At 44.7% G+C, this 72,089-nt stretch overlaps 2 protein-coding genes across 4 annotated transcripts; both read left to right on the forward strand.

Moving 5' to 3' along the window:
* The first annotated feature begins 491 nt into the window (after nt 1-491).
* Nucleotides 492-2,826, forward strand: LOC135050945 (oligodendrocyte transcription factor 3-like). Its single transcript, XM_063957182.1, has 2 exons — nt 492-1,172; nt 2,448-2,826. Exons 1-2 carry the CDS (start codon nt 545-547, stop codon nt 2,465-2,467), a joined length of 648 nt encoding a protein of 215 aa, XP_063813252.1. The 5' UTR covers nt 492-544; the 3' UTR covers nt 2,468-2,826.
* Nucleotides 2,827-14,966: 12,140 nt separating this feature from the next.
* Nucleotides 14,967-52,624, forward strand: BSDC1 (BSD domain containing 1). 3 transcript variants are annotated; one of them, XM_063954283.1, is made up of 11 exons: nt 14,967-15,011; nt 22,212-22,272; nt 27,714-27,830; nt 44,662-44,829; nt 44,914-44,968; nt 45,087-45,202; nt 45,724-45,792; nt 46,284-46,365; nt 47,406-47,837; nt 47,956-48,053; nt 51,478-52,624. In XM_063954283.1, the coding sequence occupies exons 1-11, from the start codon at nt 15,001-15,003 to the stop codon at nt 51,508-51,510; spliced, it is 1,242 nt and encodes a 413-aa protein (XP_063810353.1). In that variant the 5' UTR covers nt 14,967-15,000; the 3' UTR covers nt 51,511-52,624. The 3 variants fall into 3 exon arrangements, with proteins under 3 accessions (XP_063810353.1, XP_063810352.1, XP_063810354.1); XM_063954282.1 differs by lacking the exon at nt 14,967-15,011 and adding an exon at nt 15,030-15,223; XM_063954284.1 differs by lacking the exon at nt 14,967-15,011 and adding an exon at nt 15,252-15,666.
* Nucleotides 52,625-72,089: the final 19,465 nt, after the last annotated feature.

A 72,089-nucleotide genomic window follows, 5' to 3' on the forward strand; every position in this document is an offset into this window, starting at 1 on the left:
TAGCAAGGTATATCATCTCCTATGCTTTTAAATTAAATAACCAAAGCAACTTCACCTTCTGATATACTAAAATATATAAACATAGCAAAAATTGCATTTTGGTCCTCCAAATATTTAATAAATTACAAATAAAATGAATGCAAACTTATGCAGTGACTGAATTTTATACACTGACATATTCCACTACATCTATTTAGCCTGCACAGATATAAAACATATTGTAATAGTAACTGAAAAGAAATGTTGGGAAATAGGTTAATAATATATAAAAACCCAGCTAAATGTTAACTGCTGAAGCTACAGCCGACTTGTGATTGGGTTACACCTTCAACAAGTTTTGTGAGCTTTCTTTGTACCCATTGTGAGGCATAGTGTATAAATAACATAAGCACTGCAGGACCCCAGTATAACCAGACGGATAGTGACGGAGGGTCTCTTCTAAAGAACAAGCAATCCTTGCAAAATATTTGCAATTCAAATCACAACTGATTTAGCTGACTTCAACCCACTGACCGCAACATTTATAGACTAATCGTTGCAGATAATGGATTCAGACTGTCATTCCGGCAGATCCTCTTCACCAGAGCTGGAGAGAACAGACAGCCCGAGCTTCATGGCTGGGCAAATGTTCCAGAAGCTGTGTGCGGGACAAAGAATGCCAACTCGGGCAAAGGTGAGATCCAGCAAGAGAGAGAGTCAAGAGAGCCTACATGATCTGCGTCTCAAGGTGAACAGTCGTGAACGACAAAGAATGCATGACCTTAACCAAGCTATGGATAGTCTGCGGGAAGTCATGCCATACTCTCATGGACCTTCTGTACGTAAACTCTCCAAGATTTCAACCCTGCTGCTTGCTCGTAACTATATTGTTATGTTATATAATTCACTGGAGGAGATGAAGAAGTTGGTGAGTGATGTATACGGTGGACACCGGCTGCCTGCCTGTACAAATTCTTTGCACCTCCAGAATATTGCACCTCTGCCTCCAGTAATACAAACAATGCCACGCTCAGATACCAAGACTTACACAGGACTGATGACTCCAGAAGTCCACCGCACTCCTGTTGCAGCTTCTCTTCATGTTTCACAATTACTTTGCCACTGTACCATGTGCCAGCCCTTCTCTCATCAAATGTCAAGGACAGTAACGAACCTGCCAGTCTCAAGACCAGGTAAATGACAAACATTATGTTGCTATACTTGCCTGACAAAATTCTGATCTGCTCTAGCAAGACGCTGCTTTAACCATATGGAACAAGGAGTGTTTCATGTACAGTATATACTGTATGCAAAGGACAATCTAAAAAATATACAAATAAGTTTTTTTTTTTTTTGCCTAATACCTGTTTTCAGTTTTTAGTAAATGTAATACTTTGTAACATGAATGACTTATCTGTAGCACAATGTAAATATATATTTCAGAGGTACTGATGTCTTTATATATTTTTTTATTCCATTTCATCATTTTTCTTAATAAAGTTAAATTACAATTACATGTTGGTGTGCTCCTATTAAATAAATAACACAATCCTCTCCTAGGGAATAATGACAGGAATAGGTCACAAACAGCAACTTATAGAAGAACTCAAATGCTTTTGGAGTCAGCAATAAACCTCCATCTGATTCTTAGCATTTAGCAGTGTTAAAGAAAAACAAAATAAACATAAATGTGTAAAACCTTTTATTGACTGACTCAGATTTTCTAAATAGAGGTACCCGAGATATCTGCATTTTATTTACAAACACAAGGCAGTTTTAGGTGTTTTTTTACTGGCTAAGGGCACGATTCGGAGATGGACACAGCGGCCGCAGCCATCTAGTCTGCACACACGCACTGGCAATAGTGCACGTGCGCGACTGTCACCATGTGATCACATCCCAGAAGGATGCGATTACATAGTGATTGACAGCCGCAGCGTTTATTTGGGGGCAGTTCGGACAATGCAGGCACGTACAGACCGTTTTGGGCCGGCTGCGTGACATCACATGCAGCTGCTCCGAGAAATAAAAAATGGTGCAGGGCTGCCTACCCGCGCTGGCAGGGGTCAATCTCAAAAAATCGATGTATTGCGAGTTGGCGTGCTGGGCATCCTTGCCCTGTGCTGGGTGGCCCCCAGTATGTGAGTAGATGGACGCAGATCTTGCTGCGTGAAACAAGATCTGCATCCATCTCTGAATAACTCCCTACATGTAGTGTGCTGGGAGATTTGTTGTTAGATTACCCTCCCTCTCAAGCACTTGTTCGTTAAAAATTAACTACCATTTTTGTAAATGCGTTCTCCTTACATTAATTCAGGTTACATGTAGTCTGGTGTTTTCCGCTAATTAAAATGTAATTTTACAATTTATTTTTAATGTCTTTATGTGAATGCACTTTTTTTTTTTTTTAGAATATGTTCAATATAATAGAAGGTTTTACATGTTTTGGAAAATTTGTGTTTTTTCAGTTCTTCCCCCAAATCTGTGAGCCACTGACCTTTAGGGTTCAGACAGAGGTGTGCTGCGATCATCCCAACGGATTCAGGAAATTGGAAGAAAAGCAAAGCAAGCTGCATTCTATAGGCTGGCAATAATCAGGAAAGGCTTCAATCACTGACATGTACAGTATGCCGATTGTAACATGTGAGAGCGTTTCCATGAAGAGAAAGCTTTCAATGTAAGAGCACAGTGTTAACGTATTACATTACCAAGTGCCCTGCCTATTTGCTATATGTGAGGTGAGGGACAAGTAACCTAAATTCAATATGAAGAACTGCAATTTATCTAGGTTTTCTCTGCTTAATTGAACTGACAATAAAACAGCGTGCCCATGACAATCAGTTAATAAATGGGTTTGAAATTAATGAACTATATAATCAACATTATTTCTGTGGATGAATGTGGTTGGAACTGTATACCTTTCTGTCTTCCTGTTACTTTTAAATCAATAACATGTGATAAAAAAAAAATACACCACTTAGTGCAAAGAATGAATAACACACCAATGCCCTGAGAGTTAGCAGAACACAAGTTTAGAAACCTTGGTACAGTATAATTATGTATAGAATACGTAAAATAGTGGCACCTGGTGGACTAATTAACATGACATTTCACAAAAGAGCAGGAAAACAACCATCATACAAAACAGACAATGGGCCGGGATGCAATGAAGCCCGAGTTTGGTGGCCATGGGGGATGCCGGACGAACTTGAGACTTTTTTTTAAAAAGGGGTAATCATGTACAAGGCTGCCTTATACATGATTGCCCCTTTAAAAAAAAGTCCAAAGTTCGGTCGGCATCCCGCATGGCCGCCAAACCTGGACTTCATTGCATCCCGGCCCAAAAGTTTGGACAGGGCAAATCCCAAGGTGATATATGGGAATAGCTGTTGTATTAAGGAATAATTTCTGGCATAACTAATGAGGAGGCTGCTGGAAACTGTTCCAATACTGGCAGCAGAGCCAGCCACACCAACTGTGGCAGCAATAGCACCAATGTCCCCGTTTATAGAGCAGGCCTGGAATTTCCACAGTACTTACTGGATGCATGGTTTGTGTGTCCCAGTGAGGAACGCAGTGTTTATTACAGATTACCAGCTTTGGCATTAAGTATCAGGCATATATAAAAGGCACGCTGCGCTGAATCAGCTCCAAGCATTTGCCTGAACTGAAATGCAGCAAGGCTCTTTCATATGTGTCCAGTATTATGTAGAAGTTCTGGCAACCCTACTGCCACTCATATGGTCTATTCATGAAGCTGTAAAAAGAGTGGAGAAGTTGGCCATGGCAACCAATCAGCTGCTATGTATAATTTTATAGAATGCAATTGATAAATGTTACTTCAAAGCTGATTGGTTGCCATGGGCAACCTCTCCACTGGCTCACTTCTCCACACTTTATTGCTTCATAAATAGACCTCATTAACACTTGCACAATTGTCCTCTCAGACATAGGAATTTAAGTTTTAAGCAGCATTAAACAATCAACAAATAAGTGAACATAAAAAAAACTGTAGCCAGGTAAAACCGTTTGAAAAGAAGGGACTATACTTTCAAACAAACGATTTGTCATCCCCTATAGGGGGATAGCGTTACTAGTGAAAAAGAAGGAAAACAGAAGCACACTAATCAAACAAAACAAAGAAACTGAAGAACTAATAACAAATGTGAGTCACTTACTCCTCAGATCACTCACCTCCTGATTGTTGCATCTGATTAAATAGCACGGAACAACCTTACTTGGACATTTCAAAAACCGTCCATTTCACCTACAAATGCTTGTATCTGTATTATTTTAATTTTGTTTTTTTAAGCACAGCTGCACCAATGCAATTTTACCTGCAAACACTTAAAAAAATAAGAATTTACTTACCGATAATTCTATTTCTCATAGTCCGTAGTGGATGCTGGGAACTCCGTAAGGACCATGGGGAATAGCGGCTCCGCAGGAGACTGGGCACAAAAAGTAAAAGCTTTAGACTAGCTGGTGTGCACTGGCTCCTCCCCCTATGACCCTCCTCCAAGCCTCAGTTAAGATACTGTGCCCGGACGAGCGTACATAATAAGGAAGGATCTTGAATCCCGGGTAAGACTCATACCAGCCACACCAATCACACCGTACAACTCGTGATCTGAACCCAGTTAACAGTATGATAACCGTAGGAGCCTCTGAAAAGATGGCTTCCAACAATAAACAACCCGATTTGTTTGTAACAATAACTATATACAAGTATTGCAGACAATCCGCACTTGGGATGGGCGCCCAGCATCCACTACGGACTATGAGAAATAGAATTATCGGTAAGTAAATTCTTATTTTCTCTGACGTCCTAGTGGATGCTGGGAACTCCGTAAGGACCATGGGGATTATACCAAAGCTCCCAAACGGGCGGGAGAGTGCGGATGACTCTGCAGCACCGAATGAGAGAACTCCAGGTCCTCCTCAGCCAGGGTATCAAATTTGTAGAATTTAGCAAACGTGTTTGCCCCTGACCAAGTAGCTGCTCGGCAAAGTTGTAAAGCCGAGACCCCTCGGGCAGCCGCCCAAGATGAGCCCACCTTCCTTGTGGAATGGGCTTTTACAGATTTTGGCTGTGGCAGGCCTGCCACAGAATGTGCAAGTTGAATTGTACTACAAATCCAACGAGCAATCGTCTGCTTAGAAGCAGGAGCACCCAGCTTGTTGGGTGCATACAGTATAAACAGCGAGTCAGATTTTCTGACTCCAGCCGTCCTGGAAACATATATTTTCAGGGCCCTGACTACGTCCAGCAACTTGGAGTCCTCCAAGTCCCTAGTAGCCACAGGTACCACAATAGGTTGATTCATGTGAAACGCTGAAACCACCTTAGGAAGAAATTGAGGACGAGTCCTCAATTCCGCCCTATCCGAATGAAATATCAGGTAAGGGCTTTTATAGGATAAAGCCGCCAATTCTGATACGCGCCTGGCTGAAGCCAGGGCCAACAGCATTACCACTTTCCATGTGAGATATTTCAAATCCACTGTGGCAAGTGGTTCAAACCAATGTGATTTTAGGAACCCTAAAACTACATTGAGATCCCAAGGTGCCACTGGAGGCACAAAAGGAGGCTGTATATGCAGTACCCCTTTGACAAACGTCTGAACTTCAGGCACTGAAGCCAGTTCTTTCTGGAAGAAGATCGACAGGGCCGAAATTTGAACCTTAATGGATCCTAATTTTAGGCCCATAGACAATCCTGCTTGCAGGAAATGTAGGAAACGACCCAGTTGAAATTCCTCCGTAGGGGCCTTCTTGGCCTCACACCACGCAACATATTTTCGCCAAATGCGATGATAATGTTTTGCAGTTACATCCTTCCTGGCCTTGATCAGGGTAGGGATGACTTCATCTGGAATGCCTTTTTCCTTCAGGATCCGGCGTTCAACCGCCATGCCGTCAAACGCAGCCGCGGTAAGTCTTGGAACAGACAAGGTCCCTGCTGGAGCAGGTCCTTCCTTAGAGGTAGAGGCCACGGGTCCTCCGTGAGCATCTCTTGCAGCTCCGGGTACCAAGTTCTTCTTGGCCAATCCGGAGCCACGAGTATCGTTCTTATTCCTCTCCTTCTTATGATTCTCAGTACTTTTGGTATGAGAGGAAGAGGAGGGAACACATATACCGACTGGAACACCCACGGAGTTACCAGAGCGTCCACCGCTATTGCCTGAGGGTCCCTTGACCTGGCGCAATATCTGTCCAGTTTCTTGTTGAGACGGGACGCCATCATGTCCACCTTTGGTTTTTCCCAACGGTTTACAATCACTTGGAAGACTTCTGGATGAAGTCCCCACTCCCCCGGGTGGAGGTCGTGTCTGCTGAGGAAGTCTGCTTCCCAGTTGTCCACTCCCGGAATGAACACTGCTGACAGTGCTATCACATGATTTTCCGCCCAGCGGAGAATCCTTGCAGCTTCTGCCATTGCCCTCCTGCTTCTTGTGCCGCCCTGTCTGTTTACGTGGGCGACAGCCGTGATGTTGTCCGACTGGATCAATACCGGTTGACCCTGAAGCAGAGGCCTTGCTTGACTTAGGGCATTGTAAATGGCCCTTAGCTCTAGGATATTTATGTGAAGAGACGTTTCCATGCTTGACCACAAGCCCTGGAAATTTCTTCCCTGTGTGACTGCTCCCCAGCCTCTCAGGCTGGCATCCGTGGTTACCAGCATCCAATCCTGAATGCCGAATCTGCGGCCCTCTAGAAGATGAGCCTTCTGTAACCACCACAGGAGAGATACCCTTGTCCTTGGAGATAGGGTTATCCGCTGATGCATCTGAAGATGCGATCCGGACCATTTGTCCAGCAGATCCCACTGAAAAGTTCTTGCATGGAATCTTCCGAATGGAATCGCTTCGTAAGAAGCCACCATTTTTCCCAGGACTCTCGTGCACTGATGCACTGACACCTGTCCTGGTTTTAGGAGGTTCCTGACTAGCTCGGATAACTCCCTGGCCTTCTCCTCCGGGAGAAACACCTTTTTCTGGACTGTGTCCAGAATCATCCCTAGAAACAGTAGACGTGTTGTTGGAATCAGCTGTGATTTTGGGATATTTAGAATCCACCCGTGCTGACGTAGCACTACCTGAGATAGTGCTACTCCGACCTCTAACTGTTCCCTGGACCTTGCCCTTATCAGGAGATCGTCCAAGTAAGGGATAATTAATACGCCTTTTCTTTGAAGAAGAATCATCATTTCGGCCATTACCTTGGTAAAGACCCGTGGTGCCGTGGACAATCCAAACGGCAGCGTCTGAAACTGATAATGACAGTTTTGTATCACAAACCTGAGGTACCCTTGGTGAGAAGGGTAGATTGGGACATGGAGATAAGCATCCTTGATGTCTAGAGATACCATATAGTCCCCTTCTTCCAGGTTCGCTATCACTGCTCTGAGTGACTCCATCTTGAATTTGAACCTTTTTATGTAAGTGTTCAAAGATTTTAGTTTTAAAATTGGTCTCACCGAGCCGTCCGGCTTCGGTACCACAAACAGCGTGGAATAATACCCCTTTCCCTGTTGTAGGAGGGGTACCTTGATTATCACCTGCTGGGAATACAGCTTGTGAATAGCTTCCAATACTGCCTCCCTGTCGGAGGGAGACGTTGGTAGAGCAGACTTCAGGAACCGGCGAGGGGGAGACGTCTCGAATTCCAATTTGTACCCCTGTGATACTACCTGCAGGATCCAGGGGTCCACTTGCGAGTGAGCCCACTGCGCGCTGAAATTCTTGAGACGGCCCCCCACCGTGCCCGAGTCTGCTTGCAGAGCCCCAGCGTCATGCTGAGGACTTGGCAGAAGCGGGGGAGGGCTTCTGCTCCTGGGAAGAGGCTGCATGGTGCAGTCTTTTTCCCCTTCCTCTGCCCCGGCGCAGGAACGAGCGGCCTTTTTCCCTCTTGCCCTTATAGGGACGAAAGGACTGGGTTTGAAAAGACGGTGTCTTTTTCTGCTGAGAGGTGACCTGGGGTAAAAAGGTGGATTTTCCAGCCGTTGCTGTGGCCACCAGGTCCGATAGACCGACCCCAAATAACTCCTCCCCTTTATACGGCAATACTTCCATATGTCGTTTGGAATCCGCATCACCTGACCACTGTCGCGTCCATAACGTTCTTCTGGCAGAAATGGACATCGCACTTACTCTAGATGCCAGGGTGCAAATATCCCTCTGTGCATCTCGCATATATAGTAATGCATCCTTTAAATGCTCTATAGTTAATAATATACTGTCCCTATCCAGGGTATCAATATTTTCAGTCAGGGAATCCGACCAAGCCACTCCAGCGCTGCACATCCAGGCTGAGGCGATCGCTGGTCGCAGTATAACACCGGTATGTGTGTATATACCTTTTAAGATATTTTCCAGCCTTCTATCAGCTGGTTCCTTGAGAGCGGCCGTATCAGGAGACGGTAACGCCACTTGTTTTGATAAGCGTGTGAGCGCCTTATCTACCCTAGGGGGTGTTTCCCAACGTGCCCTAACCTCTGGCGGGAAAGGGTATAGTGCCAATAATTTATTAGAAATCAGCAGTTTTTTATCGGGGGAAACCCACGCTTTATCACACACCTCATTTAATTCATCTGACTCAGGAAAAACCACTGGTAGTTTTTTCACACCCCACATAATACCCTTTTTTGTGGTACTTGTAGTGTCAGAAATGTTTAATGCCTCCTTCATTGCCGTGATCATGTAACGTGTGGCCCTACTGGACATTACGTTTGTCTCGTCACCGTCGACACTGGATTCAGTATCCGTGTCAGGGTCTGTGTCGACCATCTGAGGTAACGGGCGTTTTAGCGCCCCTGACGGTGTCTGAGACGCCTGAACAGGCACTAATTGATTTGTCGGCTGTCTCATGTCGTCAACAGTTTTTTGCAAAGTGCTGACATTGTCACGTAATTCTTTATTTACTACCATCCAGTCAGGTGTCGACTCCCTAGGGGGTGACATCACTAACACAGGCAATTGCTCTGCTTCCACATCATTTTCCTCCTCATACATGTCGACACAATCGTACCGACACCCAGCACACACACAGGGAATGCTCTGATAGAGGACAGGACCCCACTAGCCCTTTGGGGAGACAGAGGGAGAGTTTGCCAGCACACACCAGAGCGCTATATATATATATACAGGGATAACCTTATATAAGTGTTACTCCCTGTTATAGCTGCTGTTTTATATATTAGCTGCCAATAGTGCCCCCCTCTCTGTTTTACCCTGTTTCTGTAGTGCAGGACTGCAGGGGAGAGTCAGGGAGCCGTCCTTCCAGCGGAGCTGTGAAAGAAAATGGCGCTTGTGTGCTGAGGAGAAAGGCTCCGCCCCCTTCACGGCGGCCTTTTCTCCCGCTTTTTTCAGGAAACTGGCAGGGGATAAATGCATCCATATAGCCCAGGAGCTATATGTGATGCATTTTTTTTAGCCATATAAGGTTTTTATATCGTTTTTATTGTGTCTCAGGGCGCTCCCCCCCAGCGCCCTGCACCCTCAGTGACCGGAGTGTGAAGTGTGCTGAGAGCAATGGCGCACAGCTGCAGTGCTGTGCGCTACCTTATTTGAAGACAGGAACGTCTTCTGCCGCCGCTTTCTCCGGACCTCTTCGCTCTTCTGGCTCTGTAAGGGGGCCGGCGGCGCGGCTCCGGGACCCATCCAGGCTGAACCTGTGATCGTCCCTCTGGAGCTAATGTCCAGTAGCCAAGAAGCCCAATCCACTCTGCAGTCAGGTGAGTTCGCTTCTTCTCCCCTTAGTCCCACGATGCAGTGAGCCTGTTGCCAGCAGGACTCACTGAAAATAAAAAACCTATTTAAACTTTTACTTCTAAGCAGCTCAGGAGAGCCACCTAGCTTGCACCCTTCTCGTTCGGGCACAAAAATCTAACTGAGGCTTGGAGGAGGGTCATAGGGGGAGGAGACAGTGCACACCAGCTAGTCTAAAGCTTTTACTTTTTGTGCCCAGTCTCCTGCGGAGCCGCTATTCCCCATGGTCCTTACGGAGTTCCCAGCATCCACTAGGACGTCAGAGAAATCTAACATAATTACCATTGCTTCTTAAACCTCTTACAATCCTTTCATTTCTTACACTCCAAATACATTTCTGCACCCACTTTATCTACGCTATTGACTAATTTCATACTAAATCTACACCCCTTGAGCCTACACTGCTTTTCTCACCTGCATTTCTGCAATTCTTCTGCTCGGATTCCCTTACAGTCTCCTCTCCTACTTCCACTTTCCCTCAACCTATTTACCTACTTAACACTATGTCAAGGCTTTCTTATACTCCCCACATCACTCAGTGTCTACCTAATAATGTATCTTTATCCTTCCCCCCTAGTCTCCTACACCTCCTCCTCTCTCCCCTCCTCTGTCTCCCCTCCATCCCTCTGTTTCCTTCCCCCACCTTTCCTGTTACCCCACTTTCATTCACATCTGCCCCATGGTCCTGCTACCCCACAACTCAGCCCTGCTCCCTCTCTCCCTTCCCTGTCACCTCCCCACACCCCCATCCACATCACACTGACCTCCCTCCCTGCCCACCTCCTGCAGTTTCCCCTCCTAGCTCAGGCACCCGTACCAACACTACTCTCTCATCATCCCTGCCCTCAAAGTTAATCCCACCTCATCGCTACAGCAACCCTGAAAATCTCATTCACATCTATCCCACAAACTCATACCCCCTATCCTGTGCCCTCTGGAATGCCAGATCTGTTTGTAACAAACTGGTCCCCACGCATGACATTTCCATTTCCAACTCCCTACACCTACTAGCCATTACTGAAACTTGGATTACGCCCTCTGACACTACTTCTGCTGCTGCTCTTTCTGCTGGGGGCCTCGCATTCACCCCCCCCCCCCCCCCCGACCTGGGTGTCGCCATGGGGGTGGTGTTGGGGTCCTTTTACCTTCTAGTTACTCCTACCAACTCATACCACCAGAACCATCCCTTATATTCTCTACATTTGAGGTCCACGCCATACGCCTCTTCCAACCCAACCAGTCCATCTTAGAGTAGCTGTCATTTACCGCCCCCTTGGCACTGCTTCGAAATTCATCGACAACTTTGCTTCCTGGCTTCCTCACTTCCTCTCTTCTGACATTCCCACCATTATCCTAGGCGATTTCAACATCCCTATTGACATCCCCACACAATCCCCTGCCTCTAAACTCCTTAACCTCACCTCTTCACTTGGTCTCTCCCAGTGGACCTCCTCACCCTCCCATGTGAATGGGAGCTCACTGGATCTGGTCTTCACTCACCGCTGTGATATTTCTGATTTTTCCAACTCCCCATTTCCCCTCTCTGACCACCACCTGCTCTCCTTTAACCTATCTCTCTCGACTTCCCCATCTCTACCTCCTAAGGCTACCATCACTAAGCGTAACATTGAAGCTATTGACACCACATTCCTTTCCTCCCTGTTTGACTCACTTCTCTCTCCTATTCTCTCTCTCTCATGCCCTGAACAAGCCACTTCCACATACAATGCTTCCCTTACTTCTGCTCTTGACTCTGTTGCTCCACCAACCACTATTCACCCTCGCAAATTAACACCTCAACCCTGGCACACCAAATGCACCAGATATCTGCAAAAATGCTCACGTACTGCTGAGCGACACTGGAGGAAATCACGCTCTAAGGCGGACTTTCTCCATTTCAAACTTATGCTCTCATCCTTCAGTGCTGCCCTTTCTCTTGCTAAACAGTCATACTTCAAGAACCTCATCTCCTCCCAGTCTTCCAACCCCCGGCGCCTCTTTGCCACTCTCAACTCACTCCTCTGCCCACCTCCACCTCGTCTCCCTTCCTCACTCTCTGCTCTTGACATTGCCACTTACTTCACATCCAAAATTGACTCCATACGTCAGGACATCACATCACACCAGACCATCAGTAACCAGCCTTCTACCATCCCTTACCAACCCTCCCCATCCCTCGCACCAACTCTGTCATCTTTCTCCCATGCATCTGGAGAGGAAGTCATGGCCCTCATTCGTTCCTGTCCCCTCACCACTTGACCCTATCCCCTCCCGCCTCCTCTGCTACCTCTCTTCTTCTGCTTGTTCCCATCTTTCCCACCTTCTCAATCTCTCCCTCTCATCAGGCACTGTCCCCTCTGCCTTCAAGCACGCACTCATCTCTCCTATTCTTAAAAAACCTACCCTTGATCCAAACACTCTCTCCAACTACCGACCCATCTCTCTCCTCCCTTTTGCCTCCAAACTCCTTGAGCATCTTATCTACAACCGTCTTACTTCCTTTCTTTCCTCACACTCACTGCTTGACCCATTCCAGTCTGGCTTCCGTCCTCTCCACTCCTCTGAAACTGCCCTTACAAAAGTATGCAATGACCTCCATGCTGCTAAATCTAAGGGACTCTACTCTCTACTTAATCTCTCTGCTGCTTTTGACACTGTGGACCATCCTCTCCTACTGCAAATCCTTCACTCCATTGGTCTGCGTGACACTGCCCTCTCTTGGTTGTCGTCCTACCTTTCTGGCCGTTCATTCTCTGTCTCCTCTCATGACTCCACCTCCCCCTCACTTCCACTAACTGTAGGGGTACCCCAAGGTTCTGTCCTTGGTCCTCTTCTCTTCTCTCTCTATACGTCCTCACTAGGTAAGCTCATTAGTTCTTTTGGTTTCCAATATCATCTCTATGCTGATGACACTCAAATCTATCTTTCCTCTCCAGACCTCTCCCCTACTCTCCTCACTCGTATCTCCAACTGTCTCTCTGCTATCTCTTCCTGGATGTCCCAGCGCTTTCTTAAACTTAACATGTCTAAGACCAAGCTGATCATCTTCCCTCCCTCCCACATAACCTCACCTCCTACAATCTCATTATCTATTGATGGCACTACTATCTCCTCTACCCCCCAAGTGCACTGTCTTGGAGTAATCCTTGACTTCTCCCTCTCCTTCAAACCACACATTCAGCACCTCTCACAAACCTGCTGTTTTCATCTAAAAAATATTTCCAGGATCAGACCCTTTCTGACCCAGGATGCTACCAAGACTCTTATCCACTCACTGGTCATCTCCAGACTGGACTACTGTAATCTCCTCCTGACTGGCATTCCTGACAAATACCTCTCTCCACTCCAATCTATCCTCAATGCTGCTGCCCGGCTCATTTTCCTCACCAAACGCACTACGTCCACCTCTCCTCTCTTACTAGACCTTCACTGGCTCCCCTTCCCTTTCAGAATCCATTTCAAGCTTCTCACACTTGCTTACAAAGCCCTCACCCACTCCTCTCCCATCTACATCTCTGATCTTATCTCGCTTTACACTCCCACCCGTCCTCTTCGCTCTGCTAATGCTCGCCGACTCTCCTGCCTACGGATTACTTCCTCCCACTCCTACCTCCAAGATTTTTCACGTGCTGCACCACTTCTCTGGAATTCCCTACCTCTCCCCCTCAGACTCTCCACCTCTCTACAAAACTTCAAACGGGCTCTCAAGACCCACTTCTTCACCAAACCCAGCCAAATCTCATCCTAAACCTCTGTTCCACGCTATGTACCCCATCTGTCTCACCCGTCTGTCTACCCCTCCCCTTTAGAATGTAAGCTCTCACGAGCAGGGCCCTCTTCCCTCATGTGCTTACTTTAATAATCTTCAACTGCACCAAATCCAGCAGTCTTCTGCCACCTGATACTTATTCCAGTGTCATCTGCTCATGTAGCTATGTTTATTTACCCTGTACTTGTCCTATATTATCAACTGTAAGTTGCTGTTTTCCTGTTTGATTATTTGTTTATGTACTCTGTAATTGGGCGCTGCGGAATCCTTGTGACGCCATATAAATAAAGGATAATAATAGTGTCAGTTTCATGTGCACAACAAAACATATATAATACCTATTATTAAATTGAACCAGGACCAGTGTTAGTACATCTCAGCTCAGGGGTTTATTTACAAAACATTGGGTTGTAAAACCTGGCGCTTCTAGTCGTGTTTATGCACAAAATTTGTGATATTGTGCTGCATCCCGTTTCAGAAATCAGGGGACGTGCTCAGCAATCCCAGAGATCCTGGACTGTCCCCTAAAGCTGGGCATACACTATACAAATATCTGTCAGATCACCTGCCAGATCTGGCTTGGTGGAATGAAAATCTGGTAATGGCTCCCAAACATTTGAAAAATGACAAAACCTGTTGTTCAAATTGGGATCCGGTCTCTAGGTCAACACGAACTAGGTCGACAGGGTGTCTAGGTCAACAGGTCGACATGAGTTTTTCACTTTTTAAAAAAAAAATTTTTTTTTTTTTACGTTTTCATACTTAACGATCCACGTGGACTACGATTGGGAATAGTAACCTGTGCCGAGTGCATCGGAAGCAGAGCGAGGCACCTGAAGGGACACGGTGCACTAATTGGGGTTCCCGGTCACTGTACATAGAAAAACGACACCAAAAAAACCTGTCGACCCGCCCACGTCTATACAAGTTCCTCCTGTTTTGAACAGTAATAATGCTACCAGTGTGTCTTCAGAGTGTAGGAGGAAAACAAAACTAGGGAGCACACACACATACAGGCCATGCTGCCCAAATGTTTATTGCTAGTTTAATAATATAACAGTGCATAGATATTGCACTGACTGTGATACATTATACAGCCACATATATTATGTAGTTTCACGATCACAGGCCAAGCCACCTCCATGTAAAGTTAATTACAGGAATCACATGAACACTGGTGGAGCCCACAAGATGGCTGCCTACGCCGTGGAAAGGCGACAGCTGCGATTAAATGCACATCCCTAAACGAATCTCTAAAGAGCGACGAGCAGCTTGTAGCGAGCCGGCCTGAGCCAACCCAGCAGCGCCGTAGCACAGATCATAAAGCCCTGGCCCCATCCTGCTGCAGCGCTCAGTTATAAGTGTTTACGTCAGAGACAGTGGTACCAGCACGCAGCTGCCCGCACACTTCCGCTCTGGCGTCATCGCCGGAAATGTGCGGGATCAAAGGTCAGTAAATATTGGTGATGTCACGGAGCCATCATGGCGGAAGGGTGAGAGTGGGGCTCCAGGGTCCGAGGTTGCAAAAATAGATAAATAACACCCGGGGAACTTTCTACTGGGCTGGAAACACGAAACCCCCCCGTCCCCCAGCGCACTGGCCGCGCTGTCCCCGGCATGGGCAGCTGCATCTTCCACTGGAGCACACCGGTGTGCCCCATATGCCGCACAGTGACACTGCTGCCCGGCTCTACACCGTGCCAGAGTTAAGTGCCGCTCCTCGTATGTCCGTGCCATGGACTGCTGCACGCTGTCAGCACTGAAGGATCCCATAGAGAGAGAGAGTTGCCAAACCCCGGCACTGTCTCCACCTGGCAGCAGATGGGACCTGTTTGGCTCCCCTACAGACGATCTGCGTTGCAGTGTGATCTGTAATGGCCATCAACACTCTGATCTGTGACCTGTATATACATACAGATTGCTTGTGCTGCTGGTGTGGCCAGCCTCCCTGTCCTGTATTATACGTGCCCGGGACTGGCAGGCTTATTAAACGCTGTAATTATTTGCTTTCAGCTTCGGGCATATAGTTTTATACCATGCATTTTATCTACTACTGTTTTTGTCTATAATTTGCAAAAGCAAATAGACGCAAATGTGCCTACAACTGCAATGACTAACTTAGTGTGGGTACACAGTGGAACACTACAGGTAAGATTTGCTGCATTGGAACGTCAAATTGTCTAGTGTGTACACACAATTGTGTGCTCCCACGGGTCGCAAGTGATGTCATCTGGTCGGTCGTGCTGCATGGCCAATCAGACAATATCATATGTGGGGCTGTGCAGTGTAATGAAGGATGGAACGAGGTTCTGTTCTGTCATTCATTACATCGTGTAGTGTGTATGGCCAGTCTGGAATGGTCCGGGCTGAAGGGAATTTGGCCAGACCACCAGGACATTGTTCTTGTGTGTACCAACCCTTAAACCTTTTAAAATTGTGATATTTGGTATGTTCATTATACCCCTTTTAAAACATAAGCTAGGTACACATTAGGCGATTAATTGAACAATATATTAGCCACGTTGCTCAGCAGGTCTGATTTGGATGTGGTTGGCGTTGTCCTGATGCTCAAGTACTAATTATTGGTACTTTGCGCATGCACAAGACCCATTCTGCAGGTGCACTAACAGTATCTGTGACACAGGATACAGTCGAGAATCGGACTGTCAGTAATTGACCGTTTGGGGCAGTGACTGTAAACACAGGTGTAAGGGAAAAGGCAAGGGATCTCCATGGTTGCATAGAAACTTCCTGCCTTCTGTGACGGGCAGCTTGCTCGTACCTGTGAGTTCTGCAAGTGAGTCATTTAGCCCCAATGTGCAATCCCGCTGGTCATTCCCTGGGTTGTCTTGTCGGCGGTGAAGCATTCCCAATGGGACGACCCAGGGAACGACAGCATGCATTTTAAATGTGGCGGGCAACAATACATTGCGCTGTCTACTGCATAAGTTTACATTTATTTGCCTATTATTTTCATGCTGTTGTGTTTTTTTCTGAAATTGTGTTTGTGTTCTTTCTCTATCGTCCTAGTGGATGCTGGGGTTCCTGAAAGGACCATGGGGAATAGCGGCTCCGCAGGAGACAGGGCACAAAAAGTAAAGCTTTTCCAGATCAGGTGGTGTGCACTGGCTCCTCCCCCTATGACCCTCCTCCAGACTCCAGTTAGATTTTTGTGCCCGGCCGAGAAGGGTGCAATCTAGGTGGCTCTCCTAAAGAGCTGCTTAGAAAAAGTTTAGCTTAAGTTTTTTATTTTACAGTGAGTCCTGCTGGCAACAGGATCACTGCAACGAGGGACTGAGGGGAGAAGAAGTGAACTCACCTGCGTGCAGGATGGATTGGCTTCTTGGCTACTGGACATCAGCTCCAGAGGGACGATCACAGGTACAGCCTGGATGGTCACCGGAGCCGCGCCGCCGGCCCCCTTGCAGATGCTGAAGTCAGAAGAGGTCCAGAATCGGCGGCTGAAGACTCCTGCAGTCTTCTAAAGGTAGCGCACAGCACTGCAGCTGTGCGCCATTTTCCTCTCAGCACACTTCACACGCAGTCACTGAGGGTGCAGGGCGCTGGGGGGGGGCGCCCTGGGAGGCAAATGTAACCTATATAAAGGCTAAAAATACCTCACATATAGCCCCCAGAGGCTATATGGAGATATTTAACCCCTGCCTGGATTCACTAAATAGCGGGAGACGAGCCCGCCGGAAAAGGGGCGGGGCCTATCTCCTCAGCACACGGCGCCATTTCCTCTCACAGCTTCGCTGGTCAGGACGGCTCCCAGGTCTCTCCCCTGCACTGCACTACAGAAACAGGGTAAAACAGAGAGGGGGGGCAAATTTATGGCGATACTTTGATATATATAAAGCAGCTATAAGGGAGCACTTATTATAAGGCTATCCCTGTTATATATAGCGCTTTTGGTGTGTGCTGGCAAACTCTCCCTCTGTCTCCCCAAAGGGCTAGTGGGTCCTGTCTTCGTTAGGAGCATTCCCTGTGTGTCTGCTGTGTGTCGGTACGTGTGTGTCGACATGTATGAGGACGATATTGGTGTGGAGGCGGAGCAATTGCCAAATATGAGGATGTCACCCCCTAGGGAGTCGACACCAGAATGGATGCCTTTATTTATGGAACTACGGGATAGTGTCAACACGCTAAAGCAGTCGTTTGACGACATGAGACGGCCGGACAATCAATTAGTGCCTGTCCAGGCGACTCAAACACCGTCAGGGGCTGTGAAACGCCCTTTGCCTCAGTCGGTCGACACAGACCCAGACACAGGCACTGACTCCAGTGGTGACGGTGACGAATCAACCGTATTTTCCAGTAGGGCCACACGTTATATGATTTTGGCAATGAAGGAGGCGTTACATTTAGCTGATACTACAGGTACCACTAAACAGGGTATTATGTGGGGTGTGAAAAAACTACCTATAGTTTTTCCTGAATCAGAAGAATTAAATGACGTGTGTAATGAAGCGTGGGTTGCCCCTGATAAAAAGCTGATAATTTCAAAGAAATTATTGGCATTATACCCTTTCCCGCCAGAGGTTAGGGAGCGCTGGGAAACACCTCCTAGGGTGGACAAGGCGCTAACACGCTTATCTAAACAAGTGGCGTTACCCTCTCCTGAGACGGCCGCACTTAAAGATCCATCAGATAGGAGGATGGAAAATATCCAAAAAAGTATATACACACATGCAGGTGTTATACTACGACCAGCTATAGCGACTGCCTGGATGTGCAGTGCTGGGGTAGTTTGGTCAGAGTCCCTGATTGAAAATATTGATACCCTGGACAGGGACAATATTTTACTGTCGTTAGAACAAATAAAGGATGCATTTCTTTATATGCGTGATGCACAGAGGGATATCTGCACACTGGCATCACGGGTAAGTGCTATGTCCATTTCGGCCAGAAGAGCTTTATGGACGCGACAGTGGACAGGCGATGCGGATTCAAAACGACATATGGAAGTTTTGCCGTATAAAGGGGAGGAGTTATTTGGAGTCGGTCTATCAGATTTGGTGGCCACGGCTACAGCCGGGAAATCCACCTTTCTACCTCAAGTCACTCCCCAACAGAAAAAGGCACCGACTTTTCAACCGCAGCCCTTTCGTTCCTTTAAAAATAAGAGAGCAAAGGGCTATTCATATCTGCCACGAGGCAGAGGTCGAGGGAAGAGACAGCAACAGGCAGCTCCTTCCCAGGAACAGAAGCCTTCCCCGGCTTCTACAAAAGCCTCAGCATGACGCTGGGGCTTCTCAAGCGGACTCGGGGACGGTGGGTGGTCGTCTCAAAAATTACAGCGCGCAGTGGGCTCACTCGCAGGTAGATCCCTGGATCCTGCAGATAATATCTCAGGGGTACAGGTTGGAATTAGAGACAGATCCACCTCGCCGTTTCCTGAAGTCTGCTTTACCAACGTCCCCCTCCGAAAGGGAGACGGTTTTGGAAGCCATTCACAAGCTGTACTCTCAGCAGGTGATAGTCAAGGTACCTCTTCTACAACAAGGGAAGGGGTATTATTCCACTCTTTGTGGTACCGAAGCCGGATGGCTCGGTAAGGCCTATTCTAAATCTGAAGTCCTTGAACCTGTACATAAAGAAGTTCAAGTTCAAGATGGAGTCACTCAGAGCAGTGATAGCGAACCTGGAAGAGGGGGACTTTATGGTATCCTTGGACATCAAGGATGCGTATCTCCACGTTCCAATTTACCCCTCACACCAGGGGTACCTCAGGTTCGTTGTACAAAACTGTCACTATCAGTTTCAGACGCTGCCGTTCGGATTGTCCACGGCACCTCGGGTCTTTACAAAGGTAATGGCCGAGATGATGATTCTTCTTCGAAGAAAAGGCATATTAATTATCCCATACTTGGACGATCTCCTAATAAGGGCAAGGTCCAGAGAACAGCTAGAGATGGGATTAGCACTGTCTCAAGAAGTGCTAAAACAGCACGGGTGGATTCTGAATATTCCAAAATCCCAGTTAATGCCGACAACTCGTCTGCTGTTCCTAGGGATGATTCTGGACACGGTTCAGAAAAAGGTTTTTCTCCCGGAGGAAAAAGCCAAGGAGTTATCCGAGCTTGTCAGGAACCTCCTAAAACCAGGAAAGGTGTCTGTACATCAATGCACAAGAGTCCTGGGAAAAATGGTGGCTTCTTACGAAGCAATTCCATTCGGCAGATTCCACGCAAGAATTTTCCAAAGGGATCTGTTGGACAAATGGTCAGGGTCGCATCTTCAGATGCACCTGCGGATAACCCTGTCTCCAAGGACAAGGGTGTCTCTTCTGTGGTGGTTGCAGAGTGCTCATCTATTGGAGGGCCGCAGATTCGGCATACAGGATTGGATCCTGGTGACCACGGACGCCAGCCTGAGAGGCTGGGGAGCAGTCACACAAGGAAGAAACTTCCAGGGAGTATGGACGAGCCTGGAAACGTCTCTTCACATAAACATTCTGGAACTAAGAGCAATATACAATGCTCTAAGCCAGGCAGAACCTCTGCTTCAGGGAAAACCGGTGTTGATCCAGTCGGACAACATCACGGCAGTCGCCCATGTGAACAGACAGGGCGGCACAAGAAGCAGGAGTGCAATGGCAGAAGCTGCAAGGATTCTTCGCTGGGCAGAGAATCATGTGATAGCACTGTCAGCAGTGTTCATCCCGGGAGTGGACAACTGGGAAGCAGACTTCCTCAGCAGACACGATCTTCACCCGGGAGAGTGGGGACTTCATCCAGAAGTCTTCCACTTGCTGGTAACCCGTTGGGAAAGACCAATGGTGGACATGATGGCGTCTCGCCTCAACAAAAAACTGGACAGGTATTGCGCCAGGTCAAGAGATCCGCAGGCAATAGCTGTGGACGCGCTGGTAACGCCTTGGGTGTACCAGTCGGTGTATGTGTTTCCTCCTCTGCCTCTCATACCAAAAGTATTGAGAATTATACGGCAAAGAGGCGTAAGGACGATACTAGTGGTTCCGGATTGGCCAAGAAGGACTTGGTACCCGGAACTTCAAGAGATGATCACGGAAGATCCGTGGCCTCTACCTCTAAGGAGGGACTTGCTTCAGCAGGGTCCCTGTCTGTTTCAAGACTTACCGCGGCTGCGTTTGACGGCATGGCGGTTGAACGCCGGATCCTAAAGGAAAAAGGCATGCCGGAAGAAGTCATTCCTACTTTGATTAAAGCAAGGAAGGAAGTAACCGTGCAACATTATCACCGAATTTGGCGAAAATATGTTGCGTGGTGCGAAGATCGGAGTGCTCCGACGGAGGAATTTCAACTGGGTCGATTCCTACATTTCCTGCAATCAGGATTGTCTATGGGTCTCAAATTGGGATCTATTAAGGTTCAAATTTCGGCCCTGTCGATTTTCTTTCAAAAAGAATTGGCTTCAGTCCCTGAAGTCCAGACCTTTGTTAAGGGAGTGCTACATATACAGCCTCCTGTGGTGCCTCCAGTGGCACCGTGGGATCTCAATGTGGTTTTGGACTTTCTAAAATCTCATTGGTTTGAACCACTAAAGAAGGTGGATTTGAAATATCTCACATGGAAAGTGACCATGCTTCTAGCCCTGGCTTCGGCCAGGAGAGTGTCAGAACTGGCAGCTTTATCTTACAAAAGCCCATATCTGATTTTCCATTCGGACAGGGCAGAACTGCGGACTCGTCCGCATTTTCTCCCTAAGGTGGTGTCAGCATTTCATCTGAACCAGCCTATTGTAGTGCCTGCGGCTACAAGTGACTTGGAGGACTCCAAGTTACTGGACGTTGTCAGAGCATTAAAAATATATATTGCAAGGACAGCTGGAGTCAGAAAATCTGACTCGTTGTTTATATTGTATGCACCCAACAAGATGGGTGCTCCTGCGTCTAAGCAGACGATTGCTCGTTGGATCTGTAGCACAATCCAACTTGCACATTCTGTGGCAGGCCTGCCACAGCCTAAATCTGTAAAGGCCCACTCCACAAGGAAGGTGGGCTCATCTTGGGCGGCTGCCCGAGGGGTCTCGGCATTACAACTTTGCCGAGCAGCTACGTGGTCAGGGGAGAACACGTTTGTAAAATTTTACAAATTTGATACTCTGGCTAAGGAGGACCTGGAGTTCTCTCATTCGGTGCTGCAGAGTCATCCGCACTCTCCCGCCCGTTTGGGAGCTTTGGTATAATCCCCATGGTCCTTTCAGGAACCCCAGCATCCACTAGGACGATAGAGAAAATAAGATTTTACTTACCGATAAATCTATTTCTCGGAGTCCGTAGTGGATGCTGGGCGCCCATCCCAAGTGCGGATTATCTGCAGTAATTGTACATAGTTATTGTTAACTAATTCGGGTTATTGTTGAAGGAAGCCATCTTTCAGAGGCTCCGCTGTTATCATACTGTTAACTGGGTTTAGATCACAAGTTGTACGGTGTGATTGGTGTGGCTGGTATGAGTCTTACCCGGGATTCAAAATCCTCCCTTATTGTGTACGCTCGTCCGGGCACAGTACCTAACTGGAGTCTGGAGGAGGGTCATAGGGGGAGGAGCCAGTGCACACCACCTGATCTGGAAAAGCTTTACTTTTTGTGCCCTGTCTCCTGCGGAGCCGCTATTCCCCATGGTCCTTTCAGGAACCCCAGCATCCACTACGGACTCCGAGAAATAGATTTATCGGTAAGTAAAATCTTATTTTTTTTTTGCTTGGCAGGGAGGATGGGGGATGGTGGAGAAGTTGGTTACAGCAAAGTTACAACAATGTACGGGACAAGGTATGTAGTAGTTGTACTCATTGAATAGTTCTGGTCCTTGCAATGACATTGTCACATACAGCAAATAGTAGTCTCATGTCCTTGAGTTCATATGACCAAAAACACCTGCTTGTAAGTCCAGAAATACATGAAGCCATACCTAAAATCCATTATTCAAAATCCCAATAGCAAATGTGCAAGAGATAATTTGTGTGGGAATCTCTGGCAAGCATTCACTTAACCATTATTTTCCCACAGTATAAGGCTGGTAAACAGATTCACAGCATCTGCCTGTATTTATTTGCTATAATAACCATGTAAAACAATTAGAATATTTGTAGGCATATTCCTGTATTACTTATTGTTCCAGACACTACACATCAGGGGTCTGGGACTTAGGGATCGACACCTGAAATAGGTCGACATGGACAAAAGGTCATCATGAACAAGGTCAACATGGAAAAAGGTTGAAATGAGTTTTTAATGTGTTTTTTTTTTTTTTTTTGGTGTTGTTTTTTCCGTACAGTGACCGGGAACCCCAATTAGTGCACCGTGTCCCCTCGCATGGCTCGCTTCGCTTGCCATGCTTCGGGCAAGGTGCCTCGCTCAGCTACCGCCGCGCTCGGCACAGGTTACCGTTCCCAATTGTAGTTTACGTGGATCGTAAAGTATGAAAAAGTTCAAAAAAATGTGAAAAACCTCATGTCAACCTTTTTCCATGTCAACCTTTTTCAGGTGTCGACCTAAGTGGTGTAGACCTGGAGTCCGGATACCACACATCAGAGTGACGTTTTTGCTATAACATGAGTGATCTAGGGATGTCTGGGAGGACAGAGCACTGTATATACAGTATGTCAACTGGGGACTGTGAGGTTGGACCTGTGGCTTCTGTTTATGTTGACCGTACGGACAGAGCTAGAATTCTACACTAAAGGGTAGAGAGAATTAGGCAAAATTGAAGTAACATTGAGAAAAGTTGAAGAATTTCTGCCAGAAGTTGCAATATTCATGAATTATCTGACAATTTTTACTGAACATAATTAATGTAAAGATGTGTCCTCATACATCTAGCCTCAATACGCTATGCACCGCGACATGCCTGGTGTGAGTGAGCTGGCAGGTCAGCTAACGCTGGATGTCTTTTCTGCTGTGATATGCGAATAGGACGCACAAGCATACTCTGATTAAAATGTGTGGGATGCCTATATTCTGTGTGTAACTGCGGCTGTATCTGCATACAAAATGCTACAGTATGTTAGTGTTTTCCTGGAAACCTATCATTTTAATCAGCAAAAGCTACTTATCCATCCTATTTGCATAGAAATGCAAATAAGAAGCATTCTAAAGGAAAAAGTTGCATGTAAAGACGCTCAGCCCCACCGAGTCGACTGTTTAACCTGACTGCAGCAAGGATGTAGGAGGTCATATCAGTATGGTCACTACAGTTAAATTCTTTAGAAATGAAATTTGACTTTCCCAAGGCAAGGCACTGCTGTAGTACGGGAGCTCTAAGATTCAGAGGAATTGGTCTACTTTGCGGTTTATTCTATTTTTGGAGATTGGCTGTTTCTCTTTTAATTGGTTGATTTTCGTGTTCTGGGATTTTTCCCTCAGTGCTCTAATTCTTCGTTTTGAACACATACGCTTTGCCTGTAGCAGTCAGTCTTTTTTTTTGTCTTTCCTTTGGGACCTTGTAAAGTAGAACAGCACTTTTAAAGGGGGGTATTCACGGAGCGATCGCTGCTTAAAATCTAAGCAATCTGACTAGATTACTTAGATTTTAAGCATGATCGCTCCCTGTGTAGCCCCCACAGCGATAGCGCATCGCTATCGCTGGTGCTAGATTGGCCTGGTCGCTTGGGTGAAATGAGCGCCCCCCCATCTCCCCCCCGCACGCTCAGCACACATCACGCTGTGCTGAATGGGGGGGGGGAGAGATGTGTGCTGAGCGGTTCGCTCAGCACACATCTCTCCCACATCGGCCAGTGAGTACTGGTCTTAACAGCTATTTAATGCTGGATTCAATTAAATCCTCTTCAGATGTTCCCCCAGCTGTGCAAGGCATTGGCCACACACTTTTTCTAAGTTTTGCAAAATCCATATGTTCCCCGGAATAACACACAATAGAAAAGTTGGTGGTTTTTTTTACTCTTCTTTAAATCCTTTTCTTATATAGTTAATTTTGCTTCCAACCTTAATTATTTCTGTTGTTGGCTTGTTCTTCTTTTGTTGTTTTGAAATCATCTTTAGACCTTTGCAATAGCTATTATTATGCTCTGGAGGTTTGTCTGCAGGAAGAGGACTAAGGACGGTATTCAGTTAGCTCCAATAGTTTGGGAGCTATTAAATTCACACCCCTGCGTATTCAATTGCGGGCCTGTTTTTAAGGCATTTTCGCCAATGCCTTTTCACTTTTTTTTTATTTATTTTTTGATTTGCGAAAAGGCATTAGCGAAAAATGCCTCAAAATCTGCAAAAACTGCTGGCATTTTCACCAGTGCAGGTGCAAAAATGTGTATTCGCGGAGGCACATGTTTTTTGCACCTGCCGAAACTTTTGCCTAGTCGAAAGAACGGGCTTGCTATTGAATAGGACAAATCCCCATTCGCCATACAAAATAGTGATAAATGTGTGGCAAAAAAGGGCTCTAATTGAATACCCCCTTAGGCCCTAAATATGAGTAAAATTTTTCAGTGCTCAGGAAAAAGCCCTGGTAATGTATGCCAGTTATCGTCATTTGTCAAGGCAAAAAAAACAATAGGTATTGTAACTTATAAATGTGGCATAGCCGGAGCAGATCCTCCAAAAGCCAGTTGTCCCGTTGACAAAGTGTTTTGGCATCCGGTGATCTACACAATTGTGAAAGTCTTATCTGGTATAGGCTGAATGTGCGTGTCTGTATTAGGGAGGAAAGACGATAATGTCTGTCATAGAGTTTGTGGCGAATGGAGGGGAATGAAGACCGCTCTTAACCACTGTAATGACAATGTGACGACGCAAATCTGGAAATATACTACAATCTTAATTACTGAGTTGTTGAATGTTGTCATTTTATTTTTTACGCACACAGGATTGCATTGCAAATGCGATCATTGGTAAATGGGCCCCAAAGACATGCAGATTGTTGACGTGTACAAGTAACATCACAGCATCTGTTAGCATGATTTGCATTTGGAAGCTTTGTTCAGTGAACCTGATTTCAGGGTGTGCCTTTGGCACGGCCCTGTACTTCAGTGGAGGTGGTGTCTCACTTGGTCTTCCTCTTCAGAGTTGCTTCATAGAGCCAGTGTTTATCAATTCTTGAGCAATGGATGCTTTGAAATCCAACCTATTCTTACCACTGAATCCAGACATTCGATACAGCAGCAATCCGTTTACACCAGTCACCTCAAGAAAGTGAAAGAACACCCGAATGTACCATCTCCTGTTTTTGCGTCTGTGTGTGTGTACATCGCCACACACTGATCCATGAGATCCATCCCTCCCGTGTGCGTCTTATACTACTCTGTACCTAACAGTGTTGCTAGATGCTCCTGATGTCTGGAGACAATAAGAGCAATCTGCCACCACTACCACAGCTGCTACTAATGATAATAATTTAAATCATTTACAATTTAAATAAGTTAAGATAGCCTTATATGCATCATTATATGTTATCAGCTGTCAAAACTGGCATATATGGCTGCTACTTTGAGATAATATTTAGGTTAGGCCTATATGCCAGGATAAGTCCAGCATGCAGTATGGATCTTTATTTTGCATGATTCTCACTGAAAAGGACACATGATTTTACATCAACTGTGAAAAAAAGAAATTGAGTATTTGATCAAAATATCTTCCATATTTGTGCCTTAAACGTTACTTTCCTTGAATGTATTTTTTGTACCTGCTCTGCTATCTTTGAGTAAAAAATATTTTACAGAAATCCCTGAAGTGCTCGGAGCTGGTGAGCTTTTCTCAGCCATTTTTTTCTTTACCTTGTTTATGTAGGAATTAAAAACTGCCACTAGGTGGCATACCTCCTAATTTTTGTAGCTCTCCTAAGAGGAGGACACAATGCACTTGTGATGTCAAAATATAGTTTCTATAAGGTCCAGTTATCATCCTATAATTAACATTTTTCAATCCCATTTTACATATTTATGTAATTTTGTCAGACCCATTAATCTACCTTGTAATACAGGAGTTATCACTGATATGTCCTGGTTACAGTCCTGCTGCGTTCATTTCCACTCTCCCCATACCCAGTATGGGGGTGCAGAAATATGACATTGATCAAGTTCAGCTTTTCCTTGCCCACTCCCAGCCGGTCTCCCTGCTGATGATTCTGGTAGTCCCGGCCAGGGATGGGGGTCTGCGGTTGCAGCGCTCCCTTGCTGCACTCCCAGCTGATGATTCTGGGAGTCCAGTTATGTGCGCTATACCGCTCCTCCCGAATGTATGGCACTGGCGGTGTGCGTAATGTCATTATCGGCGCTGCTATCTTTTAGATAGCATGCCAATATACAGGGCAACGTAAGACCAGTCAGTGGCACTGACTGTTCCGACTTCTGCAGCGATCAATTTCATCAACTGCAGGTGTCGTTGCCCATACACCACAGCAGGGTCAGAGCTGTCCACGGCTGTGCTGGCTCCTGGCTACATGGGAGATCTTGCGATAACAGCGAGCTCTCGTGCATGTCCAGTGAGACGGTCTTGGGAGACACAATGCGCATCAGCACTAGGCTGATGTGCTGTGGGGGTCTGGCAGCGATCGCTGGGGGGGGGGGGGTATGTTCTTCCATCTCAACGCTGCTGCTTCCTGTTTAAAGAGAGGCGAAGCAGGAAGCGTTATTTTGCGGGTATAATTTACCCTTATGGTTTTTTTTAATCTTTTTTGTTGTTGTTGTTGTTGTTGTTGTTGTTGCGTGTAATAAAACACCTGTTCCTTAGTTCTATCATAAGAGTTTTTTATGTGTTTTAAGCGTTGAGTATCCCCTTATTTGACGGCTCAAAATGTTGAAAGGAGGCAATGTCATTTTGAATGATCATTTTGTAATATTAACCCCTTGAGTCTATTTTGTCCTGTCCACTTGCATAACCAGACGGCCATGGCAGATGTGTGCCAGTTGATCCCACCAGATCTTCCCTGGACCTGACCAGCAACCAGATGGATAGGAAGAGCAGGTTGAAATGCCATCCATAGAACACGCATGTAGGCAGGATTATAATAGCAGGCTCGTTCTTCCCCTGGCACCATCATACAACTAAACAGTCACAATTGTCAGATCATGTAAAACAATAATAATTGTTATCAAGTCTAAATTACAGTAATGTTGCTTAATACTAGTATCCTGCTACTGAGTAACACTAGCCACACTCACACACAGAGATCGGGTTGGGCAGTGGTTCTCACCAAGTAAATTGCCTATCATCTCAGAATCACAATTTTAGTTCTAACCTTATATATGTTGTCTGTTCAGTCTGCAGAAGCTTTGGAGTTTATGAAGAGAGACCTAACGGAATTTTCCAGAGTTGTGCAGCATGACACAGCTTGCACTATTGCAGCCACAGCTACTGTTGTCAAGGAGAAACTGGCGGTGAGTATGAATAGCTATCTAAAGCTGGGTACACACTACTATACTGGATCGTGGCCGACTGCACACTGCGTTGCGCAATATATCGTACAGTGGCCACATCCAGGAGCATGCGGTTATTACAGATATACAGGGAACGATGCACACGAGCGCGCAATGGTGCATATACACCAGCTTATGTGGATGATTTGTTGTTCCAGTTCGGCTCAAAACGACAAATCGACAATATATTATCTAGTGTGTACCCTGCTTTACAGTATAGAGTGATAAGAATCTCTGTAATATGCATGCATGTGAAATAGTCGCTAATACTGAAAGATCAGTCTGTTGAAAGACTAATAAATTGAACTCATCTGTCCTCCTCCTACCCTCTCTCCGTTATGGTCCCGTCCTTCCCCGCTAACATCCCGCCTCCTTCCCGCTTTACTTACCTTACCCGTTCCTGGTGCATTCATGCTCAGGATCCACTTTGACTGGTCTGTCCAGGCTGTCCTGACGTTGCAGTGCTAAGCACTGGGAGTTATGCACACCTCAACCTCCACTGTGCATGACATATTCAGGACAGCTAGGGCATTATATGATAGATAGATAGATAGATAGATACTATTCTTTATTTTATATTCATAAGAATATATCATATATTTTCGAAATTCAGTAATTTTTTTATTTTTTGAGATAGTACTTAAAAGTAATAATAAAAGAAAGGTAAACAAATTTCCCAATAAAACAGTTTGTTTGTGGTCTCGGTTTAACACAGAGCAGTTATATGTATATAGAATGTTGGAATATACATCATGATGTCACGGTACAGAGAGCAAAAAGAAAAAAAAGGGAAATAAAATGGACATTACCAAAGATTGAAAATACAATACTAGTGCATGACTGGCTGTAAACTGCAGGTCCCCTCCAATAAGCCACCGAGGTATAGAGCAACCACAGTTTATACATACTCATCCCATCTAAATGCAGATACCATATTATGTCCCATCAGGTATGCTGGGTTGTGTCCTCTTGGTTGAATAGGGAGAATCTGCCTATTTGGACCAGATCTTAAACTACTTATTTTTTCTGTCGCCCACTAAGGAACACTGGCACAACTTCAAGACTGTGGAGTGATGATGGTGGCTTACAGGAAGCTGGCACTTTAAATAATCTAAGAAGTGAACAGGCTTCCCATCCCCCATCATCCCTCAGTTTTGAATTTGTGCCGAGGGAATCGGTCACTGCTGACTGAGCTTCTGCTCAGTTATATTACTTTACTTTATTTTTTTATTTTTTTTTCTTCTTTCTTGGGACTTAGTTCCCTTATCCTCAGGAACCCTTCGCCACTTATACAGAGAAGTGGGGTCCGGGTCACACACCAGCAGCAAGCTGCACAGGAGAACAGTGCTTAACCCGAGAAGCACTGTTCCTCCCAACACAGCCATATCCTGAGGCTCCGGTTTGGTGAGTAAGCCTCCTTGTAGGCAAAGCGGCTGGCCTCCACCCCATCCTCTGCCCAGTCACACTGGCCGTGATAGTGGCGGGCCTTCCACTGCACTGCCGCGCTGTGTCTGGTCCGTGACACGGCGCAGCGGCGTGTGGGAAAATGAGTGGTTCCTCTGTACATTGTGGAGCGGCCGCGTCCCACACAGCACAGGTATCATGTATGTAGTAGCCATCTCCCTGCACTGCCGTGCTGACATTGCACAGCGCGGCAGTGTTTATCAGCATTAAACGCAAACTTAATCTGGGACTGGAGAGATAATTCAGCACTCCAGTGCAGTAAGGCTAAAGTCTCTAGAGGGGGAGGAGGACATGAGCTTATTGTTTAATTGGGGCACCCACTCAAAATGATGGGGACCTGGTGAGATGGGTGCCTCTGCATAGTGGATGGGCGCAGAGTTGGCGGGTTTTCAACCTGTCAGTCAAACTCCTTCCTCAGCTAGGTAGCTCATTAATGGCAACAATTGTTTCTTTCTCCTCTGGAATCTACATTGTAGAGCAGAGACAGGTGCACATTGCTACAGACTGCCAGAAACGTAAAAGCCTGCACAAACTGCAGGCTGGTGGCTGAGGGGATTTATTATAGGGGAGTCAGTCAAATTCCGCCCTCTATCATTCCGACTCCTCTCTCTCTCTATCTATATCTATCTATATCTATCTATATCTATCTCTCTCTCTCTCTCTCTCTCTCTCTCTCTCTCTCTCTCTCTCTCTCTCTCTCTCTCTCTCTCTCTCTCTCTCTCTCTCTCTCTATATATATATATATATATATATATATATATATATATATATATATATATATATATATATATATATATATATATTTTATTGAGAGTACTGGTGGAAAATTGTATGCCTCTTTACAATTACAGGCAAGGGACCAGCGAATGAGGCGTACCAAAAATTGTTAGTCTATGCAAAGTATAACAGAAAAGCAGGTGTGGCCACCTAATTCCTGTGTGAGGCATGTGCTTTGGAGGTTACGTTAGTTAACCTGTCCCAAGACGCTAATTTTCCCCCCTGGTGGCAGTTCTAACAGGAACCATCTCACAATTACATACTGAGGTGGCTGCTTTACGGAAAACTCATGAGACGGTTAGGGAGATTTCTCAAAGTGATGTACCTTCTATTGGTACAGAACCACCTTGGGTGTCAGGATTAGCCAGGTCGGTAGAAGGTCTCACAAAATGCTTGGACTCATCCGGTAAACAGCCGCAGACAGTGTCCAAGGCTAAGAAACATCCAGTACCCTTAATTCTTCAGTCCGATGAATGCGGAGAATGACTTCTGTCGGGGGACGAAGCTGAGGAGGACGATCGCGAGTTGGGCGAAATTACAGAAGCAGATGACGAAGGTCTACCAGAACCTTCTCATGGGGTTGAACCTCTTATTTTAGCTATATGACAAGTTTTGAACATTTCCGAGACTACAAAACCAGAGTCGCCAGATACTGCATTATTTGGCATAAAACACTGTTCTTCAGTCAAGTATCCTTTTTCAAAGAAGTTGGATGATCAGTTGACGGAGGCTTGGAAAAACCCGGACAAGCGATTTCAGATGCCCAAAGGATTCCTTAGTATTTATCCGTTTCCATCGGCTATGACGGATAAATGGGAGAAGTCACCTCGAGTGGACTCTTCTCTTTCCAGTTTGTCAAAGAAAACTGCATTACCTGTTCCGGGAGCAACTTCTTTGAAAGACCCTTCTGCCAGGAAGATGGACACCATGTTGAAGTCCATCTATTCGGCCACTGGAGTTGTACTTAGACCAACCTTGTGGAGTTCCTGTGACAACTGAGGGCTGGTGCTGACCAGGAGTGGCCTCAGTTGTAGAGGCTGGTGTGTTTGTAAACCTGGGCGGCAGTATAGGGCTTCTAGACATGCAGATATAGTTGTTCCACCAATGCCCGAAGGTGTGACAACAAGGATAAAATTAATGAATATTTATTCAGCACAGTTCAGATGGTACATGGCAGTATCTATAGTAGAATATGAGAAATGATTAAAAACAGTACACAGTTCCACTGGATGCAGCAATAGGTGAAATGTCCTTAGGTGTGGTATCCACAACAAGAGTAGCTTGAGGGTTTAGGAGATTAGGAGATGGAAAGTCCTTTCACCAACACCTGTATGCTGAAATAATGAGATGGAGATATGAACTGGTCAGCAGAGGTTATACAGAGGCTGAATGTACTGTAGAGTAGACTGCCGGGTTTGCCGGATGGAACCGGTGATGGAGAACTGCTGAAGAAGTGCAGATGAACCAGTGTTAACAGGAGGAGAGTTGAATGACACTGGTGACTCTAGGGATCGGTGATATTGAAGAATAGATGACTGAGCACCGATGGTATCAAGGAAACCGATGGCGGAACATCGATAGTACTGTGAAGCTGAACACCGCTGGGAGCCAGACGCTGGAAGCCGGTGTTTTAGAGCACTGCCAGTAGCAGAGAGCAGGAAGGTCACTGTGAAGTCAGGCTGCAACGCAAGTTGCAGTACGGATGGTGTAATGGTTAGCATTACTGCCTCACAGCACTGAAGTCATGGGTTCGATTCCCACCATGGCCCTAACTGTGTGGAGTTTGTATACTCCCCACGTACTTGCGTGGGTTTCCTCCGGGTACTCCGGTTTCATCCCACAATCCAAAAATATACTGGTAGGTTAATTGGTTCCCAACAAAAAAATTAACCCTAGCGTGAATGTGTGTACATACAGTATTATAGGGAATATAGATTGTAAGCTCCACTGTGGCAGGGACTGATGTGAATGGGCAAAATATTCTCTGTACAGCGCTGCGGAATATGTGTGCGCTATATAAATAACTGGAAATAAATAAAGGTGGTGATTGGTGCGGGTCTCTGATGGAATTTGAAGACACAGGAGCTGGAATACCTGGAACTTAATAATCAACCACAGGAGCAGAGACAGGTTACACTGGTAATGACAACCGAAGCACTGACAACTTCCTGGTTCAGGATCAGTCCCTTTATACCCTCAGCAGTGCAGGGATTAGATAGGCAATCAGGCATCTAATCAGCGATCCTGTGGATTGGTGAAAATAGCGTCATGTAATTAGGACCAACATGGCTGCGCCCATACTGGCACTTGGAGGGAAATCTAGTTTGTAGCACAACATTGGGGTTTTACAGTAATGGCGGCGGCGGCCGCAGGAGCCAATGGATGCCAACCCGCGCATCAGACACACTGAGCCGGCGGCAGAGGCCACAGCGGGTGAGAGGCGCCACGCAGACCCGCCTGTGCCTTTGAATTAAAATGATGGCGGCAGAGGCCGCAACTGACAGGAGATGCCACGCAGAGCCATCCGAGCACTAGAAGCGCAGCAATGGTGGCGGAGGCCGCGGCGGCTAGAAATACCATCCAGACAATAAGAGTTCCTTATGACAGCATCTGCAGACTGGTAGAGAGGAGACATGAAGTGAGGACGTCAGCAGCATGACTGAGACCTGGCCCTGGAACGCTGAGCCAGCCTCAGGAGACACCTATAAGGTAAATAATGGTGTCCTGTAACCCGGATCGTGACAGTTCCGGGGTGAACAAGGCGGTGGAGCATTGGGCCACTAAGTTGATTAAAGATTTACAAGAGAGGGTTTCGTTAGAAGACGTAGTTATCCTAGCAGAACACATTAAAGAATCGGCTATATACTTAAGAGAAGCGGCTTGAGATATCGGACAAGTTAACTCGAGGATCTCAGCAGCAGCTATTGCAGCCAGAAGAGCCCTTTGGCTGAGGTCATGGCAAGTAGACACGGAGTCAAAGAGAACGGCGGAGGCACTTCCATTTACAGAACATTCTTTTTGGAAAATAAGTAGACACGTTAATTCTACAAGCTACGGGTGGTAAATCTACCTTCTTTCTAACCCTTCCACCACCTTCTAAATGCTCTTATACTGGAACCTCCTTTTGATCCTTTCGTTCCACTCAACTTTTTAGAGGACGCGGAAAAGCTACACCTTTGCGAGGTAGAGGTCGCGGCAAGCAGCCAGTCGCTGCTCATCAAGACCCAAAGCCTACAGAAAAGGCCGTGGCATGGTGGTCTTCCTTCCCACCGGGGCCCAGGTACGGTGGGAGCGCAGCTTCGAAATTTTCAGGATGCCTGGTTCAAAATATCCGACAATGCGTGGATTCGCAGCATCATCTCCCAAGGGTACAAGTTAAATTTCGAAGTTTTACTGCCCAAGAAATATTTTACGACAAGTCTTTCCATCCTTCTGGACAAACGTTTAGCCCTTCAAGGTGCAATACGGACCTTAGTAGAATCAGCTGTGTTAATGCCTAAACCACTGAGTCAACTGAAAAAGGATTACTATTCCAATCTTTTCGTAGTTCCAAAACCAGAAGGTACAGTAAGACCAATCCTGAACGTGAAATCATTAAATCTGTTTCGGTCTTATTACCAGTTCAAGATGGAGTCGCTCAACTCAGTGATTTCGAGCCTGGAACCCAAGGAATTCATGATATCTCTAGACATCAAGGATGTATATCTCCACATTCCGATCTGGGAACCTGACCAAGCGTTTCTCAGATTTGCTATTCAACAGGATCATTTTCATTTCAGAGCCTTACCATTCTGACTGTCCACAGCACCCAGAGTGTTTACCAAGGTCATGTCTGTGATGATTGCTCACCTCAGATCATTGGAATTGCAATAATACCATACCTAGACGACCTCCTCCTCAAGGCTCCATCCGATCTCATTCTCCAGGAGCATGCGCTATTAACATACAATGTGTTGGTAGAACATGGATGGATAATCAATTTTCGGAAATCCAACCTTCAGCCATCACAGCATCTCCGGTTTCTCGGTGTGATCCTGGACACCAATGTACAGAGTTTTTCTGCCACAAGACAAAGCTCTGAGTATAGAGAAACTGGTCCCGGCTGTTCTCAAGCCACGACGGGTATCAGTCCATTTATGCATTCGTCTGCTTGGGAGGATGGTAGCTGCTTTTGAAACTTTGGAGTTTGGACGTTTTCATTCATGTCCTTTCCAGCTGGACCTGTTACATCAACGGTTGGGGTCATATCTATACGTTTAACAGTTAGTTCACCTTACTCCGGAGACACGACTTTCGCTTCTTTGGCGGCTCCAGCAGGCGGTTCGGTGTGTGGGACTGGATGCTCCTCACGACGGATGCCAGCCTCGGGGGATGGGATGCGGTTGTGTTGGACTCCCATCTTCAGGGCCACTGGTCTCCACAAGAATCGCTGTTGACAATAAATGTGTTGGAACTGACAGCGATCTACAATGTGCAGGTACAAGCCGCCCACGTTCTTCGATCCAAGGCGGTGAAAGTTTAATCAGACAACGTGACTGCTGTAACGTACGTAAACAAACAAGGCGTAACTCAGTCGCCAGGCAATGCGAGAAGTGTCACGTATTCTCCAATAGGCAGAATGCAACGCAGTAATTCTCTCGGCGATATTCATTCCAGGAGTGGACAATTGGGAAGCAGACTACCTCAGCCATCAGGATCTACATCCAGGAGAATGGGCACTTCACCCGGAGGTGTTCAACGATGTGATACAGCGCTGGGGGTGTGCAGATGTGGATCACATTGCATCCCGTCTCAATCATCAGCTTCCAAGATACATCTCCAGATCCCGGGATCCTCAAGCAAAAGCTGTGGACGCTCTACGACCTAATTTACGTGTTTCCTACGATACCTCTATTGTCTTGAATTCTCAAGAGAATCAAACTGGAGTCAATCACAGTGATCCTGGTGGCACCAGATTGGCCTCGGATCGCTTGATATTCAGACCTGGACTTTCTTCTAGCGGACGATCCTTGACCTCTTCCTCTGCATCCGGATCTACTCCAACAAGGGCCTTTTGTGCTTCCAGATTTACCACGGCTACGTTTAACAGGATAGCTATTGAGGCAGACATCCTGAAAAGAAAAGGCATTCTGGAATGTGTGATCCCCAAATCCACGAAAACCAGTTACGGCAGCCCATTACCATCACATCTGGCGATCCTATATAGCTTGGTGTGATCGAAGAGGATTTCCATCGGATTCTTTTCGTCTCTCACAGTTCTTAGTGTTCCTTCAAACAGGATTGGATTCCTTTATCGATTCCCCCCCCCCCCACAAACGCCTTGCACTCCTGGCGGATGTGCAAACCTTTTTACAAGGGGTTCTACGTGTACAACCTCCGTTTGTTCCACCTACACCTCCCTTGGGATTTAAATCTGGTGCTGGAATTTCTACAGTCAACCTGTTTTGAACCTTTGGAAGAAGCTGACCTTCGATATCTTACTTGGAACACTGCTTTTCTGCTAGCCATAGCTTCAGCCCGGAGGGTTTCTGAATTAAGTGCCTTGTCTTGCAGACCCCCCTTTTTGATTTTTCATCCTGATCGGGTGGAGTTGAGAACACGTGCTTCTTTCCTTCCCAAGGTCGTGTCAGCTTTTCACATCAATTAGCCTATTGTGGTTCCATCTTTGCAGGACGATTCTGGGACACCACCTTCTCTGGCTATAGTGAGAACCTTGAAGATTTACGTAGAGCGGACTGTGCCTTTCAGGAAGTCTGATGCTTTATTCGTCATGGGTGGCCTGCTACTAAGCAGACCCTGGCCCGCTGGATTAAATTGACTGTTCGTCAGGCCTTTCTCCACCAGTCTAGGCGACCACCAGTATCCATTGCTGCCCACTTTACGCATTCAGTTGGGTCTTTGTGGGCCGTTAGTAGGGGGGCTACCACGTCTCTACTCTGTCGTGCAGCCACTTGGTCCAGTATTCATACATTTTACTAAATTCTTCAAGTTTGATACTTTTGCGACTTCATCTTCACGGTTTGGCTGTCTTGTTTTGTCAGATCCTCTGCGATTTCCCGCCCAGGGGGGAAACTTTGGGACGTCCCCACAGTCTTGAAGTTGTGCCAGTGTCCCCTTGTGTCTGACAGAAAAAGGAGGTTTTTGGTACTTGCCGATAAATCCCTTTTTCGGAAGCCATAGGGGACACTGGCCGCCTGCCCGTCGCTGTTCTCTTGCCTTCCTTGTTGTTCTGTTGTGTTTATTTGTTATATGCTCTCTTCCCTCGTATAGTTTCTTTTTTTTTTTTTTTTTTTTTTTTTTATTGTTTATTGAAGAGAAGAAAAGTAACACACATGTAACAGTATTAATACATATCAATAAAGGCGAACATAGAAATCCACTGTCCGTATATTATTGTGACATGTTAAATGTGGGAAATTGCGAAACAAAATAGTATAAACCCTAATGATCATGAAATACAGTACATCAAAATTAGTCAATTATACATATGTATGACTATATTTATAAGTGAGGTGTTAAAAGTCCAACGGCAAAAGACCTATCTAAAGAAGCTCAAAACGGTGGCGACCCATCGGTGAGGGTTGCCATATTATACCACGTCGTTAACCGTACCACTTTACGTATACTTTCTTTGGTGTTCACAGGTAATGTGATCAAAAAAGGCAGCCATATTGCAAAAAACTTAGGAGCACGAGATTCAACATCTAGAGAACATTCTGTCCAATCCATTTGGAATAGAAATATTAACCGTGGTAACACAAGAGACACAGGAATATGATCTTTTTGTATCCACTGAGATAGTATTGTTTTCTTTGCTGCTGCTGCAATGCGAGCCAGAAGCAGTCTTGTACCCTTGGATAAGGCGGGAGTGTAAGGTTCTACATAATTCCAAAGGGCCCATGCCATTGTCATTGTAAATGGTATACCCAAGTTAACCCCGATGTACACCTGTATTAGTTCCCAGAATGATTGTATAATTGGGCAAGACCATAAACAGTGTATAATATCAGCATCGGGGGACTTGCATTTGAAACATTGAGAATTGTCTGCTGCCCCTGTAAGGAATCGCAGCCTAGGGGTATAGTAAGCTCTATGTAAAATTTTTAAATGCATCTCTGCATAAGAGGAAGATACCAATTGTTTATTAAGCAAATTAGACCATTTAATAATAGTGTGCAAATCCACTCCCGGAAAGACATCCTTCCATTTAGCTATGCCCGCAGTAAGTTTAGTATAGTCAATCTTCCGTCTGGTGTAAGAGTATATTAAAGATGTAGAATGGTGGGAGTCTAAACGTCGTCGTACAATGCCATCCAGTAGAAAAGTACGATCAATGGGCTGTAGGTGCGTCATAATGTGTGTAGCAAAACTACGCATCTGAAAATATGCAAAAAAGGGAAATTTCAAAGTCGGGTATCTAGTTTGTAATTGGGACAGCGATAATACCGCCGAACAGTCATCATTCAAAAATTGAAACAATGAACGAAGTCCCTGGAGGTGCCAACCACGTACAATCCTGCCCGCATCCCCTCCCTGAAAAGCCGGGTTCCCAAATAAAGGCTGGAACAAGGAATGAGTCAGAGTGAGTTTAGAACGTTTTCTAATTTGCTGCCACGCCTTGTAAGGAGCATATAATGGAATTGATTTTATATCCTGTAATATAGAGGAATTCGGAAAATGTAGTACAGGTTGAGTATCCCATATCCATATATTCCGAAATACGGAATATTCCGAAATACGGACTTTTTTGAGTGACAGTGAAATAGTGAAACCTTTGTTTTTTGATGTCTCAATGTACACAAACTTTGTTTAATACACAAAGTTATTAAAAATATTGTATTAAATTACCTTCAGGCTGTGTGTATAAGGTGTATATGAAACATAAATGAATTGTGTGAATGTAGACACACTTTGTTTAATGCACAAAGTTATAAAAAATATTGGCTAAAATGACCTTCAGGCTGTGTGTATAAGGTGTATATGTAACATAAATGCATTCTGTGCTTAGATTTAGGTCCCATCACCATGATATCTCATTATGGTATGCAATTATTCCAAAATACGGAAAAATCCCATATCCAAAGTACCTCTGGTCCCAAGCATTTTGGATAAGGGAGACTCAACCTGTATCTGTAACAAATCATAACTGGGATACAAAGCTTGTTCCAGAGCCTTGTTAACAAAATTGTCTCCGTTACCTATCCAATCTAGGGCGCATCTATAATTAGCTGCTAAGGAGTAATCTTCCGGGCAGGGGAGATTAACTCCTCCAAGTGAGGGTGGTTGTTTTAATTTGAATAGCGCTATACGAGGACGCTTATTCGCCCATATAAATTTAGTAATGGCTTTATTTAGTGTATGTATATCTTTTTTTAATAGCAAAAACGGAAGCATCTGTATCGGGTAAAGTAGGCGAGGAAAAGACACCATTTTATACAAATGACACCTACCCAAGTAAGAAATTGGCAGATGTTGCCATCTCGTAAAGTCCTCGATCATCCTATTAATATAACAAGAAAAGTTTAAAGAGTATAATTCCGAGGGATCAGATGATACACGTATACCAAGATATGTTATGTAGTTATGCGCCCATTTAAATGGGAACGCATCATCCCATCCCACCCTCGCGTCTCCACCCAGTGCCAGTGCCTCAGTCTTGTCAAAATTAATTAAAAATCCTGATATTAAGTTAAAATTCTCTAGTGCGGTCAATAGTGAGGGAAAGGATGTCATGGGGTCACTGAAATATAGTAGAAGATCATCCGCAAAAGCGGAGACCTTTATAGTGTGAGAGCCCACTTCGATACCTTTCCAAGATACATCACTTATGAACGTGCGTATGAGCGGGTCTAAAGCCAGATTAAATAACAAGGGGGAGAGGGGGCACCCCTGTCTTGTACCCCTATATAACTGAAACGATTTTGTGTTTAATCCATTGATCGTGATATACGCTTGTGGAGTGGCATATAGTGTTTTAAAAACATCAATAAACTTAGTACCAAAATGTTGGGCATGTAGGACTCGCAATATATGAGCCCAGGAGACACGGTCAAATGCCTTGTCTGCATCACAACTGACTATAAGGGCTTTGTGAGACTTTGATTGTCTCGAGCTATGTATCGCTGCCATTAAAGTACGGATATTATGTACTGAAGTTCTGTTTCTAACAAACCCATTTTGAGCTGGGTGTAAAATTTGCTGTAAAATGGGCTGAAGTCTAAACGCTAGTAATTTGGTAAATAATTTCAAGTCCTGGTTTAGTAAGGAGATCGGCCTATAAGATTGGACATACTTGGGATCTTTTCCCGGTTTCGGAAAGACCACTATTCTAGCCTCATCAAACCCGGTCGGGGCTGAATTCCCTTGTAATATAGAATTAAAAAGAGCTAGCATATAAGGCATTAAGTGAGGAGCCAGCATTCGGTAATACTCCGCCCCAAAACCATCCGGCCCAGGGGACTTCCCCTTTTTCAACAATTTGATTAGAGATAATATTTCAGGTTCCTGAATTGGCGTCGTCAGAGATTCTCTCTCTTCCTCCGTCAACACCGGAAGTCCTGCCTTATCCAAAAATCTCTGGCCCTCCATTGGATGATCAGGAGGAGATTTATACAAAATTTGGTAGTAACGTAAGAATTCCTCCGAGATAGCAGGAGTATCCAAAACGTTAGAGGTGAGATCAGTTGACAGTTGAGTGATGCGTGAAGGAGCAGAGTACGACCGAACCAAATTTGCCAACAACCTGCCCGATTTATTGCCAGTTCTAAAAAACTTGTTTCTACGAATATCATGAGAAAAGCTTGCCCGCTCAGTGCATAGGGCATCGTATTGTTGTTTAGCAGTAAGATAAGCCTGGCGGTTTTCAAGTGAATAATGTGAAGAGAGTATATCATAAGTTCTAGTTAAATTTTGACTAAGATCATTTAATTGATTATTCAGTGCCTTGCGTCTCCTGGAGACATACTCCATGATTTGACCCCGTATTACCGGCTTCGAGGCGGACCAAAATAGGTTGATGTCCCCGATATGTTCCATATTATCAGTTTTATAATTTAGAAATGACTGTTCAAGATGTAGGCGGAAATCTGAAGATTTTTCCATATAAGCTGGAAACTTCCAATTATAAGAACGTGGTATTGGAGTGTTTAACTTTATAGTGAACCACACCGGAGCATGGTCAGAAAGGAGAATTGGATCTATCTGGGAGTGTACTACCTGTTGCAAAAGAGTATCCGTGATCAGCCAATAATCTAATCTGGACGAGGAATGATGAGGGTGTGAGTAAAACGTATACTCACGAGAATCTGGATGTTGGCACCTCCAGGGATCACACAATCCCATCGTATTAGTCAGCAACGAAAGCGATAGGGGAGCAGCTGAGCCATGGGTAGTGGCAGCTGTGGATCTGTCCAGTCCTGTCAATTGAACACAGTTAAAGTCCCCACCCAGAATAATAGCACCTTCTGCCCAGTCCTGCAACTTTGTATAAATATCCGTGAAAAAGAGGGCATTAGGTCCCGTGGGAGCATAAATATTAGCAATCGTGTAAGATATACCATGTATAGTCAGTTTTAAAAATAGATACCTTCCCTCAGGGTCTACCAAGCTGTCACTAATATTATAAACAAGAAATTTGCTAAAAATAATCATAACCCCTCTTTGTTTTGATGTATAGGATGCTGTTTTGAAATCTCCTATCCATGTATCTCTTACCACATTGGGATCAGAAATCTTCCAGTGTGTCTCTTGTAATAAAACTATATCCGGTCGTAAACGTTTTAGGTGGGTCAGAATCTTCTTCCTCTTTATAGGGGAATTTAAGCCCTCCACATTCCATGTTACTAATTTAAGGGCCGTTTTTATCGTTTTAGAAGGATTTACAGTCGCTGTCATTTAACCAATACCCACCCTAGGCCAAGTCATAACAGTATAAACTTCCTTTGGAAAATCCTTACCCGTCCCAGCGAGCGGACAAGGGGGAGGTGAATACCGGCCCAATGGGGGGAAATGTAAACATATCACATGTAGTAGGAAAAAATCATGTGTGTTAACCACAATTAAATTTTCAACAATCATAAACCATTTTAACCTTATAAGAACCCAGTAATATGTCCGACTGAGCAGCAGCCCTGCAGAACATTGCAGGACACAATCATACTCGTGTGACAATACGGATTTCGAACTAGACGGACATTTAGTACTAGAGCATTTTAAAAGCTGAGAAAATAGGATAAGAACAAGAAAAAGAAGAAAAAAAAGAAGGGAAATCAGTGAGATGCAGAAAGAGAATAAGAAAAAGAGGGCGAGCGAGCCGAAGAAGAAATAGGTAAAGGTACACCTAGATATGAGATTTTCAACAAGAAGTTTGGTCCTTGTAAGACTCCAGCAACACCCTTGAAATATCACAGCATAGCTAAGCATTAAACAGCCTGCAAGAAACCAAAAACATTCCAAACTATAAACCGTCATCCATAACCTGAATGTTCAATGAATTTAAAGATGTCCACAAGATGAAATTCTGTAGTGTCAATCCGCATCATCCATCCTAGATGGCCGTGAAGAAGCCAATGAGTCCACAAAGTTTTTTGCAGCTTGCGGAGTATCAAAGAAATAGGATTTTCCTGAGTATGTGACCCTCAGCTTAGCCGGATAAAGTAGAGCAAACCGGAGCTCCATCTCGAACATGCGTTTGCATATCGGGGAAAACTCTCGTCTCTTTGCAGCCACCATATATGAGAAGTCCTGAAAAAGTAGGATCTTGGACTCTTGGTACTTGAGAGTGGAACGTTTTCTATAAGCATCAAGCAGGCGGACCTTATCAGCGTAATTTAAAAACTTCATGATAACCGGTCTAGGTCTATCTTTGGTAGATTGTCGATCCGGTGAACACGTTCAATCAGCAGTGATTCAGAATCAGATATACATCCCAATTCCCTTGGCAACCACTGAGAGACCAAGTTCATAAGTTCGTAAGGTTTCACCGTTTCCGGGAGTCCTATAAGGCGCACATTACTTCTTCTATTTCTGTTCTCTAAATCTTCAAGTTTCTCTTGCATGGACGTCACTATTTTATCCTGTTCAGTGAGCGCCGTTCTGGCAGTCGTTAAATCATCCTCAAGGTCTGAGATTCTTTGCTCCGCCTCCGATATACGTTGATCATGATGATTCAATTGGGTAAGAGCGGAGTCCAATGAATCCTTCAAGGGAGCCAATTTTTGATCCAGAAGCGAAGCCAGTATGTCAGTAATCTCATGCGTAGTAAAAGATTTGGTTGGATCCTTTGTTGTAGTAAGTGATGAGCGTTCCAAAGGACTATTGCTGAGACCAGATGCCAGTGACTGAGGGCTGTCTGCAGGAATGTTGTCCCGACCCCGACCTTTATTCGCTTGTGAGCCTCGGGGGTTTCTAGGAGTTTTAGCCATGTACTTATCCATATTTAGAAACTTGTGGTGTTGAAATAGCAATGACAAGGTGTAAGAGACGTAGAGAGAGAAAATAAAATAAATAAATAAAAAAAGAATTAAAAAAAAAAATTATTGTATATAGAAATAAATGCTCTGCAATATGATTTCTCACCAGCTGGGGGAGCTCCAAAGCTGTTCCTATGACATTACAGATTATTTAATGTATAGAAATGTACTCCAAGAGAGCTGGCTTCACTGTGTATAGGTTAGGTGACCAATAATGTCGAGCACTCAGCAGTGACGGTTGCGTATATATGGAAACTGAATTTCCAGAGGAGAGACAAATATTAAGAAAAAAAATAAAAATAGCCAAATGTGTATATAAAAAAAAAAAACAAATAAAATAAAAGAAAGGAAAAAAAATAAACAGAAATATAAATCAAAGAGGATTAGAATGGGGAGGGTAGAGCACCTTTATGCCCTTTCCAGCATACCCCTATCACAAGGCATGTAAGGTTGTTGACAGGAGTGTTCAGTGTAACTTCCCAGACCAGGCCAGTCGATCAGCATGTAGGAGCCGCAGGAGCTGGCTGGAAGTGCAGGTTTGCCCACACTAAAGATGGCCGCCGAAGGTGTACAGCCCGGGGAAGTGTCCAGGACTATCCGGCCAGTGAGCTCCGTGTGAGGGGTGAGTGCCGGCGTGGATGCAGGGGGAGGCCAGGACCCGGACCACCAGGTCACAGTCTCCGGGGAGCAGGAGAGGCAGCGCTGTAGCCGCGGCAACGAGCGGAACGGGAGGCTCCGTTCCGTTGCCCTGGAGATCCGCGGCAGGCACCTGGTGAAATTGAGGTCCCGGCTCAGGGGGATGAAGTGGGCCGCAACCTGCAAGGGCGCTCTGAGCGTCCTCCGGCTCCGCAACCCGCTTCCTCCGACCCCCTTTCAGCAGCAGAGGTATAGTAGAGGGTATGGGGAGACCCGGTGGGCTATTTGGTGTTGCAGTTTTATTTTTATTAGGACGCCGTGTAGGAGCAGTTCCAAGGCACGTCCTTCTCCCTAGCCCGTCAGGCCACGCCCCCCCTCGTATAGTTTCTGTTCTCTTGCTCCCATCTCCTCTCGGCTAATTCATAACGGAGGAATGATGAGGGATAGAGGGGGGGGAGCCTGTTTAACTTCTTAGATTATTTAAAGTGCCAGCTCCCTCTAATCCACCATCATCACCCCATAGTCTTAAAGTTGTGCCAGTGTCCCCTATGGCTTCCGAAAAAGGGATTTATCAGTAAGTACCAAAACCCTCCTTTCCGCTTTCCTTGCGAGGTATGCATATTTTTCATGTGCTACCGCTTCATTAAGTAGAATAATCCAAGACCTAAATACCAGGGCCTCTGCAGCCATCCATAATTTAGCAATGCAGACCTTAGCAAGTGCGCACACATTAATAATATAATGTATGCTTGGTGCGTCCAGTGTGTCCTTTTCCAATGCTGATAATACACATACAATAGGCATGAGAATATTGGACGGGACACCATTTATTAATAACCCCTTTCCAAAAAAAAGCTATTTGGGGGCACAACCAAAGAAGGTGCCATAAATTGCCCTCCGGGGATCCACACTTGGGGCAGTTTTGACTGATTTCCCCCAATATGAGAAAGTCGGACAAGAATAGTATAGATTTAATATATATTAAATACAAAAAAAAGTTTAGTAGGAAACTATTACAGATTTCAAGTGTTTAGTGTTCTAATTAGCATCCGGTATACTGCTTTCAATTGAAGAATCCCGGAATGATCTAGCAACTGAAAAAAATAAAAATAAATGAGCACACAACCCGAGCGCAGTTCAAGATATTTCAGGCTGGCACACCTATAAAGATCAAAGCCAATGTAATACATCTTTAATCACCACTGCAACAGTAATTGGCGAAGCTGTTTTAGCTGCAGGGACATTGCATAACAATACTGTTTAGCAAACCTTGTTCTTTTCTATTTGTTAAAGCAAAGGATGTGTTTCCTTTGATTAGATAAAATGCAAGTTACGCTTCCTAATATTGGACACAACATTTAACTTTCATTAGTTTTGGTGTTTACTTTAGAGTATTTGTGGTGCCTTTATTTGGATGGATAATTGAATAGATATTCCTGTCCTAGGTGGAAGGGACAGCTGGGACTACAGAAAAGGTGAAGAAAGGTCTGTCAGATTTTCTGGGAGTCATTTCCGACACTTTTGCTCCATCTCCTGACAAGACCATTGATTGCGATGTTATCACACTGATGGCCACACCGTCCGGGACAACGGAACTTTATGACAGCACTAAGGTATTGGTAGTATGTGTTGCATATGCAGCTAGTTCATTACATTTATTTAGGATCTGCCTTTCACTGATTTTGGCTTTCTTATAGGCACGCTTGTATAGTCTGCAGTCTGATCCCGCAACATACTGCAATGAACCTGATGGTAATGCACTGCAATATCAATATGTAGCAAAGATTAGTGTTGATCAATAGTTTCTTCCAAATCATGCTTTAGGACTATTAACATCACAAATGGTCTTAACCTGATTTATGTATGACAGGTCCTCCTGCACAATTTGAGGAATGGTTAACCCACTGGGATTCAGAGGAGCGGAAAGCAGGAATCTCAGAACTACTTGTTACCAGCCCATCGATTCGTGCGCTGTACACCAAAATGGTATGGTTCATTTAGTTGCCTGTATATTCACATATTGCAGCATGAAGAGCACTTATGTCAAAGTGTTTACAGAAAAGATCCATAGAGATACTCCCAACAAGTAGTAAAATAATTCACAGCTTGCTAAAAGAGAGAGCTGTAGTACAGAAGTAATCAACTGCAAATATTATATACGGACTCTGAACAGCCTTTACGGACTCATGAGTACTAGGCAAACAAATGTCTTAGCAGTAGACACAGACTGCCAGTAATTATAGAGATTGATTTCTGTTGCACATTTGCAGCAAATATAAAATATTCTGAAGTTCAGAATTGTTCTATGCAGTTAACATAAAGGTCAATCAAATCTTTTATGATTGGCGTTCTACAAGTGACTACTATGCATAGAGTATAAGTGTACTTGTGCCCATAATACTTACTTGAAAGTCGATATAATATATGTACTGTTGTCTGAGTGTACAATGTAGTGCCAGATGGTGATATATCTATACCTCACTGTTGACTGGTAATGTTTCTTACAGGTACCAGCAGCTGTTTCCCACTCAGAATTCTGGCAAAGATATTTCTACAAAGTATACCAGTTGGAAAAAGTATGTGGAAATGTGTTTATAGCTCTCTAGAACAAATGGTAGGGCTGGTGCAAGGGCAAGCTGATATTGATGATGGCTATTAAACAAATTGCATCTGTACGGGTGGTGTGGCCCCATACATGTGTACAACGAAATGTCTGCATTTACAGATGTGTCCTCTTACATCATTGCTGCAGTCACGCTAAAAAGTATGTGTAACGTGACATATAGCGCACAGAGCAAAGATGTAAGAGGACACGTGTAGCTCTGTTGATGCAGTGTAAATGTAAATGCGTCCAACTTGCTAACGAGTCAGAATCGTACCAGTTTCTGCCTCTCGCAGGTTTTAACGTATGGCACTGTGTGGTGTTTCTCCTCTACTCCAAAACGTATTATTGTCCTCTGTGTTGTGTGATCCCCTCCCCCCACACTCCCTTCTTTCTAATGCTTTATCTGTATTATGGCTGCACTGGTTTTTATGCTTGATAATTTGACACTGCAGTTCTTCTCAGGAGGAAGCACGTAGAGATGCTCTGAAGCAGAGAGCAGAGCAAAGTGTCCATACTGAGGAGCCAAGGTGGGAGGAGGAGGAGGGTGAGTACATGGATATCTCGGACACGCATAGAAGGTTAGATTGTAAGCTTGTATGAACAGGTCCCTTTCATCCCTTTGTCTTCTCTACATATTTATGCTAGCTGCACACTGTAATTATGGCTATACAAATTTATATACTGTCTGTTATCACCTTTTATGGAACGAACTATTGTTGTGATTGAGAAATAAAAGCTTCTTAATAAAAAGTACACCCAGAAACTCATGCATTAGTCATTGTTATATCTTTTCTCAATGCCTGTTTTTTACCTTTGACTTGGCTTAAACAAGAATCACTGTGATAAAATCAAATTGAATATTATTTGTTTTTTTTTTTCTTCTATATTTATTATTAGTCCAGTCACTGGCCAACCTGTGGCTCTCCAGCTATTTACTTACACATCCCAGCATGCCTTTCCACAGTTTTAGCGTTCTCTAATGGCAAAACTGTGGCAGGGCATGCTGGGACTTGTAGTTAAAGAGCTGGAGAGTCACAGGTTGGTCTGGCCTGGGCTAGACCATTCTTTATCTCCTCGCTACTCTGAGATGTATACTGCATATTTAAAAATCTAAGTTTATATCAATGTTTCTGAGAAGAGCTAGTCAGTGTCCTCAGGGGGCACAATACAGACCTACACAGACACTTTTATATATACCCCCAGAGCTCTACCCTGGTGTATGGTCGAGTTCCTGCAATCACTACGGCTAGCAACATAGCCACTAGCATCTTCTGAGAGTCCTAGGTAGTCGTGTTGTCATGCCATGTGACTATAAGACAGCACCCATGTGACGTTGTGTCTGGTAAAGTTACCATGTCAACCTTATGCAGACTCAATTAAAAAATAAGTGTTCCAATTATATTACCGTGGCCATGCATACTCTATCAGTGTTTACATTTTAGGAAATGTGTAATCCATAATGAAACATGGCTACTTAAACATATACATATTTATGTGACTGGGGTGCTATTTTCTGGAGACACTGTAACATTGCTTACTGTGTGGGCACTTCAAAGTTTATATTGTCTCTTCATGTTTCACCAGAGGACTTTATTGGGGCAGGATCACCTCGTGTCTCCAGTTTTGAAGAGAAATTAAGGATGTTGCCACCTACCATTCCCACTTTAAACGTTGAAACCAGTTCTGAGGAGCCAAACAAACACTGCAAAGAAACTATTTGTGTCACAAGCCCCTCTGAGAGCAGTGAGAGTATATCTCCCATCACTCAGATTGACAATCCTGCATACCAGAGTCCTACAAATCCAGCTGAATCCTCTGCCAGTCCAACTACGGGAACTAAGGAGCTACAAGAAGACAAAGCAGATGAGCAGTCCTCTCAGACGTCTGACGATTCCGCATTGACCAAAGGAAATGTACAAAGTGCAGTTCGGAAGGATGAGCCCCCTTCTGATCTTCGTGTGTTTGAGCTGAACAGTGACAGTGGCAAATCAACACCTTCTAACAATGGCCAGAAAGGTAAGCATAACAGTAATTTTTATTTTACTAACTATTCTTAAATTCTATTGAGTGTACTTTAATTGTATGGACCCCCTCTTTTGCTCGGTTATGGCAAATTAATTTCCTTCACTTCCAGGTTCAAGTACAGATGTCAGTGAAGACTGGGAGAAGGACTTTGACATGACAGAGGAGGAAGTACAGCTGGCCTTGTCCCGGGTGGAAGTGTCTGGAGAGGTGAGTCTCTCAGGTCAGGCTGATTCTCACCTACTATGAAAAAAAGAAGGTGAAATGAAGGTTGTTTGAGGAATTCTATACAATAAGAAGAATGGTTCAGTAAAGGAGGTAAACATGGTATGAGCATATGCTTTTAAACGGCTAGAAAAAACATGTTCTACTGGGTCACTAGCTAGTGTGGCCGCCATACAGACTCATCCTCGGTGTGTCTCTCCAGTCCCATACCTAAATGTTACATAGAAACATAGAATTTGACGGCAGATAAGAACCACTTGGCCCATCTAGTCTGCCCCTTTTTTATTTTATCCTTTAGGCGATCTCAACCCTTTTTTAACCTTAATTCTTTGTAAGGATATTCATATGCCTGTCCCAAGCATGTTTAAACTGCCCTACAGTCTTAGCCTCTACCACCTCTGATGGGAGGCTATTCCACTTATCCACTACCCTTTCTGTGAAGTAATTTTTCCTTAAATTTCCCCTGAACCTCCCCCCCTCCAGTCTCAATGTATGCCCTCGAGTTCTAATACTTCTTTTCCTTTGAAGAATGTTTCCCTCCTGAACTTTAAGACCCTTGATATATTTGAAAGTTTCTTTCATGTCCCCCCATTCCCTTCTCTCCTCCAAACTATACATGTTAAGATCTTTTAGCCTTTCCGGGTAAGTTTTGTGATGTAGGACATGCACCATTTTAGTTGCCCTTCTTTGTACACTCTCTCTAATGTATTTATATCCTTCTGGAGATAGGGTCTCCAGAACTGGACACAGTATTCCAGATGAGGCCGCACCAATGACCTATACAGTAGCATTATTACTTCTCTTTTCCTGCTACTGATTCCTCTCCCTATGCAACCAAGCATCTGACTTGCCTTTCTCATTGCTTTGTTGCATTGCTTTCCTGCCTTCAAGTCACTTGAAATAGTGACTCCTAAATCTCTTTCCTCCTCAGTAGTTTCCATTATAGTACCCTTGATACTATACTTAGCCTTTGGGTTTTTGAGACCCAAGTGCATGATTTTGCATTTTTTAGCATTAAACTGTAGTTGCCACGTTCTTGACCATTTCTCAAGCCTACCTAGGTCATTAATCATTTGTTTGACCCCTCCCAGTGTGTCTACCCTGTTGCATATCTTTGTATCATCTGCAAAAAGGCATATCTTCCCTTCAATACCATCTGCAATGTCACCAACAAAGATATTAAAGAAAACTGGACCAAGTACAGATCCCTGGGGTACTCCACTGGTAACATTTCCCTCCATAGATTGCACTCCATTAACTACGACTGTCTGTTTCCTATCCTGCAACCAGGTTCTTATCCATTTAACTGATTTATAATCCACCCCCAGGCTTTCAAGTTTATTTAGCAGTCTGCGATGTGGGACAGTGTCAAATGCCTTACTAAAGTCTAGATATGCTACATCTACAGCTCCTCCTTGATCTATTATTTTCATCATATCATGTTCTCATGACATCTCCTACCCCTTTCCTGCGTCTCTGCAACGTCATGCCCACACCTCTTGTGTCTCTCCAGCCCCATCCTTCATCTCCAACCCCTGTTTGTCTCTCATATAGCCCCATACCTAAATGTTCTCATGACATCTCCTACCCCTTTCCTGTGTCTCTGCAACGTCATGCCCACACCTCTTGTCTCTCCAGCCCCATCCTTCATCTCCAACCCCTGTTTGTCTCACATATAGCCCCATACCTAAATGTTCTCATGACCTCTCCTACCCCTTTCCTGTGTCTCTGCAACGTCATGCCCACACCTCTTGTGTCTCTCCAGCCCCATCCTTCATCTCCAACCCCTGTTTGTCTCTCATATTGCACCATACCTAAATGTTCTCATGACATCTCCTGCCCCTTTCCTGCTTCTCTGCAACGTCATGCCCATGCCTCTTGAGAGGTGTTATTTAACTTTTAAAGCCTAGACTGCAGCTGCCAGAATGTGGTGCAATAGTGCAAAATTTCACCTTTTTCCTATATTTACCAAATAAACATTTTGAAACTATTGACAAGGATTACAGTATCTTTCTGAATAGATGCATTTCTAAAATTAATGCCACCCTACTTATATGGGTAGATTTGGTATAGTAGGTTATCATCGAACCACTTTCTCCTAGTTTAAACTGCCCATTGCATTATGTACAGCAATCACCAGCCAATAACTACTAAGTGTTTACATCATTTTCAAAAGCCAACTTCCCTCATACAGATGTGTGTACACTGAGCTATGTTGGGGAAGAGCTTGGCATTATACAATCTGTGGAGTTCTTCACGCCTTCTTTATTGTAGGGAGTTATTGTCCGGTCATTAACAGACTTCTGTCTTTGAAATTATTAAATTTCATCCTTAGTATATTAGAGGTGTATGTGGTATACAAGTCCCACTTGTCCTTAGCACTGAAGATATTGTGTTGGATGTTACTTCTGCAGAGTCTGCATTTAGCTGGTGTTGTGCTAGGTGGTTGTTCTTTTTCTTCCTTTTTCTAATTCTGGGTGGTTTTGGGACACCCCAATATATTTGTCCCCTTACTGCTGTAGGAGAAAAAAACGGTTATTTTTCTTGACATTAAATCTTCTTTGGGCTTGAACCAACCTACCCAGTATGGCTTTATTTATGTTCTACTATACTACTAAGGCTTGAGTATACACTATGCCACGGGTCTTCAACCTGTGGCCCTCCAGCTGCTGTGAAACTACACATCCTAGCATACCCTGCCTCAGTTTTAGCATGCCTTAATATCAAAACTGTGGCAGGGCATGCTTGGATGTGTAGTTCCACAGCAGCTGGAGCACCACAGGTTGAAGACCCATGCACTATGCAATATATTGTTCGTCCAGTTGGCCAACAATATATCACAAGTGCGTCGGTGAGTGTGTACTGCTGATATGTCTATAAACGACTTAGTTCACAGATCTATCTGGTCGGCCCTGCAGTCAGATTCTGAGAGTAAAGTACAACTATGCCAAATGAAACCGGAATAGCCAAGTTACCTCTGTGGAATATGTTAGTGGAATGAAAGGTGCTTGTAGAAAAATGGTGTTTGCTGACATCCATACTTTTCCTGTGGCTGCATGTGTTGCCTGTTTCCATCTTCTGAGGATTTGATGGTTCTGAACATCACATCGAGGCCATATAAAAGGGTCCTGGCTTTTAGATCCTAAATGCACAGCATATTGTACCACACAGACATGTTTATATGCCTGCAGAATGTTCTTGTCTGTAGGGTCTTCATTTTATTCTCCTGTAATTTTCATCTCCCTCTAGCATCGCACTCATTGTAATTTTATATTTATTTGATGTATATGATGCCTATTCTCAGGATGCTGGTTACGTGCTGTTGATTTACTTCAGGGATTATTCACATTGTTTTCTTGTTCATGACATGGTTTCATTTGTGCTTAACTCTTTCATTTAATGTTTTCAGCTGGAGGATGAAGATTGGGATAACTGGGAGTAATTGCTGGAGACAGAGATTGGCCACATCTTCACCAGGACACAACACGAAGAGCCTAAATTTTTCTCATCTTGGGTCGTCTGCCTTGACAATACACCGCATTCCTCTGATCTATACAGGATGACACACTATATAAACAGTCTGTACTGGCATGGCAGGGGTAATTAAGTTATGGTTCAATTTATGTTTTATTCATTTGTTCTTTTAACTCTTTCACTGCCAGAAACCTGCAGTTTCCTGTTATACTAAAGAAGATGATTCTCAGCCCTGACTTGTTTCTAGCTGTCAGGAGGTGGCTGCATGTGGTCATGGTGTCCTTCGGCAGGGCTACCTTTAGTTGCTTTGTTCGTGCTGTACAATGTTTGCGCTAACGTAATAGGAAGAAAGCTGTTTTCATAATGAACATTTCTTACTGGTCCCAGTGAAAATCACTGTAAGACCTTAGTCAGATTGGTGTGAATTCATTTAAGGGAAAACAATTCTTTATGCAAATTATTTAGAAGAAAACACTATACCGAATGCTCAGTTGCTCTTAAACGTTTTTTTTTTTACATTCATTCCTCTGAAACCTGTAAACATTCATGTTTTGATTATTTTCCTGTCCGGAACATATGGGATATTTATTAACCCAGGTAATGTAATTAAACCGTGTATGATTCAAAAAAAAAATTCTCATACTATTGGTCCTTGCCGACCAGAGGTGAACAACCCTGCTATAAACTGGACGGAATTACTACTTATATTCAGCGTGGATCAGGCTTTGAGGACCATGTTCCTTATATGTACAGGCTGTTATTATGTTAGGCTCCCTCTCTCTGTTGTTAACAACATCCTTCTATCCTGTCAGTTGTTTGTGCAATATATATTATCTATTTAAGTTATATGGCAGCAGGGAGGAGGAGGGGGCAGCTTATTTTTTTGGAAATTTAAATTTATTCTTACTGCTTTTTCTCTTCTTTCATAATACTCTCTTGAGTCTTACACAAATCTTGCACTTGGCATCTATGACATGAATGGTGGAACCACCTCTCAATTCTCTGTACACTTACTGCATAGAAATCCAACAAGAAAGCTCCTTTATTTTATAGTAAATAAATTGCGTTACGCAACCCTGTAACTTTTGAGTGTTTGTTGTTTTTTTTAAACTATGTATCTTAAGCCATTTTATTGATAAAGGCAATCATCATTATCGTTCTCGTTGTTGTTTGTATTAAGGGGGTCATTCCAGGTTGATCGTAGCTGTGCCCCCCCCCCCCCCCCTCCCCCCCGCACAAATACAAAAGCATCGCACAGAGGCGATGCCTTTGTATCTGTGGAGTAACTCCCGGCCAGCGCAGCTCCTGCGGGTGGCCGGGAGTTGTGTGCCGCTGGCCGCAGCAGCTGCGTGATACGTCACGCAGCCGCCGCGCCACGCCCCCCAACGGTTCAGCCATGCCTGCGTTGGCTGGACCGCGCCTACTAAACGGCGGCTTAACGCCGTCATTCAGCCCACTCCCGTCCAGCGACCGCCTCTGTCTCAGAGGCGATCGCAGCGTTCCGACGACTGCCATGCTCCGGCGCAGTTCCGACCCGATCGCTGCGCTGTGACAAACTGCAGCGAGCGATTGGGTCGGAATGACCCCCTATGTTGTATAATAACGTACGTTACTTAGCTATGGTATGTCACACACCTCCAGACCCAGGAACAGAAGACCGTTCATTTCCAAGTGTTTCATATGAGACATGAAGTAAGACATTCCAGGTGGGGAAAAGAAAAATGATCACAACCAAACTTGCATAACTATGTCCTAGGCTAGTAACTTCACAACGGAAAATTTGGTCTTTTATTTTTATTCTTTTGTTTTATTTCGTATATTTTCATTTTGAAAACACAACCACGCAGGCCCAGCATGAGTTGGATTTATCCTTAGTAGTGAAGATTGGACGAGAGCCCAACTGATGTTTTGGAGCCCAACAGCACTTTTTTTTTTTTGTCTTTTTCATAAAGAAGATGCCAAAGCGACAGGAAAGATAAATGCTATAACCTACACCAAAGTGAGTCTGTCCAGCCAGAATGCAGTTGTAACGTGGTCTAGAAGGCAAGTTACAGCCCCCAGGGACCCCATGTAGCTTTAGGCATTTTGCCTCATAACAGGCCACATTGTTTGAATTAAGGACCCTATTCAGTAAGGATTGTAAATTCTGCTAAACAGTACTGACAATCCTTTTGCTGGCATGCTTGGGGCCGCCCATTCCAGGGCAAGGTTGCCCAGCATGCAGCTTACCCACTGTGATAGCGCTGAAATTGCAATCGCACCGCAATTTCAGCGTTGTCGCTGAAATTGTGGATGGCAGGAGGCCCACCGCCATCTTGTTGACTGGAGCAGCTGCGTGTGACATCACAGTGCTCCATCTATGCCTTGTAAATCAGGAAAGCCGAGAAAGCATTTTACTGTCAATCAGGCAGAGGCATTTATTGCGGGTATCTCCCGTAGATGTGGGCACAGGATGGGCCCTGCGCATGCGCCCGCCGAACGCAAAAATTCCAGTTGGATCGCGATTTGTGATACAACCTGAATTAGCCCCTGAATACAGATATACTGTCTTTTGCTCACTTTACATAAGCATGAGAGGGTAGAACATATATTTCAAATACATACTTTCTCTGACGTCCTAGTGGATGCTGGGGACTCCGTAAGGACCATGGGGAATAGCGGGCTCTGCAGGAGACTGGGCAATCTAAAGAAAGATTTAGTACTATCTGGTGTGCACTGGCTCCTCCCCTATGCCCCTCCTCCAGACCTCAGTTAGAATCTGTGCCCGGACAGAGCTGGGTGCTTTTAGTGAGCTCTCCTGAGCTTGCTAATAAGAAAGTATTTTAGTTAGGTTTTTTATTTTCAGAGAGCTTCTGCTGGCAACAGACTCTCTGCTACGAGGGACTGAGGGGAGAGAAGCAAACCTACTAACTGCGGCTAGGTTGCGCTTCTTAGGCTACTGGACACCATTAGCTCCAGATGGATCGAACACAGGACCTGACCTTGTCGTCCGTTCCCGGAGCCGCACTGCCGTCCCCCTCGCAGAGCCAAAAGAAAGAAGCCGGCAGAAGCGGAGATAACATCGAAATTGGCGGCAGAAGACTCCTGTCTTCACATGAGGTAGCGCACAGCACTGCAGCTGTGCGCCATTGCGCCCACACTATCCCACACACTCCGGTCACTGTAGGGTGCAGGGCGCAGGGGGGGGCGCCCTGGGCAGTAATTGTTACCTCCTGGCGAATGCTGCATATAAACAGTGGCACACTGTTATATGTATGAGCCCCCGCCATTTATTTTACAAGAAATCGCGGGACAGAAGCCCGCCGCTGAGGGGGCGGGGCCTTCTTCCTCAGCACTCACCAGCGCCATTTTCCTTCCACAGCTCCGCTGAGAGGAAGCTCCCCAGGCTCTCACCTGCAGAATCACTGTAGAAGGGTAAAAAAGAGAGGGGGGGCACATAAATTTAGGCGCAAATAATCATAATACAGCAGCTACTGAGTAAACACTAAGTTACTGTGTAATCCCTGGGTTATATAGCGCTGGGGTGTGTGCTGGCAAACTCTCCCTCTGTCTCTCCAAAAGCCTTGTGGGGGTCCTGTCCTCATTTAGAGCTTCCCCTGTGTGTGTGGTGTGTCGGTACGCGTGTGTTGACATGTTTGACGAAGAGGGCTATGTGGAGGCAGAGCAAGTGCAGTTGACTGACGTGTCGCCTCCGACGGTGCCGACACCTGATTGGATGGATATGTGGCAGGTGTTAAATGATAATGTAAACTCCTTACATAAAAGGTTGGATAAAGCTGATACCTCGGGCCCGTCAGGGTCTCAACCCATGCCTGATCCTACAGCGCAGAGGCCCTCAGGGTCTCAAAAGCGCCCACTATCCAAAATGGTTGACACAGATGTCGACACGGATTCTGACTCCAGTGTCGACGACGATGATGCAAAATTGCAACCAAAAATGACAAAAGCTATATGTTACATGATTATAGCGATGAAGGATATTTTACACATATCAGAGGTAAACCCTGTCCCTGACAAGAGGGTTTATATGTATGGGGAGAAAAAGCAAGAGGTGACTTTTCCCCCTTCACATGAGTTAAATGAGTTATGTGAAAGAGCGTGGGATTCCCCAGATAAGAAAGTCCTGATTTCCAAAAGGTTACTTATGGCGTACCCTTTCCCGCTAGAGGACAGGGTGTGCTGGGAATCCTCCCCTAGGGTAGATAAAGCTCTGACACGCTTATCTAAGAAGGTGGCCCTGCCGTCGCAGGATACGGCCACCCTAAGGGATCCTGCAGATAGAAAGCAGGAAAGTATCCTGAAATCTGTTTATACACATTCAGGGACTCTACTGAGGCCGGCAATTGCGTCGGCGTGGATGTGTAGTGCTGTAGCAGCGTGAACAGATAATCTGTATGAGGAAATGGATACCTAAGACAGGGATACCATTATGCTGACCCTGGGGCATATAAAAGACACTGTCCTATATATGAGGGGTGCCCAGAGGGACATTTGCCTACTGGGCTCTAGAATTAATGCAATGTCAATTTCTGCCAGGAGGGTCCTGTGGACTCGGCAGTGGACAGGTGATGCCGACTCCAAAAAACACATGGAGGGTGTTACCTTACAAGGGTGAGGAATTGTTTGGGGACGGTCTCTCGGACCTGGTTTCCACAGCTACTGCTGGGAAGTCAAACTTTTTGCCATATATTCCCTCACAACCGAAGAAAGCACCATATTACCAAATGCAGTCCCTTCGCGCACAAAGAAGCAAGAAGATTAGAGGTGCTTCCTTTCTTGCTAGAGGCAGGGGCAGAGGAAAAAAGCTGCACCTTACAGCTAGTTCCCAGGAACAGAAGTCCTCCCCGGCTTCCACTAAATCCACTGCATGACGCTGGGGCTCCACGGGTGGAGCCAGGAGCGGTGGGGGCGCGTCTCCGACATTTCAGCCACCAGTGGGTTCGCTCACAGGTGGATCCCTGGGCTATACAGATTGTGTCTCAGGGATACAAGCTGGAATTCGAGGTGATGCCCCCTCAACGTTACCTAAAATCGGCCCTGCCAGCTTCCCCCATAGAAAGGGAAGTAGTGGTAGCGGCAATTCACAAGCTATTTCTCCAGCAGGTGGTGGTAAAGGTTCCCCTTCATCAACAGGGGAAGGGATACTATTCCACAATGTTTGTGGTACCGAAACCGGACGGTTCGGTCAGACCTATATTAAATTTAAAGTCCCTGAACATTTATCTGAAAAGATTCAAGTTCAAAATGGAATCGCTCAGAGGGGTCATTGCAAGCCTGGAAGAGGGGGATTTTATAGTGTCTCTGGACATCAAGGATGCTTACTTGCATGTCCCCATTTATCCGCCTCATCAGGAGTACCTCAGATTTGTGGTACAGGACTGTCATTATCAATTCCAGACGTTGCCGTTTGGGCTCTCCACGGCACCGAGAATATTTACCAAGGTAATGGCAGAAATGATGGTGATCCTGAGAAAGCAAGGAGTCACAGTTATCCCATACTTGGACGATCTCCTCATAAAGGCGAGGTCGAGGGAGCAGTTGCAGATCAGCGTAGCGCACTCACAGGAAGTGTTGCAACAGCATGGCTGGATTCTGAATATCCCAAAGTCGCAGCTGATTCCTACGACGCGTCTGCCCTTTCTGGGCATGATTCTGGACACAGACCAGAAGAAGGTGTTTCTCCCGACGGAGAAGGCTCGAGCTTGTGACTCTAGTCAGAGACCTCTTAAAACTGAAACAGGTGTCGGTGCATCACTGCACACGAGTCCTGGGAAAGATGGTGGCATCTTACGAAGCCATTCCCTTCGGCAGGTTCCATGCGAGGATCTTTCAATGGGATCTGTTGGACAAATGGTCCGGATCGCATCTTCAGATGCATCGGCTGATCACCCTGTCCCCCAGGGCCAGGGTGTCTCTTCTGTGGTGGCTACAGAGTGCTCACCTTCTCGAGGGCCGCAGATTCGGCATACAGGACTGGGTACTGGTGACCACGGATGCGAGCCTCCGAGGGTGGGGGGCACTCACTCAGGGAAGAAACTTCCAAGGGTTGTGGTCAAGTCAGGAAACTTGTCTGCACATAAATATCCTGGAACTAAGGGCCATATTCAACGCCCTGAGTCAAGCGGAGCCCCTGCTTCGCAACCATCCGGTGCTGATTCAGTCAGACAATATCACCGCGGTGGCTCATGTAAACCGCCAGGGCGGCACAAGAAGCAGAGTCGCGATGGCGGAAGCCACCAGGATTCTTCGGTGGGCGGAGAATCACGTACAAGCACTGTCAGCAGTGTTCATTCCGGGAGTGGACAACTGGGAAGCAGACTTCCTCAGTAGGCACGACCTCCACCCGGGAGAGTGGGGACTTCATCAAGAAGTCTTCATTCAGATTACAAGTCGATGGGAACTGCCACAGGTAGACATGATGGCGTCCCGTCTCAACAAAAAGCTGCAACGGTATTGCGCCAGGTCAAGAGACCCTCAGGCGATAGCTGTGGACGCCCTGGTAACACCGTGGGTGTTCCAGTCGGTCTATGTGTTCCTTCCTCTTCCTCTCATACCCAGGGTACTGAGAATCGTAAGAAGAAGAGGAGTGAGAACAATACTCATTGTTCCGGATTGGCCAAGAAGACCTTGGTACCCGGAATTGCAAGAAATGCTCACAGAGGACCCATGGCCTCTGCCTCTCAGACAGGACCTGTTGCAACAGGGGCCCTGCCTGTTCCAAGACTTACCGCGGCTGCGTTTGACGGCATGGCGGTTGAACGCCGGATCCTAGCGGAAAAAGGCATTCCGGAGGAAGTTATTCCTACGCTGATAATGCTTTGCTGTCACGTCCTTCCTAGCCTTCATCACTGCATATGGCGAAAATATGTTGCTTGGTGTGAGGCCAGGAAGGCCCCTACAGAGGAATTCCGACTGGGCAGATTTCTGCACTTTCTACAGTCTGGAGTGACTATGGGCTTGAAGTTGGGATCCATAAAGGTCCAGATTTCGGCCCTATCCATTTTCTTTCAAAAGGAACTGGCGTCTCTTCCTGAAGTTCAGACGTTTGTTAACGGAGTGCTGCATATTCAGCCCCCTTTTGTGGCACCTTGGGATCTCAACGTGGTGTTGGGTTTCCTAAAATCTCACTGGTTTGAACCACTTAAGACCGTGGAGCTGAAGTATCTCACGTGGAAGGTGGTCATGCTATTAGCTTCGGCTAGGCGTGTGTCAGAGTTGGCGGCTTTGTCATGTAAAAGCCCCTATCTGGTTTTTCATATGGACAGGGCAGAATTGCGGACTCGTCCCCACTTTCTGCTAAAGGTGGTGTCATCTTTTCATTTGCACCAACCTATTGTGGAGCCTACCGGCTACTCGTGACTTGGAGGATTCCAAGTTGCTTGATGTAGTCAGGGCTTTGAAGATTTATGTAGCCCGAACGGCTGGAGTCCGGAAAACTGACTCGCTGTTTATCCTATATGCCCCCAACAAGTTGGGTGCACCTGCTTCAAAGCAAACCGTTGCCCGCTGGATCTGTAACACGATTCAGCAGGCTCATTCTGCGGCTGGATTGCCGCATCCAAAATTAGTGAAAGCCCATTCCACAAGGAAGGTGGGCTCTTCTTGGGCGGCTGCCCGAGGGGTCTCGGCATTACAGCTTTGCCGAGCTGCTACTTGGTCGGGTTCAAACACATTTGCAAAATTCTACAAGTTTGATACCCTGGCTGAGGAGGACCTTGAGTTTGCCCATTCTGTGCTGCAGAGTCATCCGCACTCTCCCGCCCGTTTGGGAGCTTTGGTATAATCCCCATGGTCCTTACGGAGTCCCCAGCATCCACTAGGACGTCAGAGAAAATAAGATTTTACTTAACGGTAAATCTATTTCTCGTAGTCCGTAGTGGATGCTGGGCGCCCGTCCCTAGTGCGGACTTTCTGCAATACGTGTATATAGTTATTGCTTACTAATGGGTTATGTTATGTTGGCATCCATTGTTGATGCCCTGTTGTTCATACTGTTGACTGTATAAGTGTATCACAAGTTATACGGTGTGATTGGTGTGGCTGGTATGAGTCTTACCCGAGATTCCAAAATCCTTTCCTTATAATGTCTGCTCTTCCGGGCACAGTTTCCTTAACGGAGTTCTGGAGGAGGGGCATAGAGGGAGGAGCCAGTGCACACCAGATAGTACTAAATCTTTCTTTAGAGTGCCCAGTCTCCTGCGGAGCCCGCTATTCCCCATGGTCCTTACGGAGTCCCCAGCATCCACTACGGACTACGAGAAATAGATTTACCGGTAAGTAAAATCTTATTTTGTCTACAACGAAGCTATGACTGACTCCAGTAGGGTCCAGTAACACTGAACAGAAGCTGTTCTTTTTAAAGCAAGCAAATCAAAAGTGTCAATCAGAAGCTGTTTACATGCATAATAGGTCTATATTAATATTAGTAATTACAACAAAACAAAGTTACATCCTATAGACTTGTTGCTCCTTTCCGTACTTACAGTAAGAGTGTGGACACTGCCTGATGTTCAGAGCAGGAATTGTTGGAAATTTGCACGCAAAGTCTGAAACCCTTCAGCTCATCCTAAAAGGGTATATACATCCAGACTCCCGCTACACCTCGCTAAAGACCCTCCTTGGGTTGAAACACGTAGGTGGGGGAGCCGTCTTGTGAACTGTTGGTGACCACATCCATGAATGAAAGGAGGAGACTCTTATTAATGGGACAGTTTTTCTACAATTTCAGCTGCCTTTCTTCACCTTGGTATGTGATAACCTATACTGCTTTTATTGTTTATTATCTACTTGTGACATATAATAAGTTTTTAATATAACCTTTCTCCCACTGTGATGGGTTTATGATGCTTGAAAATAAGGATGAAAGGAAAACTTTGGTTATAGAGACCCACCGGATGTGCATAACTTTGCTGCAAATATTGTATTCTGCTGAGGGGGCATCCCCGCCAATCTCTGTTATGGTGATTGTGATTGGCTGCTTTTAAATTTGATATGCCTATTCTCTTCACACCATTGTGAGTAATTTGTTGAGGGCATTTCCACTGGTGTAACTACCAAGAGGTACAGTTGCTATGGGGCCTGCACTGTCTTCGGGGCCCGGTATCCCCTGCACCCAGATCCCTTCATGCTGCAGATTCTCTCTTCCCCATGCTCTGGGGCTGGGTAGCTGGCTGAGACCTCTGCTCACCTTTTATATGTAGTTGATTTCCCTCCATCCCTGCTTCGAGAACACCCCTCCTGTTTCTAGGGTTGCCACCTCATGCATCATCGATTCCTGGAGATCCACACCCCCAATCCCCCCCAACCCCCCTTCCCGACACCAAGCAATGTTCATGTAAATAAAAAGATGTACCATATTTATAAAATAGTAAATATGTATTTTATTAGAAATACACCAAATTTTTAAAAACTACTTTTCATATAGATGTTAGGGTAATTTAACCTCATCTGGTCTGGTCTATAAACTCTCTGCAGTCATCAGTCAGAATTCTGTTCCTTTAGCAACCGGTTGGAGGTCAGTGAATTAAAAAATGACACAGGATTATGTGTAACCTAAGCAAATCATAATTGACCTGCTAGGGGCCGTCACAGGTTTATTTTTATAGCTTAAAAAAGAATCATGCTTGCCAATACATTTAGCCAATCAGAATACACCATGTATGTCTCAGAACCTGAAATACGTCAATTGTCATACAATGTTCCAATTGGCAACTAGAACATCCTTGAAAATGGTTATTGTTTTGTGATTATCAGTCTTTCGGACATAAACTCAAAACATTCTTCAACATTCTTCCCAATTAGCCTTGGATACATCTGGTGTTGCCTTGTCCTTGAACAATTCATGCTTTGTAACAAGATATTCGGAGTATATAGTTTTCTGAATATCTGTGCAATATATTTAAGGATACATGAACACATTTTGTGATTAACAGTAAATTTCTTAATAAATGCGAAAAAGCGTGAATCAATATATTTGCTATACTGCGGAAGCTCCTACACCATCATTTCCCCTCTTTTTGATTCCACTTTTTCTCCCTATTCTACCTACATTAGGCCTGAACTATCCCCTTTCAGTAAACCAGTCCCCTGGACTTATAGCCCAAACCTTGGGGATTACCCCTAACAACAACCAAAGGATAAGCAACTTCATTCTTCTGGCTGGAGAGTCACTGTCACACATAAATAAGAAATCAAATCAAGGAAAAACACAGCGCTGTTTCTAACGGGCCAAAAAACTCACAGGGATACAGTCCAGGCTTCCTCCACGTTATAAATAACACTTTGCCACGTCAATGTAGATAAAAAGCACTTTTTCCTTTATTCAAAAACATCCATTAAAAGTCTCCGTTTGGCGGACACAGGTCAATCTCAGCAAGAGCGCGGTACAAGAGTGGGTATTAGATTAAAACAATGGAGCTCACCAGACCCTCAGGGCGCAGTTTGTATTGCGGTGCCGTTTAATGCAGGGTTTGCTCACCCGCAGTTGTTATCCAGCCACCGCTAGCCGTCCTTCGGTCACGGACCCTCCAGGTGCTGCAGCCGCCTCCGCACTCCTCCGCTCTCCCCCGCTAGACGCTCCCTGCTCCACACTATTACAGAACAGGTTCACCTTGCGCTGCCGACGCGTTTCTACCCTCTGCGGGTCTTTCTCGAGGCACAGGTGAAACTGGTCAGATTGCAGATTATATACCATCCCCTAAGAGTCTGGTTTGCTCATTTCTCAAAAGATATAATACAGATTCCAGGGTTTACTTAAAGGCACAAATACATCATTCTTTAAATACATGCAAATATGAACAAATCTTTACAGGAACCATTTTATTTCAAAACTTCCATTAAGGCCCCTCGGCTGCAAAGTTTTTAATTCTTGTATCCACCACATCTCCTTTCTAGCTAATGCTGCAGCTACATTATTTCTCCTCCAATTTCCTTTCACATGGTCAATGATTTTGCAGCTTATTATGCTATCAACGGAGCATTCGTGTACTTCCTTACAGTGTGCTGACAAACAGTGATTCTCCAAACCTTTTTTAATATTTTTAACATGTTCACCCATCCTTATCTTGAAAGGGCGACTAGTTCTTCCCACATACTGTTTCATACATTTACACTGTATCAAATAAATCACATTACTGCTGCTACATTTTTTTCTTCCACAAACTTTTCAAATGAAAAGTTTGTGGAGGAAGAAAAAAATGTGGATAGAGGTTTAGAGGAAGAAGCAGGGAACCATAATGTAGAAATACACAAAGGAAGTTTGAGAAATAGAAAAGGCACTTATAAGGAAAAGCAAAAGGAGTACCCTCATAGAGAAAGAAATCAGAGATATGAAAGAAAACTTGAATATGAGAGATCAGATAGATTCTGGCAGAGAGATGGAAATAGAGGGGAATTAAGAACCCCGAAATTTAATATCCCAGTAAGAAATAGGTTTGAACCTTTTAGAAAGAATGGACAGGATTGGGAGAATTGGAGGAGGGGAGATGAAGCCCAAGCAATAGAACGATGGGGTAACAGGCACCCACATGAGAATTCCCGTTTTCTGTCCACATTGAGAAGGGGTTGGAGATAGAGAACATCCCTAAAAGAAAGCGAGGAAAAAGAGGGGGGCTTAAAAAGAAAAAGGATAATAGGAAAATGAGAAAAAAAGAGAATAGAAAGAAAAGAGGGAGTACTATGGATATTGTGCCTAGAGGAGTTGATGGAAATAATGAGTGTTTGAAAGATACCAAGGTTTATAACCTGAGCACACATACCTTAACGGAAATTGAGGAGCGTGTGTTAAGGAAGGGGTTAAAATTTGCTCCAACCAGTACAGCTAAAGAATTTGATCTGTTTGTAGATACGCAAAAATTTCTGAGAAAGCTTTCTTTGAAAAAGTTTTTCTATAAAGAGAGTAGTGAATGCACTGATGAGGTAGAATTGGGTACCAAATTTAGAAAGAAATCCACCTTTAATCCTACACATTGTAGAGGACCGGCAATAGAGACCTTTGGAAAAATGGTCATGGCTGATATAGAAGGCTTATGTGATAGAAAGAAAGGGAAAAGGAGAAACGGGTTTAAAAATAAGAATAATATGACTAAGAAAGAAAAAGAAGCGTTAAAAAATCTGGAAAGTAATGAACTTATCACCATCAAGCCCGCAGATAAGGGGGGCGGGGTGGTCGTAATGGACACAGCACTTTATGAAAATAAAGTGAAAGAAATGCTTTCTGATCAAAAAACGTATATGGTCGTTAAAAAGAACCCGATAGAGAGAGTAAAAAATGACATGTATGCCTTGGTGGATAAATATTTCAATTTGGGAGTCCTTACAGAAAAAGAGAGAGATTTCCTTAAGATAGAGGATCCAGTACTAATTTATGGCCTACCCAAGGTCCATAAGGACATCACTAATCCCCCGTTACGCCCAATTGTGGCAGGTGTGGAGTCAGTGACTTCAAACCTATCACAATTGATAGATTCACATTTACAGCCTTTAGCCTGTAAAGGCAAAGCATATTTAAAAGACACCACAGATGTAATAAATAGGTTCAAAAATGTACAATGGCAACCAGGAGATATTTTGGTGACTGCCGATGTGGGATCTTTGTATTCGATAATAGAACACACCCGTGGCCTGCAGGCGGTAAGGAACGCTTTAATAGGGGAAGAAATTAAAGAAGAACTAAAGGATTTCATAATAGAAAGCATTGATTTTATTTTGAAAAATAAACATTTCTTTTTTAAGGACACGCACTATGTACAGCGTCTTGGGACCGCGATGGGTACGAGATTCGCCCCCAGCTTCGCGAACATATTCATGAATATGTGGGAGGAGCAATTTGTGTGGGGCGAGCTGGGGGCGGGTCTCGTACAATACCATCGGTACATAGATGACGTAATTTTTTTATGGAGAGGTGGAGAGGAGTCTTTAAGATGTTTTCAAGATAAACTAAATAAGAATGACTTCGGTGTACTTTTAACTATTTTGAGCAGTGAAGAACAAATTAATTATCTGGATCTGACTGTCTATATAAAAGATCGAATGATAGTCACAAAGAATTATAATAAGCCAACCGACAGTAACTCCTTTATTAACCGGCTGAGTAACCAGCACCCAAGTTGGTTCCGGGGAGCCAATTCCGTAGCCTGAGGCGGAACTGCTCCGAGAATACCGTTTATAAAGAACAATCATTGCAAATGAAGGAACAGTTTCTGAATAAAGGGTATAGTCGGGAGAGTCTGGATAATGTTTTGAATGATGTTGGAAAAATAGAGAGAGATACCCTACTATGTAAAACCATTAAGAAGAAGAATGAGGATTTTAATGTGACATATGTAACCACTTTTTATAGTGAATATAGGGACATTGAAATGATTTTGAAAAAACATTGGGGTATTTTAAAAACAGACCCTATTTTAGAAAAAATACTCCCCAAAGAACCACGAATTATATATAAACGGGCCCCAAATCTGAAATCATGCCTTGTGAAAAGTGCAATAGCACTTAAACCTACCATGATTACTAGAATTAAATCAAAAGGTTACTATAGATGTAGTTTATGTGTAGGATGCAGGCATTTCAAAAGCAAGGAAGGTGGCAAAATAGAAACCTTTGTATCCAATACCACTAAAAAAAGAGTACAGAGTTGAACACTTTGTAACATGTAGCAGCAGTAATGTGATTTATTTGATACAGTGTAAATGTATGAAACAGTATGTGGGAAGAACTAGTCACCCTTTCAAGATAAGGATGGGTGAACATGTTAAAAAATATTAAAGGTTTGGAGAATCACTGTTTGTCAGCACACTGTAAGGAAGTACACGAATGCTCCGTTGATAGCATAATAAGCTGCAAAATCATTGACCATGTGAAAGGAAATTGGAGGAGAAATAATGTAGCTGCAGCATTAGCTAGAAAGGAGATGTGGTGGATACAAGAATTAAAAATTTTGCAGCCGAGGGGCCTTAATGGAAGTTTTGAAATAAAATGGTTCCTGTAAAGATTTGTTCATATTTGCATGTATTTAAAGAATGATGTATTTGTGCCTTTAAGTAAACCCTGTAAACCCTGGAATCTGTATTATATCTTTTGAGAAATGAGCAAACCAGACTCTTAGGGGATGGTATATAATCTGCAATCTGACCAGTTTCACCTGTGCCTCGAGAAAGACCCGCAGAGGGTAGAAACGCGTCGGCAGCGCAAGGTGAACCTGGTCTGTAATAGTAAGGAGCGTCTAGCGGGGGAGAGCGGAGGAGTGCGGAGGTGGCTGCAGCGCCTGGAGGGTCCGTGACCGAAGGACGGCTAGCGGTGGCTGGATAACAACTGCGGGTGAGCAAACCCTGCATTAAACGGCACCGCAATACAAACTGCACCCTGAGGGTCTGGTGAGCTCCATTGTTTTAATCTAATACCCACTCTTGTACCGCGCTCTTGCTGAGATTGACCTGTGTCCGCCAAACAGAGACTTTTAATGGATGTTTTTGAATAAAGGAAAAAGTGCTTTTTATCTACATTGACATGGCAAAGTGTTATTTATAACGTGGAGGAAGCCTGGACTGTATCCCTGTGAGTTTTTTGGCCCGTTAGAAACAGCGCTGTGTTTTTCCTTGATTTGATTTCTTATTTATGTGTGACCGTTTGGGCAGTGTGAGCTGATCTGCCACTAATTAAGGAAACAGCTGCAGTTAATTTAAAGCGCCCCACACGGAGGACAATAACGTGTGCTTTCGGAGAGTCACTGTCAACTTCTTCGAGTGGGAGGCGTGTCATCAGGTATCACGACCTTTCACCTTAATTTGAGGTAGGCATGGTTAGCAGCACTTGATATGGACCATCATATCTTGGTTCAAAGGTCTTTTCCACATGTCTCTTTAAATAGACCCAATCTCCTGGATTTAGCTTATGCGTAGCTGATCCTTCTGGGTCTGGAATGGAAGAAAACACTCGGCAATGGAGGTTAGTCAATGTTTTACAGACCTCCTGTACATAACTTGTTAAATCACCATGATTATGTTGTAACTGTTGTGGATAATAACAACCTGTTCTTGGAGCTGACCCAAACAATATTTTATATGGAGTCAGCTTACTAGGTCTCATAGGTGTGGTCCTAATATTGAACAAGACTATAGGTAGGCATTCTTGCCAAGTTCTTTTGGTTTCTGTCATCATTTTCTGTAGTTTTAGCTTAAGGTCAAAGTTCAGATGTTCCCCCCTCCCACTCGCCTGGGGACGGTAAGGCACGTGGAAGGCCTGCTGTACCCCCAAATCTTTCATTATATGCTGCATGACTTCTGTGAAATGTGTACCTCTATCTGATTCTATAACCTCAGGTACCCCAAATCTACATACTACTTCTGCTATCAGTTTCTTTGCAGTGGTTTTTGCTGTGACTTTGCTTACTGGCCAGGCTTCGGCCCAGTGACTAAACATGTCCGTTGCTATTAGTACATATTCATATGGACCGCTTCGTGGCAACTGTATATAGTCGATTTGTAGTCTTTGAAATGGGTAAGAGGCTTTGGGTATAGTTCCTAGAGGTGTCTTGGTTCTTTGTCCTGGATTGCTGATTCCACAGATCCAGAATCCTGCTACAAAGTTTGTTGCAGCTTTATTGAAGCCTGGAGCTATCCAATACTCTTGTACTCTATTCACCATGGCTTCCTTTGAATGATGTACTTGTCCATGAGCTACTTGTAACATAGGTGGAAATAGAGCTGCTGGTAGACAGTACTTTAATTCTCTTTACTTCCAAAGTCCATGTTCATCTTCTTCTGCCCCCAATTGTGTCCATTTCTCCTTTTCTCCTTGTGATGCTTGTTGTTGACTTTTGATCAACTCCTCTTCACTGGGCATTTGCTTCACATCTTGAGCTACTAAGACTTGCTCAGGTTCTTTTGATTGTAAGGCAATTCTCTTGGCTTCTGCATCTGCAAATGCATTTCCTTTAGCTTCCATGGTTTGGCTCTTAGTATGTGCTTGTACCTTGATTATGCCAATCCTTTTAGGTAGTTCCAATGCTCTGAAGAGTTCCATAATCAAACTGGCATGTTTGATGGGTTTTCCGTTTGCACCTTTGAAGTCCCTACTTTTCCAAATAACAGCGTAATCCTGGGACACCCCCCAAGCATAGCGTGAATCCGTGTAGATGTTAGCTGTCATGTTTTCAGCATGTATGCAGGCTTTGGTCATTGCTATGAGTTCTGCTTCTTGTGCTGACATGCTTGGTGGCAATGGTCCAGAATCTATGACTTCAGTTTCAGTTGTTACTGCATATCCTGTCCTTGAGGATCCATTATCATAATATCTTGATCCATCGACGAACAGGTTCATGTCTGGATTCTCCAGTGGTGTATCTTGGACATTAGGAAGAGGTAAAGTCTCTAATTCCATGAGGGCTAGGCAATCATGTAGAGATGATTGTGTTGTATTTTCTGCGTCTGTAGCAGCATTTTCCTCCTCATCTGACGATTCACCATCATTACCATTTCCCCCTCTCCTCCCCTCTTTTGAATCGTTGATGGGAAGGAGTGTAGCTGGGTTTAGTACAGTGCATCTTGTGATGGTGACATGGGAGGCGCTTAATAGCGCTACTTCATATTTGGTAAGTCTGGCTGCAGAAAGATGCTTGGTTTTTGCTTGACTTAGTATTTCTGTTACAGCGTGAGGTACTTGTATACATAGTGGATGATCAAGCACAATGTCTGTCACTTTTTCCTTGAGTATCGCTGCTGCTGCCACTGCTCGGACACAGGATGGTGCTCCTCTGATAATCGGATCCAGCTGGGCTGAATAGTATGCCACTGGTCTTTGTTTTGGTCCGTATTTCTGGGTGAGCACCCCTAAAGAATACCCTCTGTTTTCATGGCAGAATAGGTTAAAAGGTTTTTTTTATAGTCAGGCAATCCCAATGCTGGGGCTGTTATTATGGCTTGCTTTAGTTTTCTTACTGCTTCTTCAATGGTGTCCCTGTTTTCTGCTGACGCCTCCTTTTTTGTTAATTCATATAGAGGTTGCATCAGTAATGAAGCTGAGGGTATCCATTCTCTGCAATAACCAATAAGGCCCAGGAAAGCTCTGATTTCTTTTAATGTTCTTGGGGTTTTTGCTTGAGTTATTGCTTTTGTTTTTTTCATCAGTAAGATGCCTTGTTCCTTGGGATATGCAGTGTCCTAAAAAGATTACTTTTTTTTTGTACTAGCTGTAGTTTGGCTTTTGACATTCTGCAATCTTCTTCTGCCAAAAAGAGGAGTAGTGATGCTGTTTCCTTTTTGCACTTCTCTTCTGTCTGTGCAGCAATAAGCAGATCATCGACATATTGAACTAACTGGGTGTCTGTAAAGTGCGGTCTCCATTTCTGCAGGATTAATGCCGTTGCCTCTGAGAAATCTGATGGACTGGTTGCCCCCCCCCTGGGGTAATCGTGTCCAACAGTATTGTTTACCTTCGTGAGTGAATGTTAGAAACTTCTGGCTTTCTTCTGTAATGGGGACTGAAAAAAATGCGTTCGCGAGATCGATTGTCGAAAACCATGCAGCTTCAGTCGGAATCTGATTGAGTAAAGTGTGAGGATTGGGTACTATTGGAGTATTGACAATCAGTCTTTTATTGATTTCTCTTAAATCATGAACAAGCCTATATTGAACTTCATTTGTATTAGTTCGTTTTTTCACGGGAAACAAAGGAAAATTAAAAGGGGATCTGCATTCTTTAACAACCCCCACCTTCTTGTATTGTTCCACTTGCTGGGTTATAGCTTTTGATTGTGCTTCTGTAAGAGGATATTGTCTGATTGATACTGGTTGTGTTCCTGGTTTCAGCTGTAGCTGTACTGGCTGAACCCGCATGTGTCCAACATCATTCTTTCCTTTGGACCAGAGTTTTTCTGGTACTGCCTTTAACCAGTCAGGTACATCAGCCAAATCTTGTTTTGGTGCTGGGTTGGAATCTTGTCTTATATGATATATCTGTATGGCTGCTTCCATCTGTTGATGAACCTTCTCTGGTAATTTACTGGAAAATGTAATTCCTTTTGGTGTGTACTGTATGCAGGCTTGAATCAACTTTAGAACATCTGCTCCTAATAAGTTTACTGGGCAAGTACTAGAGGTGAGGAATTGGACAGGAATGGGAGTTTCAACGTCTTCAATGGTTAATACCATAGGTTTACTTTCCTTTAATTTCACTGTAGTTCCTTCTAAACCAGTTGCTAGAAGTGTCTCAGTGGTCATTAATTCACTTGGTACCTCCTGCTGCTGTAAAATTGTTCGGCTTGCTCCCGAGTCTATAATGCATTGATATTGGTGACCTGTTGGCAGTACAAGGGTCACTTGATCATTTTCTTGTTCAGATGGTGTTTTGGCAGGGAGGTACCTCGGGAAGCCACTTCTTCATGCTTTAGGTTTTTCTTGCTGGTTTTCACACCATTCCTTGTATTTTCTGCAATTCTTCTTGAAATGTCCTTTTTGCTTGCAGAAATAACACTTTCTGTCATCTTGCTTGGTTCCTTCTTTTGAGTTCCTTCCTGTGGCCTCTTGTGTTGGGCTTCTGATTTTCCACTTGCTTTGTTCCTGGACAACGTGAACTGTTACCTTCGGTATGGCATTCTTTTCTTTGGCTTTTCTTATTTTTTCATTCTCCCTTTCCTCCATTCCTTCTAGCACCTGAACTATTGCTTCAAGTTCCATATAAGAAGTTTCTGGCCTAACCTGGAACAACTGAGTTCTATAGGCTTCTGACAACCCATTTAGGAATTTAGTTTTTAACAGTCTTTTGTGTTGAGGGTTATCTGTTGTATATCCTTCATCAGTGTGTCGTATAGTGACTTTATCATAGTAAGTTCTGATGGACTCAGTCTTCTCCTGTTTCAAGTCTGGGGCTGCTGGTGCCCTGAGTGTCTGTGCATGACACCATCTCTTAAGTCTTGTCATGTACATCTTTCCACTTTCGAACGTTGTTCTATTTTCCTCTGCCGGGGCGGCCTCTATGGCTGGGCAATCGTTTGCTGCAATTGCTACTGCCATGGTGCTCACTGCTTGAGCTGTTCCTGGTCCTAGTATAGCCTCACACAACTGGTGATAGTCGACCCATGCTGGTGTCCATATGGCTTGAATTCTTTCCATATAGGCATAAAATGCTGCTGGGTTTTTTCTAGGATCTGGGGACTCTGCAACTATATTTGCGAGGTCGTTGCCATACCATGGTTTGTGGTGTTGGCTCTGTACGATGTATGGTTCATCCACCCTGGTTGCATCATTTGTGTTGCGTATTCTCTGCACTTGTACTGGATACAGAGAAACAGGCAATGATGACCGTCTTTCAGCATTTCTAGTTGCATAGATCTTGGCATGGCGGTTCATGGGGTGAAATCCAGTTTCCACAATTTGGGCAATGTTCATATCCTTCTGGAACGCAAAACTGACATACCGGACACAATCTTTCTGGAAAATATGTCACTTTATTCTGTACATTATGTACCTGGGCATGAAAAGCTGTAGAGGCTGTGTCTTGACCCCTTGCTTCTCCTCTCCGCCTGATTTGCACCCTTTCGCCTATAGTTCCTGATTGTGGACTATTGTTTACTGGACTCATAGCTTGATTCCAGGTGTCCACCACTCGTTTAAACATGAGGGGAGCTTTAGGTGGCCAGTTTCTTTGGTTTGATCTTGTTGGGGTTTCTTGTGATAAAGTATCAGGACACTGGGGCATACTCTGTACACATAGCTCAGGTAAATCATTCGGGTTTTCAACCACAGATCCTTTCAAGATAGGGCTGATTATTCGCCACTCTTTTCCTGGTTCATCTCTTTTCAATTTCACTGTTAGTGAGCTTGCAGATGATCCAATTCTGTTCATACTAGGGGTACCTGGGTGTGCATGCATGTCTGAGTATAGGGGTGGGGTATGGTGTGGAGGTGCTGTTGCTGGAATCACAGGCAGTGAGTTTAACGCTGGTTGTGGTGCTATTGGGTACTCTGGTACAATGGGGAAATCATTTTCCTCATCTCTTCTTCTATTTTCTGCTTCTAATTCTTTTGCTACAGTGATCCAGGTGGATACTTGATCTCTACAATTATGCTTAATTATCCAACTCTTGTTACAGGAGGCAAATTTTTCCCATTTCTCTAAGTCTAGTGTCCCTTCTGACGGAAAACCTGCTCTTTTGAAAATTTTACTTATTCCTTTCAGAGCTTTCCTCCCCTCCCTGTTACTAACAATATCCACGGGTTTGTCGGGCCCTGACATCTTTACAGACTGCGCTCCCATGCCTGGGTGTGTGTGCGCAGAACCCCTCCTGATGTGGTATTTTAGTAACCCCTTATGAGGGACTTAAAATCTCCTTTCAGAGCTTTCCTCCCCTCTCTGTTACTAACAATATCCACGGGTTTGTCGGGCCCTGACATCTTTACAGACTGCGCTCCCATTCCTGGGTGTGTGTGCGCAGAACCCCTCCTGATGTGGTATACCTCCTGATGTGGTATCCCCCCCTTATGAGGGACTTAAAATCTCTTTGTGAGACGCTGACTCTGAAGAATCTCTTCTATCCTTGTACCTAAAGAGCTC

Source organism: Pseudophryne corroboree, chromosome 2, assembly GCF_028390025.1.
Source record: "Pseudophryne corroboree isolate aPseCor3 chromosome 2, aPseCor3.hap2, whole genome shotgun sequence".
Classification (NCBI taxonomy): Eukaryota; Metazoa; Chordata; class Amphibia; order Anura; family Myobatrachidae; genus Pseudophryne; species Pseudophryne corroboree.

Bases quoted from the DNA above. Each gene is read 5' to 3' on its own strand.
- LOC135050945 (XM_063957182.1), top strand. From the start codon at position 545: ATGGATTCAGACTGTCATTCCGGCAGATCCTCTTCACCAGAGCTGGAG. The intron at 1,173-2,447 runs GTAAATGACAAA...GTGTTTTTTCAG, and splicing joins CCTGCCAGTCTCAAGACCAG to TTCTTCCCCCAAATCTGTGA.
- BSDC1 (XM_063954282.1), top strand. From the start codon at position 15,180: ATGCCGCACAGTGACACTGCTGCCCGGCTCTACACCGTGCCAGA. The intron at 46,366-47,405 runs GTGAGTACATGG...ATGTTTCACCAG, and splicing joins AAGGTGGGAGGAGGAGGAGG to AGGACTTTATTGGGGCAGGA. The intron at 47,838-47,955 runs GTAAGCATAACA...CTTCACTTCCAG, and splicing joins TTCTAACAATGGCCAGAAAG to GTTCAAGTACAGATGTCAGT.